At 40.4% G+C, this 60,948-nt stretch overlaps 2 protein-coding genes and 1 long non-coding RNA gene across 3 annotated transcripts; 1 reads left to right on the forward strand and 2 right to left on the reverse strand.

Moving 5' to 3' along the window:
* Positions 1 to 21,744: 21,744 nt before the first annotated feature.
* On the reverse strand, positions 21,745 to 45,170 carry LOC125742485 (uncharacterized). Its single transcript, XR_007398118.1, has 2 exons — positions 44,597 to 45,170; positions 21,745 to 43,341 (listed from the first exon to the last, which is right to left on the reverse strand). It is a non-coding gene; the product is annotated as an uncharacterized LOC125742485 (long non-coding RNA).
* A 48-nt stretch (positions 45,171 to 45,218) lies between these two features.
* On the forward strand, positions 45,219 to 47,660 carry nat9 (N-acetyltransferase 9 (GCN5-related, putative)). Its single transcript, XM_049014539.1, has 7 exons — positions 45,219 to 45,468; positions 45,701 to 45,794; positions 46,142 to 46,251; positions 46,493 to 46,633; positions 46,737 to 46,796; positions 46,905 to 46,999; positions 47,210 to 47,660. Exons 2-7 carry the CDS (start codon positions 45,718 to 45,720, stop codon positions 47,363 to 47,365), a joined length of 639 nt encoding a protein of 212 aa, XP_048870496.1. The 5' UTR covers positions 45,219 to 45,468; positions 45,701 to 45,717; the 3' UTR covers positions 47,366 to 47,660.
* Positions 47,661 to 48,021: 361 nt separating this feature from the next.
* lrrc59 (leucine rich repeat containing 59) lies at positions 48,022 to 53,313 on the reverse strand. Its single transcript, XM_049014536.1, has 8 exons — positions 53,100 to 53,313; positions 52,710 to 52,813; positions 52,401 to 52,460; positions 52,109 to 52,267; positions 51,029 to 51,133; positions 50,260 to 50,332; positions 49,869 to 50,045; positions 48,022 to 49,014 (listed from the first exon to the last, which is right to left on the reverse strand). The coding sequence occupies exons 2-8, from the start codon at positions 52,806 to 52,808 to the stop codon at positions 48,770 to 48,772; spliced, it is 918 nt and encodes a 305-aa protein (XP_048870493.1). The 5' UTR covers positions 52,809 to 52,813; positions 53,100 to 53,313; the 3' UTR covers positions 48,022 to 48,769.
* Between the last annotated feature and the right edge of the window lie 7,635 nt (positions 53,314 to 60,948).

The following is a 60,948-nucleotide window of genomic DNA, read 5'->3' on the forward strand; positions in this document are numbered from 1 at the left end:
AGCACTGAAAGCCTTTATCATGCTAGCTAGCAAAAGCCCTGTCAGTCCAAGCCCAATCTCCAATGACAGCGCAGAACACTGACCCACAGCGGCGTTCTCACCGGGCCCCTGGCTTTCGTACCTGTCACTTTCTAGACCCTCATGGAAAAGACTGATCCTCCGCACATTGATCGAACACGCTGTTTCCCCTATAAGGAGTGGCACGAGAATGCCTCCGTGACACTATTAAAACTGTATAAAACCAGACTCCAGTCAGGGGCACCACCTCAGACTGACAGCCCCCATTCTGGACAGATGCGGGAAGGGATTCTGACAGCTTGGCTAATCAGTCACATGGTTAGTGCAGAGGAGTTATTTCATACAAACCTTTCGCTGGAATTATGAAAACGTTCTTGCCGTATAATAGTAGCTTCAGGATGGGAAATTCCATTCCGTGGTTGGAAAAATTCCCCAGCTAAAGCACAGACAGCACAGAAATAAACTGTAGTACTATGGTAAGTTGAGTGAAACCATTGTTTTGCTAGTATATGAGCCAGCCATGTTTGAAAGTATCTTCTTCCAGGAACTGATCTTCATAAATAAGCCTCCGATGTCTGATTTCTGTTCTGTTCTGTGGCCAAAGACGACAGACCTTACCGGTTACTTTTCTATAATGGCAGAGTTAACTTTGCTCTCCAGCGTATTCTGTTTCCTACGCAGAGACTCTGTCAAGGCCTGCTGATTCCACATTGCTTCTGTCTGCTCTGTTTATTTTCTGCTTGTTCTCCAATGAGTGAACTTCCTCAGCTATCTGAGTCTCTCCCCACCACCCACACTCACACACCGCATGGAAATATGTAAATTACTAAATGCCGAGACATGCTTATTTATTCAACTGATAGTAAGGATAGTGGCAATGACACCCAAATGGGTTCTTCTGAATGGTTTCCTGGAAGAAAAAAAAACATAGTTTACTAGAAAAAAGCAAGTTAAAAAAACAGAACGCAGGACATTTAAGGTAGAAAGAGAGCTAGTGTAACTGAAATGTGCATCTTCCAAACACATTACAAATACAAGTACCCACTGACCTGCCTCTGCATTTGGGACCAGGACCATAAGTAGTTATGGGGGGGTAGTAGTTATAGGGAAAGACAATAGGTACAGTACTGTAATATACGCATAGAACTCTACAGCAAATAATAATGTAAATATAAAATCACAACATTTCATAATAAAAAGTGATACACCCGCTAATGTCCTATTACATCTGCTTTCAGGCTTTTCACAGTCAGTGCATTTAATTTACTATGGACCATGGATGTAAATGTGATCGGAAATTACTCGATTATATACACAGTACGGACAAAAGTAGTGGGACACACCTCTTAATCAGTGAATTCAAGCATTTCATTCAGACCCATTGGCACAGGTGTATACAATCAAGCATCTAGACATGCAGCCAGGTTTTCAAATATCTGTGAAAGAATGGGTCATTCTGAACAGCTCGGTGTATTCAAGTATGATAGTGTGATAGGATGCCACCTTTGCAGTAAGTCAGTTTGTGAAATCTCTTCCCTCCTAGATATCCCACTGTCATCTAAGTAAGTGGTATCATTGCAAAGTGGAAGTATTTAGGAATAACAGAAACTCAGCCACAAAGTGGCAGACCATGTAAAGTAACAGTGTAGTGGCCGATTGCTGAAGTACATGAATGCGTGAATGTCGGCAACAATCTGTTGACTCAATAACTGCAGAGTTCCAAACTTCCTCTGGCATTAACCCCAGCACTAAAACTGTATGCCGGGAGCTTCATGGAATGAGCTTCCATGGCCAAGCAGCTGCATGCAAGCCTCACATCACCAAATGCCACTGGACTCTGGAGCAGTAGAAATGTGTTCTGTAGAGTGATGAATTATGTTTATCTGTCTGGCATTCTGATGGATTCTGAGTTCAGAGAATGCCAAGTACGTTACTTTTCTGATTGCATTGTGCCAACTGTAAAGTTTGGTGGAGGAGGATAATGGTATGGGGTTGTTTTTTAGGGGCTGGGCTATGCCCCATAGTTCTAGTGAAGTGAACTCTCAATGCTTCAGCATACCAAGACATTTTGGACAATTTTCTGCTTTGGTGCAGAAGAACTTCACTGGCCTGCACAGATCCCTGACCTCAACCACATCAAACACCTTTGGGATGAACTAGATTAGAGATTACAAGCCAGACCTTCAAAATCTTGTGGAAAGTTTTCCCAGAAGAGTGGCAGCTGTTATGGCTGCAAAAGGGAAACCAACTTCTGATGCCTATGTATTTGGAACGGGATGTCAGAAAAGTTCCTTTAAAGGTGTAATGGCCAGGTATCCAAATACTTTTGTCCAAATGGTGTTCCTGTTTTGCTGTTCATAATCTTAAAAAAAAATCTATACCACATTTAGCATAAAAAAAAATAATTAAGATTCTGTTCTGCCCAGAAAGACCCACAGAGACGAACAGAGGCAACCAGGTTTATTAGGGGTTAAGCAAGGGGTTAGTCGTGAGCCATATCCAAGTCACCGCCAGAAACGGTCGAAAAACCAGGGGGTCAAGCCTGAGACACGGAGGATGAACACGGGGAAATCCAAGAGGGGCGTCACGGGAAGGGCGGATGGGCAGGAGGGCAGGCAGGAGTCATGGAAGGTGCGGGCAGGGCCAGGAAGACAGAACGTAACTGGGGAGACAACGAAAAATCAAAGCACTCAGTAGGTGCATAGCAACACTACCTCGCACCAGACTAACGTCAGTGCGAGGCTTAAATACAGTGGTTGCCATTAATTTCTGGCGATCAGTGAAGATCGCCGATCACGTGAGATGGGTATGACAGATATAATAATTTATTAATTAGCATTACATTGTTATGGGAATCCTGCAGCTACTTCAAATTTGAAGCAATATTTTATGTTGATTCACACACTTTATCTAAACATTTTATTTATTCCTCCAGAATAAAGAACTCGTCCATCTTTTTTATTACACACAGAGTACTTCCAGTCAAGCTGTCAGTGGTATTTTTAAAGTAAGTCTGAACCACTGTGTAATGCTATGGGGTCTCCCAGGGTTTTATATTTACATTTACTTGCTAAATTGCTCACAAATTGCTTTAACTGTTACTATACAGAGATTACCATAGCAAGGTTCAATGTTACCCTGTTGCGACTTCATTATAATAATGTAGATGTTATATGTGGCTTGGGAAAAATAAGTCAGCCATATAAAGAAATGATTATCTATCCCGAGGTGGTGTGGTGGTGCAGTGGTTCTTCACAACAAGGTCCTGGGTTTGATCCCGGGTCCTTTCTGTGTGGAGTGTGCACGCTCTCCCCATGTTCATGTGGGTTTCCTCCCATTGTCCAAAAGTGTGCAGGATTTGTTGATTTGTGAGTCTAAATTGGCCCTGTGAGGGTGTGGACCCTGTAGTGTGTTGGTGCCTGCCCAGGGTTGGTTCCTGCCTGCGCCCATTGTTCCCAGGATAGGCTCCAGTCCCCACACAACCCCAGTTGAGATTAATAAGTTTCAAGAAATGGATGGATTATCCATCCTGCTATTGTTTATCCAGTACAAGGCTGTCAGCAAATAATGATCATATATTTAATTTTAATTCCAGAGGCCTAGGATATGATGACATGTCAGAGTCTGTGTCCATCCAACCCAGTCCTATGTTCTTGTCCCCTTTTAACCAGCAGGTGTCGCTGGTCATCCTGCTTCCCCCCTCTCTGTCTTGTAGCCCTTCAGCCCCTTGTTTTCCTCATGTCTTGGGCTGCTGGGTAACTCAGTGGGTTGAGTAAGTGGCTTCAAAGCTTCTAGTCATGAGTTCAATGCTGGTCAGCTTCACCTGTTATTTAATATTTATTGGTTTCCTATTTTTCCTTTGTGCCTGTTTTTGTCTCTGGCTTATGTCCTTTATTTAGGTTTGCCCTGCTTGTGCCTTGTTTAATTTTGTTCAACTTAGACTTCCTAAGTTCCTAGTGTTTGCTAATTTTGTTAGCCCTTAGTGTTTGTTAAAGTTCCATAGTTTCTGTGCTTCTTAATTGTAAGTTACAGCTGTCCTGCCCCAATACGTCCAGCCCTCGTGTGTGCCACTCCCCCCCGATTGACCACATGTGCCTCCCCGATTCTGACTAGTAGTTTTCCATTAGTCTGATGTCATGTCCTGTATTTAGTCTGCGTTCAAGTCTGTTTCCCCAGTCCGGTCATTGATGTTGCCAGATACTGTATATCTTGCATTCTTGAACCATTAAACCCTTGTATTCACCCTGGTCCTGTTCCACGTGCCTGCTTTCCCGGTCCGCACAGCTGTAGATGTGACACAGCATCTGTTGCTTGTTGTCCCGTGCCTTTGCAGATTGGTTGCTTTTGCTTACGTTCCACACCTGCCCCTTGTTATCTGCGTAGATTTAAGTGCCTGCCCTCATTCTGTTCTTTGTTCAGACATTGTTTTTGTTACTCCATGTTGGTAGCTATGGTTATCTAGCAGGCTAGCTCCCAATGTTTTAGTTTATGGTTACTCTTTAATTAATTCTTATTTTTCCCTGTTTTGTGATTGACCCTCATTGTCCCTTTATTTCCTGGTTCCCGCCATCTTTTCTATTCAGTTAAAAAAGTCATCTGTTTCCTGTGGATCATCCCTCTTTTCTTATGTGATGCCTCGCTGTAATATGACCTGAAAAAGGCTGGACCAGAATAATAAAAACTATACACTTTCAATACTGTATTACTGAGGCCTGGTTTTCCTTATACCTACCAAACATAACTTCTGCAGTTGCTGCCGGCAAGTAAGTTTCCTCTCCCTCCGTGCTAACATGTGGGGTACCCCAAGGCTAAATATTAGGTCCAATTTTATTTACTGTATAAATGCTCCCTCTGGGGCATGTCATTTCATCAGCCCACCCTACATTTGGATCCAAATAATGTGTCTAATTTATCAATTTATTTTTTAGTATTTTTGATGTGAGAAATTGGATGTTCTGTAATTTTCTTCAGCTTAACACTGATATAAGAGAGATTTTAGTAACTGGCCCAGAACGGAACATGGTTCATGTGAAGCAGGTTTTGGAGTCATTGGCATCAGTTTTAAACCAGTGTCTAGGAACTAATGGGTACGTTTCGATTCCAGTTTAAACTTTGAATCTCATGTAAATAAACTGGCATTGTCTGGTTTTTATCAATTGTGTAATATTATGAGGGTTAGAACATCCTTATCTTTTGAAGATACTGAACAGATCATTCATGCTTTTATTACATCTAATGTCTTTCTTACTGCACTGAACAGCTCTTCAATTGCTCGTCAACAGTCGGTAGAGAATGCTGCAGCTACATTGCTTACAAGATCAAAGGCTCATGAACTCGTGAATATTACCCCAATTTTGGCATCGCTTCACTGGCTTCCAGTTCAATTCAGAATTTATTTTAAAATTTTATTAATCAATTTAAAGGCCTTGCATGATCTAGCTCCAGAGTAAGTATCTGAATTGCTACCCATCAAACAGCCAGACTTTTTTGACCATCTGGCCAAGGTTTACTTGCTCTTCCAAACTCCAGACTGAAAATCAAAGGTGATAAAACATTTGCTGTGATGGCTCCCAACTTTGGACTGGCTTAACTCTGAGCATTACAATGGCTGACTTGGTAGCCATTTTTATGTCTCATTTAAGAACACAACTCTATCGCTTAGCCTTTGTAAATGGACTTGTTTCTTAATTTGGTTTTTAAAGGTTTGCAGATTTTATTTTATTTATTTACATTTATATTGTTATAGTTTTTAAACGTTCCATTTTATTTGACTATTCACTTTGAATGCAGTTTATTTTATTTCATTTGTTTCTATTATTTTATTCCTCTGTTGGTCCTGCCTGTTATAATGTAAAACATTAAATGCCACCTGACTTGAAAAGTGTTACACAAATGAACGTATTATTATTATTATTATTATTATTATTATTATTAAATATTATTATTTATCATCATCATCAGCATGATACATGTATGTTTTATTTAAATCGTGTAAATTGTATATCAACCAAGTAATTGCATTTTTTATATTTCACATCACTGTTTGAATCACTTTTTTTATTTCACTGTACAATTTATGTAGCTGATATAGCAGCACAGTATCTAAGTGTCAGGGTCAGCGCCTGCCTGACCCTTGACCCTCTGACCTTTCCCTACTTGGACAGCAGCCATTGCTGTCCATTCTGCCTTTCCCCCCTTCTGTCTCTTGCTATTCAACCCTAGTGTGTTTTCTCTGGTATGCTGTATAGCTTAATGGGTTGAGTGTAAGATGTGGCTCAGGGAGTAGCTGTTGTTGTAGAAGATCGGCTTCTCCTGACACTGACACTCCTCTGGTCATGGGTGACCTCAGTGCGACCACTGGCACTGACAGGGTTGGCTATGAGGATTGTCTCGGTCCCCATGGGTCTGGAAACCGGGGTGAGAGTGACTCCATGTTCCTTGACCTTGCGAAAGATCAGGGGCTGTGGGTCGCTGGATCCTGGTTCCAACGCCCTGAGTCACATCATTGGAGATCGATCACATCCTCATGGGCAGATGCTGGAGGCTCCTGCAGAACTGCAGGGTCTACAGAAGTACCCAGTTTGCTTTGAGTTCTGACCAGAGACTTTTTTATACTCTGAAGAGTCAGCTTAGATCCAGTAGGCTACCACCTACTAGGAGAATGAGGCTGGACTTAGCCAGACTCCAAGATCAAGTTGTTTCTTGCAGACTTGGGTGCAACTGCTGATGTAATGTGGGAGACCTTACATGATAAGACCCTGAAGGTTGCCGAGGGTTGTGTTGGCGCTGCCAGTGTTCTCAGAAGGAGGTGTTTCGTCTCACAGGGCACCCTGGATATTATCGAGAGGAGTCGCAATGACTTAGTGGCAACTCCAGTCTATACTGGGAACTGAGGAGGATGGCTGTGAGGGTTCTGATGGCAGATAAGGAGGCGTTTGTTAGATGAGTCTGTGAGCAGGTGACACACCATCTGTGGTATAGTGGCCTACGTCCTGCTTACAGAGGAATTGAAGCATTACACACATATTGAAGCAAGACCACAGGGATCTGTGGTATCCGGGGTGAACTTCATCTATTGGTGAAGAAGAGTAAGTAGTATAGATCAGTCTGTAGTGTAGTTTTAATTCAGTTTAATCTTTTAACTTTTCAGAAGTCAAAACCATGATGCCACACACTAATGCAACAAAAGTCAATTTAAAAAGGACAGCAATGTACCTTAAACATGATTCACAACGCAAGCCTTGATCCAGTTGACCCTAATTATTCCTAGTAAGATAAACAGCGTAATAAGGGCAAGCTGTGCACCATTAAACTGAGGCATTTGATAGCACAGGGATCAATTGTTTTAGAAAGGTATTGCAACTATGTTTTGAAGACATCTTGTTACAAACTGATATGATTACATCATCAGGCTTTGTTCTTATACCCATTAAATATGGCTAAGAGATTAGATTAAATGTGATCATTTTCTAATTAAACAGTGCTAAACCTAATTAAATGTCACCATTAGCTAAATCAAACAATTTAATTGTAGCTTTTAATAGCAATTGTTTAATTAACAGCTGCATTGCTGATGTCACATACACTATATTGCCAAAAGTATTGGGACGCCCCACCAAATCATTGATTTCAGGTGTTCAAATCACTTCCATAACCACAGGTGTATAAAATCAAGGACCAAGGCATGCAGACTGCTTCTGCTTCTGCAAAAGCAGGTGTCCCAATACTTTTGGCAATATGGTGACTTGGATTTGCACTTGGCCTTAGTGTCATGACTCAGGCTTGGATTGGGTTGTTTATGATTTGTAATCTTGAAAAGACATTTAGAGTCAGTGCATTTTCGTTTAATTTTAAAATGTTAATCTACTAACCTACTATGTGTATCTACCAATACTTAAGGGTGGGGGAATTGATTCGGTTACAAATTAGATTGCCATGAGAAACTTTAAAGAAAAAAAAAACATCAATAGGATACTGTAATTATGTTTGGTAATTATGCTGATATGTTTGGCCAGTTGCACACTGCCAGATACCTTTATAGGACAGGTGAATCTCATGTGGCGCTAACATGAATGAACCAGTGTTGCAAAGGCTTTTCCTGCACAATCTTCGATTTAAATCCAGAGTCCTAGACATGAGTACAGCTATCTGCTTGCGTTCACGGTTTGGTGCAGTTTCGGTAAAGCAGGGAAACAGAATTTATTATAAGTGTTTACTATTAAAACTGCAAACATAATTAGGAACAATGTGTCTGTCTATGTCTGAAAAACAAAACTTAAGAGATGTTCATTTGTGAAATAAAAACAAATATGTAAAATAAAAAATAATCAAAAATAAGACTGCATCATAACAATCATAACGAACTAAATCCCATGCTCTCTACTGCCGAGTATGGTTGCATATCTAGCCATAGTTTTTTTTTTTTTTTTTTTAGCTCTCTGCTAATTTCCACCACTAATGCTTAGCCTGATTGTGGCAGATGTCACATTCGTGCTTCCCAGCCCCCCATCCAAATGTTATATAAGTTGTTGTGCTAGCACAGTGTTCAATACCGGATGCACTATTAAATATTGTCAGATTTTGGACTCTATGACAGCATATTCTATTGTTCCAAATTGTTCTGTGCACCTGTCACAAAGGGGCCCTTGGAATTGTCCAAACTCCCCCCCCCCCCTTTACAGTGCTACTGTCACAAAGGGGTTCTTGGAATCATCCTAACTTTCCCTCCCTTTACAGTGCCCCTGTCAACTGACATTTAATACTGTTACAGATAGTTCTTTGCTAGTTATCACATTTCTGGTGAACACTAAGGAAATATTCAAATCAAAATATATTAAATCAACATTTCGATAAATCCAGTAAACTTGTTAGATCTGTCTCTGCGTTTGTACAATTTATTTTTGTCAAGGTCAGCACCTGTTTGTCCCAGTCTTGTCTTCTCCCCATTTGGCCAGCAGGTGTCACTGGCCATCCTGTCCTCCCTGTTGTCAGTCTGTAGTGTTTACCCTGTTCTCTGTCAGTGGCATGGCTCAACAAGCTGAGTATGTGGCTGCCTGTTAACCCCACCTCTTCTATTTTTGTATTTTGTTCCCTAGTGTTTCATTGGTTTCATCAGTTTTTCTAGTTCCTGAGATTTTGTTTTCTGTTTTGTTGTCTTGCTTTGTGCCTTTATTGTGTTTTATCTGTCTTTCTTATTCACTGCGTGTTAGATTCTGTATTCCTTGTTTGTCAGTTCTTAGTTTCCCTGTTTAGTTTCTGAGTTTCTTGTGTTAATAAGTAGTTTCACCTGTTGCCTGTTTCTTTCGTTAGTCCTTGTGTGTTCTTCCTGATTGGTTAATTGTTTCATGGTTCACTGCTGTTATATTGTTACCCAGTTTAGTTTCAGTATTTTAGTCCCTGCCTCTGTTCAGTTCCTGAGTGGTTCATTCTGTCATGGATCCCGGCGGATTTGGGACATGGGTGAGGCATGGTGCAGGCAGGAACAGAAATGTGGACGACTCACTTGTGGCTCACGGGAACAGAAGGGGTCATTAACGTTGTGTGATGTTGTGATGTGTTCCTAAGTGTGTTTTCTTGAATTAAACCCTTTGTTCGCCTGATTTCGTGACTCCTGCTCCTGTTTCCCCATTCCGTGCCGATCGCCCATAAGATTTGCACTTATGTTCTCATGACTTGGACTTGAGTACAGATTACTTGGACTTAAACTTCAATACAGATTACTCGGACTTGGACTTGAGTACACATGCCTTGGACTGGAGCTCAGATGACTCATACTTGGATTTGCACTCAACCACTCATGGCTCATGACTCAGACTTGGGATAAAATGAGTTGACTAGCAGCCTGTTAAATACTGAATAGCTTCCATATTTTTCCAGATGGATGCAATGCTACTCTAACATATTATAGTGAATCTCAATAGCAAATCACCAATGCTTGTTAACTGAAAAAACATGAAATTCAATGTTATTTGTATAGCGCATTTTCAGAATATGACACATGACATTTCATGAAAGGTTTCCTTATCTTACATCAGCTTACTAATTACCTTTCACTTTGCAGGCATAGTTAGTGTAGTTTTTTATCATGTATAATTTTACATATTACAGCTACTGTTATGCTAGGTGAATAAAATGTATTTAATTCAATAATTTTCATATGAAGCTACATATCGATAAAATAATGCTATTTCTAATCATTTAAAAATTATGTTGGTAATTTATTTGAGACAGTTAAGGATATTTCTGCCCTTTAGCAGTATCGCAATACAGGTTTTAACAATACAGGACTAGAAATACACATATCCTTCTTAATATTTACTAACTGATTTGGGAAATTGTAATATTTTATGTGAATGTAGTGCAATTAGATGATGTTTATCAGCAAGGGATGAGTGTATCCATGTTAAATGTTGCTGTGCTCATCTATTTCCCTAAGGCTCACAAACTAATCATTGTGACTCACCTTGCACGCCCCCGGAATCAACCTTCTACAGGGTCTCTGGAAAAATAAAGGTCCCTTAAAAATTAGATTGCTGTATCTAGACTGTATCTCAGTCTATATCTAAACTCTTTTCCAATTGGTTCTGTATTAAAACTTCAATTGAGATAAGACTGGATAATTATATTATTAGGTTCTCTAATGTTTCTTCAGATCTTTTCATCATATAGCCACCCAACCAAACATTCATCCATCCAGTCTCAACCGGTTTTCTGGTCAGGGCTGTGGGGGTACCTGGAGCCTGTCCCAGACAGTTCATTGTATATTACACCATACATTTAACCACACGACACATTTTAATTCAGCCGAAAAATTATAGCAAGTGCTCATGATGCATTCAATCAAGCTTAATCAAGGATGACTAATGAAGTCATCTGTATGGAAAGCCAGGGTTCGCAGTGGGATACCAGGAGCGTGAAACCCTAACAAATGTCATCAGTGTATTTCCAGAAGAGAGAGGGAAATACGCTAAAACTAAGTCAAAGCAATCATAAGAAATGGTGAAGAAAACAGCAAACTTTTTAGATGCGATGTTGAATTTTGAGTCTGATATTACTAATGGTTCAGTAAAGGGGTGAAGATTCTGTAGCAATATACATTCGGGCTCATCTACACGCACTGGAACTTAAAGAGCATGAAGAAGAGCCTAATTAATCTGTCAGGTGATTGACTGACTAACTGACTAACCTTAAATTCCTGTCATATGAGTAGATCACCATTCCTCATTTATTTTCTCACCTTTCTCCACAACATTAACCCTCTGATAATAATTAATCAGTGAGGCCATTTTTTAAAAAGCAACATTATAGTGTTGCAGGTTACCAAAGTGCCTGTAGGTGTGTATGCGGGTGTGAATGGTGTGTGAGTGTGCCCTGTAATGGGTTGGCGCCCCATCCTGGGTTGTTCCCCGCCTTGCGCCCATAGCCTCCGGGATAGGCTCCAGACCCCCTGCGGCCCTCAATAGGTCAAGTGGATTCAGGAAATGGATGGATGACTGGATAGTGTTGCAGACTACAGAGTGATTAAGGCATTCTCTTGGTGTGAACTACACTTGTGGGTTTTTTTTTCTTTGCCTTCTGTGGGGCCTTAATGATATCATTTCAGACACTCTTGTTCATGTTTCCTTCAATAATCATCAACTTCCCTCAAAGTCCCTGAAGTTGGCTCTATAGGAGAAAAGGTTCCTGGCTGCACTTGAGTCGGCCCTTGTCAGAATGAGTCACCATAATTGTGAGTGAGGACGACGCCGGCTGCCAACGACGTCACTGCTCCTCACTTGCTACCGCATGGGCCCCGGAGTATGGCGTGACCAGCAGCCGTACCGAGCCCCCTCTCCACTGCCATTAATTCAAAGGAAAAATGCTTTACATTATTCATTAAATCCATTATTCCCCTTGGATCCTTTGCAGAAAAAAACCCTTATTATAGAAAAAATATGACCCCCCCCTCAGGTACAGCTTATATTGAGATGTCCAGTATTCTGGCACAATAGACAATGAAACAAGGACAAAAAGAAAAGAACATCGCCAAAGAAGCCCCCCCCCCCACACCTCCCCAAAAGAAGAAATGAGATGCTTATGCTTCCTGAAAGAGAAGATCTGAAGCAAACAAAAACAGTCATGAAGATGCACAAATGAGCAGCCAAATCCCAAGTGAAAAGCCTGACCGTGGGACTGTGGTTATACCTGTTAATAAGTCCTGCTTCCTTATGTGCGTTTTGGTCTCCTGCCTCTGGCATTTACCATTTCCAGCTGCAATTGTAACTTTAATTACTCTGAGAAATCACCATCGCAGGGGTCATATTTATAATTAACATTGAAATATCACGTTAAATCTGCCTAACTGAAGAGTCTGGACTGGGATTACAGATCATACCTTTTTTGTAGAACTTTCAGGGTCTGGGTTTTATGTAACCATTGCAATTTGCACAAACTTTCAGAATAAAATCAGCAGATGTTGATATTACGATGTCAGTGTCCAGCAAAGGCCTGACATCATGGGCCTTTGCTTAACTTATCTTTGACATTGGTTAAGAATACTCACCTAGATATTAGGCGGTGAAAGACTGAGGAAGGAAATTTAAATAAAATGAACATCATGCTATTTTTACGCGATACGATTCAAGGGTTGAGGAAATTGAGGTGAAATACCTTGCTAAAGCATTGATCTAGGCCTTCAACAACAGCCCCAATGCTTAACGAGCACATTACCCACATTACTTGCTAGTAAAGATAACTGCACAACAATAGACCCAGCATAGAAATGGCAGTAAATGCATCCATCCATTCTTCTAGCTCTCATACTTACCCAAGGGTCAAATTGACCCAAAAGGCACATGTCAGATGACTTCTCATAGTAACCTAATTATTGTGTGTAAGAGCTAGCCACTGGTCAGTGGCATGGGAATCACCAGTAAGAAGTCTACAGTTAGAATGTTGCGTATTGTCATGTTATGCCAGTTTATATTTTCATATGCGCCTACAGTGTTGTTGAAGAAAAAGAGCACAAATGAAAACAAGAACCATAAAGGTCCTTTGGAAAACAAGCACCATGCTGAGCAAAATGCATGAAAGGCTTTACTTCAGTGACATAAGGGGCCACTGCTGCGTCTCAGTGGACGTGCTCATGGGCAGCTCGCATGGACCGTCGGCAGCCAGGCCAGCTCATAGCCAGGGACTCGCAGGCCCTGTCCTTCTGTGCATGAAAAATACGCCCATCAAAGCAGGCCTGGCAAAACAGCTGTCATTGTCATCGCAAGAGATCTCCAGCAGTCATTATGGAAGCAAGCGCTTTCAGGTAAACTTGTTGCAACCTTGGACGCGGCTTAAGCTCTGGCTCTGCCGTAAGAGCAGCTAGTCCTGACATATATCAGTGATGCTGGAGCTCATTAGGACACACTGGCATTAATGACATTGAATAAAATCATCATACAAGGTGAATATAAAATTTTCATGCAACTAACAGGTGGAAATGTACACTACCAGTCAAAAGCTTTTGCACACACTGAGATTTTGCATATTTACTAAACATTTACAAAAATAGTCAATACTTTTTGCTAACAAATTCACAGTATGTTCATCATTTCAGTACCTCTATTAACAAGAAAATGTGGTAACACTTTATAATATTGTTACACAAATTAGCATATATTAATAGTTGAACTAATTCCTGGATCATGATGAGTTAATGCATTCACTAATGATTAGAACATAGGTAATTAAGGTATATGCTTCAGAATCAAACAAATCATACATAAATAAGCATCAGTAAGTGGCATTGTCAACTACCAATGCATTCATGACTAATAATGCACTATCTACAGGGTCAGGCTTCTGGTTTTTGCCCCCGCCCCCCGCCCCCCGCCCCCCGCCCCCAGCATTTTGAAATTCTCTGTACATAAACAGGATTTCTTCAAATAAATTGGTTAAACTGGCATAATTAAATGAGATTGGGATATAGGTATAAAATCTACACAGAAACCTTTAACATATCATTTTTATAAAAAAAAATATGAACGCTTGCTAGCTGTAGCAAGCATTTTGTAAGCCTAATCATAGTTATTTGCCATAATCAATTATAAGCAACAAAGAAATATTTCTGTGGGTTTTGTGACTCCATAGTAATGCAGTTTTCTGTCCAGGACAGCTGGGGACAATTTAATTTCACCTTCAATTATCCTATGGCATTGAATAGGAATGACCTGTGGTCAAAAGCGAAGAAAATGATATGGCATTGAATTATGGGTGAATTCATACTTATTCACATGACGCAAAAAGAAATCAATTTGGATAGAACCTTGCTGTGTTCTGCATGCACATATCCAACCAAGACATTGTCTCTAAAGAAGAAAGAAAAAAGAATATTTAATTTAATATATAAAAAAAGCATTCTAGACAAATCTAAAATTCTAAACTCAAAGAAAGAATTAAATCAAAAATATCTTCTGGATGAGCTGGACTTAATCGTAGTGTGTTACCACCATCCGCTTCGTACTTCTGGAATGTGTTTGTCAAGGCCAGAGAGAATAGCACATCTAAGTTTCAATCAAATTGCATCTGAAATTTCCAGAACACCAAAAGGTTTTTCACAATTTTCTATTTTTTATGTAGCCAGTAAGCTTAATGTCATAGATAAACTTAAATAAATACCCAAGAAGAAGAAGAATAGATGCTTGTTGTGACATCTAACAATAACCGGCAGCATTTTCTTTAAGCGAAGGAATCAAGAGGGAACAAATGCTGTCAATGTGTCACAAGAGGACAAAAACATGGATTAATGGGAAACAAGAACCACAGTGACAACTTGATTACATTTATATATATTCTGTATATATGTTTTACAGTTATATATATTCTTAAAGACAATGCAACTATAAAACTGGATAGTCCTAAGTGCATTAGATGCTTACCATAGAAACACTGGCCATTTGCTTTTCTCATGGTGGCATAAAGGAATCCACCACAAGGATACTCAGTGTTTGTAGAGCCTTCATAGGTCTGTATGTCTTAAGTGTTTCTTAAGCTAGCTCATGCTGCTCTCCTTCAGTCTCCACTCCAAACCTCTACTGGGAGATAGTAGAGGTTCAAATAGAAGCTGATAAAACTATTCCCAAGTGTTTTCACAGGTAAAACTGATGCTCATAACCCGCAACCCCAGTCTGTGACTAGTCATATTCACAGTAACGGAAGCCACAGCAGAGTGTTCAAGAACAGACAGAATTAAGTGTATAAATTAGAGAATGTCTCCCTACCATTACATTGTGGCCCCTTCATCCAAAACGCCTCAGTTCATCAGACTCAACAAGGTGCTGAAAAATTTTCAAATGAATTCTGGCTCATGTTGACTGGAGAGACCCAACAGACTTTTATGCACTCAGACAGCAAATCTGGCACCTACCATCACTCTCCTTTCAGAGTCACTTAAATCTTTCTTTTTGTTCATCCTCCTTCATATACACAGTCTGTGTTTCTATTCTTCCAAGCCTTACAAATCAGGGCTCCCTTTTCACCTACACTGATTAGAACGAAGTTAACTGGGAGAAGCACGCTTCCTCAATGTCTCATACACTCACTGTACGTATGAAGGCATGGATTTCTCCTACGGACATCATCGTTTACACTTGTGGAGATCCACCAAGTTCTCAGAGCAGACTTCCAGGCTTCAGCATAATCTCTGTGCCCGCAGCCCTCGTTCGTATCCATTCATTGACATCTCTCCATTTTTTGTCACGTTCTTTGTCAGTTCCTGCCTGTGTGCAGTTGTGCATAAGACAAGGGCATCCGCACAACTAAACAGGCTGTAGGGTTAACATGTCTAGCACGCACTCACATAGGACAGTGGTAACCTGGTTACAACTACACCTCCACTGTGTTTAATCAGCCATTAATCAGAGATTCAGTTTTTTGTTTTGGCATGAAATCTAGGGTCAGATATTTATGAGCATGATGACTACTATTGCAGTAATATGTTTTAGCTCAAATTCTTAAACTGTCTATTTCATCAGAACACAACTTCTAGACGGGCATTCCTTTTCAATGAAATATAAAAAATGAAATGTACTTTATCTGAATAATTTTATATTTGCTGATCTTGGAATTATCATTAAAGAGGAGGATAATTCACAGTAAACTTCACATCATTTTATGGTAAGTGTAAAGCCATTGTAAAGTATAACATATTCATAATGTATGAAATAAACACTTTAACCGTTATACCCATCTGGAAAAGCATAATTGATTTGCAGGCAATTTAATTCCTGACTGGAAAGAAATGATTAATTTGAATGAAACTCAAATCCACGTGAAACTCCTTTTAATCTCCAGCCTGAGTCCCTAAACTGCAGCTACAAACGGCTGTGGATTGTGGATTGTAGGTAACATCCCCGCGTCAGATACACATGCAGTGCATGTCGTAAATTTACCCCTGGGTGTGTGGCCTTGGTTTCCCCAGGAAGTCATACACTGAGGATTTATGACGCACAGGGCTGAGAGGAGATGCCAGGGTGGAAATGGAAAACCGAGGTCTGCATCACATTTAATGGGATAACTGGACTCTCGCTCCGAGCACCTTAATACCTGCAGGAGGGAACCATTGCGTTGTAGGGGGAAACGGTCCGACTAAATTAGGGGGATGATGGGCCTTTTCAAAAAGAAATTCCAACGCAGACCGCAGGAGTGATGGTAAAGCCTCTTTATAAAAGCGATCCAAATTGAGGTGTAATTGATGCGGACAAGCTGCTTTGAAGAGATATAAATTGTATTGCCTGTCATTTCCTGTTAATCTTTTCCACACCCCCAATAAAGCCGGAGAGCTGGATGCTAAAACATGGGGCCCCCTGAGGAGATTATTTGGCTCATGTTACTTTGAACACTTTGGACCATCGCACACCTAATTGCAAAGTGTGGATGCTTCACCGCCACCGGCGTTTGTAAACAAACAAGATGAAATGTACTGGTCAGGGCTCCGAAACGCCATGTGCTGTTCGGGAGCCCAAATGTGGGCTTTATGGTCCGGATGGCAGGACCGCAAAGGCCTGTGTGATGTGAATCAAGTTCGGCTTCATTCTTTGGCTGAACAGCACTACGTCATTACTTTGTAATACCCTTGTAGCACGGAGCACGGTTTTCCAAAACCAAACTAATAATGCACTCAGCGTGGAGCCTGTGATTTTTTTTTTTTTTCTGATGTGCGAATCTTTATTAATTCTAATTAGTCATGCCAAAATAGTGTGTCCTGTGAAGTGGTGTAGAACCCAGACAGAAACTGACCATCCTTCACATACACCGGGTAAAAGGGCAACAGGCAACTCATTTATCATGGCCTGTAGGTGCACAACAAGCAATAACTTATTAAGCTTCTACAATTTTATATTGAATACTAGGGCTGGGTGATAAATCAATAAAATATCATATTGTTATTATAAACATTCATATTGCCGTCAGTTTGAATATCGCCAGTATCGTGATATAGCCTAAACACTTATTTTCTTGAATAATTAAGCTGAATAATTAAGTTACAATGTACTCCATTATTCCGAAAAGGATTGAGTCTGTTGTAGGCATCATTTATTATTGTACATGTCACATACTCCATAACTATTAGTAAAACAATTTGTTCATCATAATCAGAAAAACATAAAACCGTATGAATTAAATATGAGTTTTAGAATATTGTGATAAATATTGTGAAAATCTCAGAAAATACTGTGAAATCCTTTTTAGGGTGTATCTCCCAGCCATAGTCAAACTTGTTCCCTGGAACAAACAGCGAGGCAGTCTGAGACAAAACCTAGCGACAAAATATACTGTCTGAATCCGTGCAAGGGCAATTCTAAGGGAATTTAAGCAAAGGTGGAGCATTGAGGAAAAGAACTATTGACTTGAATTATATTGCAATAATTATCACTGTATTTTGATATGAAAAACATTATGATGAAGTATTTTTCCATATCAGCCAGCCGTATTGAATACATATGAAATTTCAGTGGTCCATCATACATTTCCTGCTTTAGTGTCGTAAGAGTGGGGCTTGTGAGTGTGGGTTATTGACGTGAATAAGGAGGGCTATTATTTGCAGTACAACATTGTCTTTGAATTTTTTACTCCTGCTAGATGTATTTGAAGTCAGCTGATTACTTATAGCACTAAACTTTGATCACGTCACACGTATTTAACATTTATAAATTACGGCTTCAAGCAGTTATACAGATTTAAGTCATGAAGGTGAGAAAAGCTAAAAGTAGGAGGCAAGTGAGGAGTTAAATAAGTCAATGAGTTCTACTCACAGCAATGGATTCAGTTCCAAATTCCTGGGAAGAACTAATTCATTCACTGCTCAACCAGATATATTGTATTGTCAAGTGTCTGTTTTGGATAAAATCATTTTCAAATCAACTGTAATGTAACAAATTTGTTTCAAAGCAGTGTCACCTTCTGGTACCCATGGGGGAAACCATGGAAAGTTTGTGTTCTGTCTACTTAGAAATTACTGGAACCGACAATGTGATTCTTGTATTATGTGGTTATTGACTGGGAAAGATTTTCTGACTGATTACAACCTCTCCTTTCTGGAAGAATGACAGTTATGTTCCACTGGGGCGACCCACTGGCAAACAATGTAGTTAATTTGCATCATGCATATCCATCAGCAGTTTACAAAACTGTTTTATGAAAATCTTTCCTGCACACCGTTCCTAGATTATCTCAGCAACTTTGGGGGTTAAAGCTGCTTAAGCTAATCAGCTGACCTGAGTGCAGCCTTCACTTGATTGGATGAGCAGCTGGATCATTAGAATGATGTGGAGTATAGGGACAGGTCGAGCGTGCTGAGTAGCTACGCTCAGGAACACGTCTCACTGCAGAGAGATCCTGATCTGGAACTGCTGGCAAAAAAATTACAGAGCATTAATTCCCTGTCCTCTATCTGCCCCTCTCTACCCCCTGAAAGCAACCTCCCAGTCCAGTCTGACCTGGCCGAATATGTTCAATCCTCTGATCCCACCTCTTGCTGAGTCCATGTACCTGTGGCATGGAATATGACTGCTGTCCCTTTCCCAAATTCAGCACTCAAGCACTTCCTCCAGCTGAGATAATCTCCGTTAAGCCATCTGCACTGTCATCTCCCTGCAGCCGGTTCTCTCCCGTCTGACAGTGCGGCCTATAATGGCTTAATACCCCAAAAACTGCCATTTAGGGAAAGATATATCCTGAATGTGTGAAATTAAAAGCCCATCCTAACTTTTCCTCTCTGAACAAGTACCCTGAGAATATCACAGAAGCAGGGAGCTTCATTAAAAAGAGTCAAGTTTGTCAGAGTGTGGGATGGTTCAACAATGGGTGCAGATGGTAAATGGCTTCATGACTATTTCTTATGAATGTACCAATCTATGGTGTTAGATTATTTCACTAAAATTTAGTATAGATTCAGAACTCAATATAGCTACGGCTGGAACTCTGACGTCACAGCTCCCCATAGACTCCGGTAATAACAATGTCATTACAACAACAGATCCCCACAGACATCAGTCACAACAAAGTCACTACAGAACATGTTTCTGCCAAAGGCTTGGGAGGGGAGATGTGTGTGTGTTGACAGCTGGAGGGATTTGGACTGGATAGACCTACAGAAACACAAAGGCCATCAGCCTTTTCGCATGTTGAGTCTGTTTTGGGATTTTTGTGGGATGTCATGACAGATCGTTCGTATTTATTCAAGAGCCGTGACATAAGACGTCAACAAGACAAACTCTCTGCAATTAGAGTTGTCTGAGGCAAGACAGTTGAACGTCTGCCACTCATTTACAAAACAAATTAATTATATTGAAAAATGTCTTACATCTCTGCCTACTGTAAAGCCTTTGTGGTGTATACAGAAATCACACCAATCTGGAACCAGGGGAACTCTGGCAAGTGGAAGCATTTCGAGGAAAAGTTAGGGAGAGCTCTGGTGACTCCGAGTATGCTGTGTCATGATGTCACACATGGGTTAAATGCAGAGGACACATTTCATTGTTGTGCACTGTAGTGTGTCAACAATGACCAATGATCTCTAAACATTCAAATGGCTCTAAAAACAGAAGCATGACAACCACTGAATGTACATTTTGTGACATGAGAGATTTTAAGGTATAAGCCTGTCAATAAAATAAAACAAATTTTGGAAATTTCAATATTTTTATTCTATGCACTTGCCCATCAGGTTTTTTTTTTTTTTTTTAAATGAAGCAAACCAAGTAACACCATCTTCCCTGTGAGATGAAAACTGAATGTGTTAGCTCTGAATTCTGGAATTCTGTAGAATGTCTGTACACACCAAACCGTCATGATGTTCACAACCAGTAAGGAATATTATAGGTCTTTATTAAAATGTATGCTCATACTATTTCCTATTTGGGTGACACAATACTGCAAGCATTAATGCAATACATTTCCCTGCTCTATAAATTGGTGTAATCTATTTTTAGAATTCATAATTTTTTTACAGTAGTTTTGCCATCAACACTGTATGGTATCTGAAAAGTATAGAGAAGTGAAGTGAGCTGGGTGTACTTTCTGGTCACATATCGTCATCAAACGACTAAAGTGGACTTGAACCGCACCGAATTCAGACTACCTCTTAAAGTGTGGGGCAGCAACTCTTAAGGTTGTCTGAGTTCAGTTCACTTTTTTTTTTTTTTGGGGGGGGGCAGGGGTCTGAGTTCATTTGGAGTGTTCACTTACGAGTTATTTTGACTGGGAAACGCCCCGAGACCACTTAAATTGGCTGAATCGAGCCAAATGTAAACACACCCTAAATCTAACTGACTAGAATGACTAACTGACTGACAATTCTAACTGAATTGCTAACCACACCCAACTCTATTGATTTCCCTCAATATATCCCTAATCCTAATCTTAATCCTAGCCTAACCCTTCCTCTATCTCTAACCCAGATGGACTTTAAGGCCAACCATAAACCCACAATGACATCAATGTGATTTTTTTCATAGTAACTGAGATATCCAGAAACCTATCAGTGAAATCACCTGCAGCCTAGATCTCACTGAGTTATGTACTAATACTGATAATAACCACATATTGGCAGTTAGGGATTCATTTCAAAACAGGAATGACTCTGAGGTTTTATGAAAAGTGACACTGCTCTGTTTAGCAGAGTGTGCTGAGAGACCCCAGAAAGCTGATATCCATCAATATGATTTCTGTCTCTGACTAGCTTAACTCTCCCTCCCTGACAGACACCTTTCAGTAACATCTGACAGCCAAATTCTGCTCTTTTTAATCTTTCATTTCCTCAGTTGGACTCAGAACCGTTATAGTAATATTTCAATGTCCCATTACAAGTGGAAATGGTTATCAATGCTTAATGAAGAATTAATCCTTTAGGGGTTAATGATAATTTCCAATCACAATTTCCTTTTTCCTCTACAACTCCCATAATGTGAAATAAGAAATGAGCACTGGAAAGAAAATTGATATATTTAGTACAGTAATATTTCTGAATATCCATAAAACACAACTACTGCCAAGGATTCACACAGACAATTTGTCTGGGTCCTAAATTGCCAGTTATTTTGTGAAAATATCTAGTATTCTTTGAAAAATGATTTCATGCTAAAAAGGATTGTGTGTGTGTGTGTGTGAGTCAGCAAAGCTAAGACTAAATAAAATTCAAGACAGCAACATGCATACACTCTGAAGTCCAGAAAAAAAAACATGTTTCTCCTGCGGTACTTTCATGGAAAACTACTGCCTTTATTGGGAAGCATAGCAAAGCTATTGCAAAACAGAATGCAATCACCAGCAGCCAATGCAAAATAATGAGAGCAGACATTAAAAATGAAACGCAATAAAATAAAATGTAATTATATTCAGGTTTTTTATAGATGACTTCTTACATATAAATGAGACTATTACATTTTAATGGACTCATTAACATTCACTCAATAAAGCAAAACAAAATAATTAAACATCTCTCAGAGTTGCATTGTTGGGCTTTTAAATGAACGTCCCGATAAAATGCAAAAATCACAAACCCTGATTGAACATAATCAATGCAGACATTAAAACATTCTCCCAGCAAGTGCTATTGGTAAGGCTGCTATTTGTGTGATAAACTAGACCTTGTAGTTGAATGCTTAGACATGAAACATTATGGTCATTTTCAGTAGGGAAAGTGCACTAGGCCATGTGTCAATATATCACGACCCTGTGCCCAGGAAGGCAGTGTTAGACTCATTGCTCTTCCATGCAGAGTGGGATATACCTTGAACTTCTATCAAAGGTATTGGCCTGATTCTCCTAGCCAGGCTCCGACAGATTCATGGACACAGTCTCTGAAGGGTTCATTTACTGAAATGTTCAATCCTGTGCAAACTAGTCAAGATATATACAATTTCGGCAGCTCTGCCTTGCTGGGCTAAGCTGCATACGCTGTATGTGTGAACAGATTTAGGGTTTCCTTTCCCCTTGGGATTCCTGTGCAGGTCAAAACAACTTCAGCCTACGAGGAATAAGATAAATGCATATGAACTTCACTACAATCAAGCTGTATAATTGTTTTTCCACATAGCCTTTGTTTTCTTCTGTGGGATTAATTTACAGACACTAGAATGAAAGGTCTTCCAGTAATAATTGGTTAGTTTCTCTCTTCCGTCAAACTGTCATGTGTGACTGTCATGGACTCAGCTGAGAGAGATAAAGTAATATAGCAGTTATAATGTAATACAATACAAAGGTCATTTAGTTGTGTTTACTTATCGCCCTATATTAAAATTACTTTTTAAAATGTTTTTTTTTTAACTGTAGTTTTTTAATTTCTTATTTCATATTTGCATATTTGACATAAAATGTGAGCATTGTTTCCAGTCCCTGATAAAATAAAGGGACATTTCAGCACATTGAACAGATATTTCATATTCTAACAATTTATGTGGAAATGCAGAAAGAGGGGGAAACGTTGTTAGTTTGATAGGCAGTTCGGTAGAGATCAAGTTGCCTGGACAGTTACGTTGCACATTACATGCGTGAACTTCAAACTGTCGCAAACTTAATTTTTTTACAGTAGCCCATGAAATATAGCTCAAAGAAAAATGGGAATCTGCTCCAAGGTAAAGTGAACAAAATGGGCCACGTCTTAGGGGGTAATAATAATAATAATAATAATAATACATTTTATTTATAAGCGCCTTTCAAAACACTCAAGGTCGCTGTACAATGCAGGGTAATTCATTCCTGGGTTTCATGTTCACTAATGAAATTGCTGCTACTACATATCATAAGTAATACACAAGTAACTTATTAATTAATAATCAATCAAGTCTCCCCATATGAATTTTTATCTTTAACGCATTTGGCTTTGTTTAATTTTTAATTTTGTTTCATTTAATTTTGGTTTTCATTATATTATTTCTAAAATGACTTACAGGAAGATCAATTCAATTTTATTTATATACCCCATTTTCACAACATTACATCGTCTCGGAGCGCTTTACGCTGTCCCTGCTGAAAGCCCCCAGTGAGCAAGCCAGAGGCGACAGTGGCGAGGAAAAAGTCTTCGGGCTCCACGCAGCACCTTGGGAGGGGTGGGGGGCATACAAAGTGCAGCAGCTAGATCATCCTTTTTATTCTCAGACTTATTTTTAAAGCAGTTTAACACAATTTTTAGTAGTATGAAATGATACGATATCTATCGATAAGAACTGTTATTTTAACTATTACATGCATCGTGATGCGTTTCATATAACTTCCTAGCTACAGGTCAGACTTTAATAAAAATGTTTTATCATCTTTCGCTCCATTAATTTTTAATACAACCAATCATATAAAATGAAATCAAAAGTTGTGTTTTTAGAACTTTTCTGAAATGCAATAGTTCATTCGAAATTCACCATCTGCTTACCCAACACAAGCTGCACGTGAGCTTTATGTTTGGTCCTGGATTCCACCATGAAGAAAAGCTGAATTTCCGTCATTAAAACAGAGGGTATGTGGTATAATTTACGTGAACAAGCACAGCAAAGCGGATGCAGTGGGTGAGAGGGGAATTCATTACACATGCATGCTTTTGCGTTGGGGGGCTTTTATTACACATACATGCTTTTGCTCTGGGGGGCTTTTATTACACATGCATGCTTCTGCTTTGAAGTCACCCCCCAGTCCAACAGGCCATGTGGAAATGTTAAGCTCGGTTAGTGCATCCAGCCTTATGATACAATTAAGGGATGACCCATCCCTATAAATTTAATTTTAAGGAAACGAGTCTCTATCCCTCCCCAGTTGGCATATTCTCCCCTTGTTGGTGTGGGTCTTCCTCCAGTGGGCCTAAAACAGGCTAAGGTGAACTGAAATTACCAGACTGTGTGAATGGTGTGCCCTCTGATGAGTTGGTGCCTCATCCTGAATAATTCCTTGCACACATAGCTTCAGGTATAGGCTCTGGACCCCCATAAGCCTGAATAGGACAAGCGGGTAAAGAAGATGGATGGATGGATGGATGGATGGATGGGAAACTAATATAATGTAACACTTGGAAAAACAGGTTTAATTGATTACTTCCTTTATTTCACAGGCGTGTTTAAATGCATATATTGTTGATGCATTGATTCAACACAAGCAGATGAAAAAACAGGTAAAGAAATGCATGGAAGGAGTATCGATTTTATAAACAGCTAACGAAAAAACGGGGAAGTCACCATGTACCATATTCCTGTACATTTGTCATAGATAATTAAAGCGATGAGCAAAGTGCACCGAGAGCATTTCACAAATAAGTGTCTAACTTGCAACAAAATAAAAAATATATATATTTTCCATCAAAGAAACGAACAAAAGCCAAGAAGTATCAAATCTGCTGAATAAACAAACTGACAGAAGATAATAAATCAGACAAATTATAAATCAGTTATTAAATGTGCTGCAAAGAGGCTTGCGGTTCTGTATCTGGGATGGGGTAATGAAATGCAGTCATTCTTTTTGTTTGGCTTCATTTGTCTTTCAGTTTGACAACACAGCACAGCCAATCTGTTCTTTCCTGTTCCCATGTTACAAGTCTAATTTAAAACTTTAGCTGTGCATTTTCTTTCCTTTTCCTGGAAAAAAAAAGTTATAATGGGAAGGAACAAAGAAACTAGAACCTGAAAAAAGCGACTTCCGTGCCTTGTACTGTCATTTATAATAGGCGCGACATTTTACTTTATTCTAGCACGAGGCCTAAGGTCAACTGTGTTGTCACACTAGACCGTTCATGGTGCTTGGGACTGTATAATTTAGACCAGGGGCCAATGAAGGGTAAGAGCAGGGTGTTTTTGCTGCATGGCTGGTATGCCTTTCTGAATTAGAATACAAGCTTGATTTCACAGCTGTGTTCCCACCTTGCTCTTCCCAAATAGCCCAAGAATAAAGTGCAGCAATGTTCTGCCCTCCTGGCATTTCCCCAGAGATCTGAAGTACACGTCTTTCTACAGAGGTCTTACCATGCCGGAAAAGTGCTGACAAGGTGCCACATATCAGTACAGTAACTAAGCAGGATATTGCAATTGATTTAGAAGTTGCTCACTCATCTAGCAAGTTGTCTTTCAGGAATTTATCAAGTACGACAGAGATTATAGGATTTCCTTCGGGAACCTTATGCTTATAATGAGTAATGAGTGAGTTATTCTGGCTTTTACTTAAAGGACGTTTTAGTACTGACACTCAGAGCACAGTGAAAGTTAACTGCAAAGTACTGTGAATGCTTTAAAGTATCAAGGTGCAGGAACAGTATTGCAGAAGAGCAACGTCCCTTTTTAATATACAAGTGGGCTTTTACTTCACCACAGTGCTATACGGGACAGGGAGGGTGAAAATCAAATGCCAATGTCTGGATCCCAAACAGCAGGACGAACAATGGGACATCGAGGGACTTAAGTCCAAGTGACGATCCGTTTTGCCAGCTGGAAGATGGATGCATAGATGGATTTCTGGTCACATGGAACGTCAGGTTACATGCAAAACAGAACCAGTGACCAGAGTCCTCATAAGTTTGTTATTTTTATTGATGAGCAATACTGGTTGTCTCATTAATGATATAATTACCTGGGCTCCTAGGGATAATTATAACATAATTATTAACACTTTGAAATTATATCCTACAGCGGATTGACTGCGTGGAATTCAGTGAGCACACAAAAGCATGCATTCGTCAAGCAGATCTGCAAAGCTTCGCCTCAAATCCTAGAAGAACTGCAAGTCCTTCCCCACACCCTCTGCGTACACGGCTTACTGATGTAAATGCTTCGCGGACATCACCTCTAAATCTGCTTCTCAAAAGGGAATCACTCTTGGGGGCTTATCTGACTGGCTTACCTGGACAGGAAAGTACAAGATTTATAAGTACTGATTGTAAGTTTTGTCCATCAGTGTACCTGTATTGTGCATTCCTGCCTATGTAGGTCATTCTGAGTAACCGTGACCCTTCATACAGTACGAAAAAAAAAAATTACAATGATTATGGGATTCTGATTTATAACCGGGGCGGCATGGTGGTGCAGTGGTTAGCACTGTCGCCTCACACCTCTGGGACCCGGGTTCGAGTCTCCGCCTGGGTCACATGTGTGCGGAGTTTGCATGTTCTCCCCGTGTCGTCGTGGGGTTTCCTCCGGGTACTCCGGTTTCCCCCCACAGTCCAAAAACATGCTGAGGCTAATTGGAGTTGCTGAATTGCCCGTAGGTGTGCATGTGTGAGTGACTGGTGTGTGAGTGTGCCCTGCGATGGGCTGGCCCCCCATCCTGGGTTGTTCCCTGCCTCGTGCCCATTGATTCCGGGATAGGCTCCGGACCCCCCGCGACCCAATAGGATAAGCGGTTTGGAAAATGGATGGATGGATGGATGATTTATAACCTCCATAACATGTAAATGCATATAAAGGTACAAGTGAAATGTATAAGTAATGTACGCATAATAACGGTGTATGAGGATACAGTTAAATACCGTTTATACCATGTGAAGAGATAGGTCTCCTTATAAAGGCATCACACAACTATTAAGTCCTCTGTGACACCCTTCTCTTTCCACCAGATCCGTCCTCAACATCGCGTCAACCTTTCTGATGCTTGAAGTTACATTCAGCTTTGATGAATAGCGAGTGTGGAACTCAGCTTTGCACTGTACACTGCAGCTCAATAACAACAAGGTACTCTTTTCACAGACGGAGCATTTTCTCGTACTTCGTCCTGTTGAGTTTGTTTTCTAGGACCAGGAAAACGCTACAAGATTTCACTGTGAACATCCAGGGCATTTTTAGGAGGAGAGCTTATTCAGGCCTACAGCTTAACCCATATATTTTGAGGGTTAAATATTTTATGGCGTAACCGTAAATGAGTCATTTGCATGCGGATAAAAGAAATGACGAGATGCAAATGTGGCCGGATGAGCTAATCATATAGAACTGAAATGCTATGCAGACATTAGTAAACGGGCCAGAGCCCAGGGGGGGGGGGAGTACTGGAAGGGAGAGAGGGAGGGGGCAGCTGTGTATCACTGTGAAGTAGAGGAGAAATGCTGATGACAATGTAGCAAGACAAGCTGAACTGTCTGCTTATGGTTTTTCTCGTGCCGGTGACAGCATCCAAGATGGGGGTAAGAGTCAAGGCAATTGGGGACCCTGCAAAGAAGGGGTGAAAGAGAGAGGATACCTCAACAAGCCAGCCAAATCCCTCACCTGAGATCGTCTGTGGGTGTTTAATTGACACCTAGTGTGGATATTACTTTTGACAGTCTCTCAAATGGGCTTTGCAGTAGGCTGCCAGAGGAAAGCGGCAAGGCAATCCAGGGGTTGAGGTAAAGAACTCGGACCTGAGGTGAAGTGAAATGGTCCTGATCCTTACTGGACATATGGTTAGCAACTTAGCGGCTGGTCGCTAAGCCATACCTGTCTTACATCTTCCTACACCGGGGGGGTGGGGGATGTGCCATCTCCAGGAGGGCAGACCTGCCACACAGTGTCACCTGTACACCATTTAACTAACCATCCTGCTATTCGTCTATATAGCCTTTAACTAAAACACACCATAGCTCAATAGAATGAACTGACCAAAAGCCCAAATGAAGTAATGACAGAGTTCTTAGTCCTTAATACTGTTTTTTTTTTTTTTTTTAATCAATGCAGAAGACAAAAATGCAAAATACTAAAACTCAATACGAACACAGCCTGGGCACATTATTTTCCTGACCTCCTTAATTCTTGCCATTTATCTCCACTGACAGGAAAGCAACATCAATGGAACCTCTCCGCTGGCAGAATATTAATCACACCAATTGAAAATGTAATCAATTTATGCAAAAGTTTTAATTTTCTGCTCCCATCCATGCTCATCCTCATTCCACCCCTCCATCCGCACTGATTCTCCACACTCCGCCACTCCTTCCCGTCCAGGCCAATGTGCCGGACCAACCTGCAGCCATCAAAGGAAGACAGATTGTCATACTGAGCTGCAAATCTATCGTGTGAAGGAAGCCGTGTGATGTCACTGTCTTCGTCAGTCAATTCATAACAGCTGAGAGAATTAAGAGCTAAGAAGTCATTACATTTAAATGGAGAAGAAGGGGCTGTTTTGGAGACGTACCGATTAATTTGTTACCCGGATAAAAGGGAAATCAATCGCTGCGGTTCCTTGTACTGCATAAAAGTTGTCCAGTGTAGATAATGACCTGGAGAACTGGCTTTGGAGACAAGCACAGGGCTCATAGAAACAGTGAGTCCTCCTGCCATTATATGCAGGCACAGGTCATTATGAACAGCCCTGTCATGTGCAGCCGTTCCACTAAAGTGTGTAAAATGTGACGCCCCTGAGGTCGACCAGAACCCGTTAATCATGTTTAAAGAAGCCCTTCAGCTGTCGCCCGGCCTAATCTTTCTTAAAGCCGTACGAAACCTTAAAATATGAGTTCAGGTTGTTTTTTTTTTTTTTTACAATTAAAATCAATTTATATGCAAATGAAGTGCTAGTCATGGTCGGCACACCTTAGACCATTTGAAGTAGTGTACTGAGGCTGATCATGCACTTCTGGAATTATTAAAGTTTTTGGATTAACAAGGATTAACAGTGTTACACTCTGCCACTGAAAGCGCATTACCTGCATTAATGTCCCATTGCATGTTCCCTGGGGTGTATGTACTGATGAAGGTGTTTATCTCTCGGTGGAGATCTGAATATGAGGTGCCATTACAAGCCATGTTTCTTAAGAAAAAATTCTTGGTCATTTAAATAAATTTGAAGAGAATAAACGCTTTTCCCCACACTTGGCTACTCTTCAATTTACTAACCCCTCCATGTAAATAGTCTCACAGCTGCTTCCCAGCAGTGACGCACTTCAGCGCAAACTGAAGTCGCACCATCAATAGCACAAGAGACACATTATCTCTGGAAAATCAGACAAGCCATATTCACTATTCATGTGCTTGTACGCATTTATTTGGCTAAATACAATCTATGTATTAGTGTATTGCCACATAAAATATCATGCATTTTATCGTTGCCTTCTTTAAATATCCTTCGATATCAGTTTTGCACTTTGTAATTCCCTGAAAAATACTGTCCCTGCAATAAATCCCATGCCCTACTGATAGATTTCATTATAATTGGCCATACTGTATCATGCTTTCCAATGAATATTAATGACTATCTGTAATTACTTGTGTGTATTGGGACAAACACACACTATGTCCTGCATTAGCTTCTGCATGTTCATGTAAAATTTATTGTGTACCTGACAAATATAGAGATATTTGATCTTAACTTAGTCCTTAACCTAACAGTATATTTGAAAAAAAAAATACTCTTATCTGACAAACTGGGCAAAATTATATATATATTTTTTTTTAATGAGCCAACATCCCATGTATATCCAATGATGGTTCGTTCCCTGACTTACACTCGTACTTTCCAGGATAATCTCCGCAACCGTGCATAGAACAAGAGGGTACAGGTAAAGGATGGATGGATGGATGGATGGATGGATGGATGGCCGGCCGGCCGGCCAAAATACAACGTAAGAAAGCAGTCTTTTCTTGTAGATCTAATAATCTGCATATAACCATTGTGACATATTGTCATAGCTACGTATCTAATTTAATAGATAAAAGCTTAATAGATCGATGCAACCATTAAGTGGACAGTGGGGGCTTAATGGTTAGGGAAGCGTAATTGAAAGATTGCAGGTTTGAATCCCCGACCAGCAAGGCACCACTGAGGTACCCTGAGAAGGGTACCGCCCCCAAGCACTGCTCCCCGGGCGCTGAATTAGCTGCCCCCTGCTATGTCACATATGGGTTAAATGAAGAGGATACATTTCGTTGTTGTGCTGTGGAGTGTCAATAATGATCGATAAATTCTAAATATGAACTATTCCCCATTAGTGTCTGTAACTCCTGGGATAGGCTCTGGTCCCCACGACCCTGAATAGGATAAACGGTTATAGAATGGACATATGGATGGTTATTCCCCGTTACTAAAATCAGATTTTTTCCATTTGCTATACATCTTTATTCACAACATTTTAATTCTAGAGGGCCCAACCTTTGTTATAATAAAATCAGTTCTGGGTCAAAAGATTTTTCTATGTCCGGTTAATAAAATTAGTGAGCCCTAGTGATACAGGGTTAGTGCTTTTATGTCTGGTACAACTTACAACTATCATACAGATGTACCGACAAATTATTACACGTTACATGAATATCTGTGGTTAGGATATCTGTGGTATAGAAGTATCGGCTAAAACCAATATTTGTCTCAGGAAACCTTAGTTGGTGGCATAAATGACGGCTCCTTTATTGCCTTTGTCTGTATACTTTGCAAAGAACATGATGAAAAGCACAACCATTCGGAGCCAAGTCAAAGCATTCATTGTCGGAAATGTTACTTTCCGGATTCATAAATTATGATGTCAGTAGTAGAAATGAACATCTTTTACAAGACGCGTTCTTCGGACGCTCATTTCTTATTTTCAGTATTAGGTGATGGCAACTATACTTCATTTACTTTGGGCAGGTTATGCCAGTATATTTTCTAATAAAGTATTACATTACATGCATACATTCACAATTAGCTACTTCTAAAATCTTATACAAAATATTTTTAAAACTTGCCTGAAAATCCTGATTAAACATAAATGTGCCCATCAATGAAAGTTTTAAGCTGAACATTACAAACATGTGTTGCTTCCAAACCTAATATAAAGTACAAACAAGAAAAAACACTTGCATGCCATTCTTTACAGTTATTTATTATGTGATTTGTATCTTACGTTCCCAAAAGACTAATTATAATTGCAGGACAGTCACATAAGAGTTTTCATTTGAAGTTTCATTCTTTAGGTTAATTAATGCCTGAAAGAGATGTGTTTCCTCATAACCTCATATTAAATAGCATGAAGACCTACAGTCATTCTATCTTCGTGAAATATACACAGTAAATGTCTGCATTATTTATGGGGCAGTAACATCCTTTTCAAAGAACTTCTGAAAGTTTACATTAATGCCAGGCTACAGTAGAGAATCCTGCAACCTGCATTCTGCGGTCTGAGGCTCTAATAAAGCATAAAGCAGACCTACGTATCTGCTTTACCAGTGCCTGGTTGAATCTCTTTAAGTTTCACTGCATTCCGATGTACAACAGAATGGCCACGCAACTTTGATAATGGTCATAAAGAAGCAGCAAAACATTTTTAAGATGCAACATTTACAGTACATCTGAAATCCCATCCAGCTTACTGTCAGGGACATTTTAAACTGTGTCTCAAAATATATGTCACACACTTTGCAAACCAGAGATGAGTTTTTTTTTTCTCAAGTTCCTACCGGAGTACACCAAATTAAACCAAACGGTGGACTCTGTGCCATCTGAAGATCCAGTTTCTTGAATAACTGGGTTATTGAGATTCCTTCACCATAGATAAATGTTTTCTTTCTTACTTTATCCACTACGACCTGTAGTTAACTGCAAGCATTACTTTATTCACTGGACCAACTGAACACTTTTAAAGCTATATTACTACACCGCTTTCACAATTATCATTTGCCTCCCCTGAAAAAAAATTTTCACAAATGATCTGCCTTGCTCTAAATTACCATGCTCTTTCTAAACACGACAACATACAAAACCTCCAAATGGTTAGGAATTACCTTGACAAATGACCTAAATGCAGATATCTCCAAAGCCATTTAGCCACATGTAAGACCGGAGGCCTCTGCTTCCCAGGATGGGCTGGATGCCCAGCTGCTTAATAGTGCCCATTCTCTTTAATCATAATTTAAGAGTGAGGACTTTTATCTAATAGGCAGCCCAGTGCCTCATACTCTCTTGTTAGGCAAAGGACAGTAATGAATTAGGCCTTGCCCTTTCAAAAGTCATATATACAATGCTAAAATGCCACATGTACATTAAAAAATGGATAGGAAACACGAGAAAATACTACATGGCTCTGTCCAGCACACTGCAAGACTTTTTTGAGATGTCTATGTACTGTGTTCTCCACCTAGTGGTTGGAAATTAGAACAAGAAATTAGGATCCAGGCTTGAACACTGTGATACTCTGCATTTGGCTTAAAATCAAAATAACGCAAGTAACGTGAGCATTGAAAATCAGAAATGCCTCACGCTCACTTATAAAATACAAAGTTACATTAAATAAATGTATATTGGGTAAGTCGTTATGCTTTACAATGTTGTTTTTCCATCACAGGGTAAAGGCTCATTTTCTCACAAGATTTATCACCACTAAGTGTCTGTCAGGGTGCTGGGAGATTAAAACACTTCCACAAAGGGAAAGATCACAAAGATCAAGCTAAGTGACACCAAAGGCATATCCTTTGTATATTATTTCATGTAAATAAAACCATTCATCTCTATTTGATCTTCTGCTTGATTTTCGAATATGAACAGTGGTCAGCGCTGCCATAATGTCATAATGTACAAAATAACAAAAAATTCATTTTACAGACTAACTATCTCAAATACAGAAATTGCAACCTGTTCTAATCGCATAACAAGTAGGTCATGTTAAAAAATCCAGAAAATTAAGTGTTGGATCTCTGTTAGCAAGCACAATGCAATGACTGAAAGGCTTCAAACCTTTTTAACAAAAAAAGTTTTTAAAGTGATTTACGGAAACATTCTCTCGAGCCATGAGAAATCAGAACTTCTAAGAAAAGGGCAAGTGTTGCTGTGGTATTGGATTTTGCATGGGTGCAGCCTCCCCCCTTTATGGTGTATTCACAGGTGAAATCAATGCCGCCCATTGTACAAAAAATGGCTTCCATGCAGGTACAGATGACTGACAGACTGACTGCTGTAAAGGTTACAATCGACCCCAAAATCCCATTCAGTACAACAGCAAGTGCAATCACTATCATCGACATGAAGACAACAAAACAATCTGTCTGAAGACTTTAACATACTCTTCCAATATTCCGGTATACCAAAGGTACCAAGGAAGTAACACCTCGGCTTTTGGTTACTTTACAAGCCTGGTGTTCCAGCATTATGCTGCAAATGCATATAAGTAACTAAATGTCTTTTTTTTCTGCACCTTTTAACACAAAGTATGAAAATTATATATCGATGGGTTGCTATTAAAATTTAGACATGTATAATATATATTTGAAAAGACTCCCTTTAAATAACTACTGTAATAAACCTTCCTCATTTAAACCTGCAGCAGATTTATTTAAAGTCCAAATATTGTCAACACTGAGGATGTCATCGACCTAATTAACGACAACTGTAGCAAAAGAGATATTAGAGCCTGTTCATCTGAACAGAAACTGCAATTAAGACGCAATTTAAAAATAATCACTCTGGATTATCCCATTTCATCAGAAAATTATTTTCATTCTGTTCTGTTCTGTATTTACAGCTGATCCTGCGAGTTTCTCTTAATGAGTTTGGCTCCTATGAGTATCTTTTCAAATGAATAACACAAAAGTCAAGTTCTGTCTGTTTCAGCACACATTTAGCACACAGACTGAAGTCCTGCAGTTTGTATCATCACGGCTCCTCAGCAAACAAGCCCACCGTCTGTCATTACCACCAGGGAGCGAGGGAGATGGCTCAGGGATTTCTGAATCAGGGCGTCAGACACCACAAAGAAGTCTTTATCTCCAGGGATCACATGGAGGAAACCTCAAGGTGTATGTCATGTCATTGTGGAGGGAAACGCTACACTGCACAAATTCGTAAGACCTTATTTTCCAGAAAGGTCCCTTGTCGACTTATAGACAAACAGTACCCCCTGGTGGAGACATGGAATTCCTGCTCAAGATGTCGAAGCCCTCAAATTAAACCATAATTAAATTAAATAAAATTAAATGATGCCTTATTTGCCATTTGCAGAAGCGCAAGTACAAATACATTGGAAAGCTTTTTACATATCCATAATATATGGATACACATACTATATATACACTATACTAGATAGTACTAGACAGAGACTGAGCAGTAATAATTTTAAATGTCCGTGGACATTCTGTGTGATTAGCTGCATGCATAGTTTTGTACCCTTTATACAATAATAATAAAAAAAGCTTTAAAAATTTTTTTAAATAAAGTTGTTGTCCCACTTTCACAATGGAATAAAGTAAAAAAATAAGTCATTTTAGAGCTGGATACTTGGCATATGTATGACAGTCTCTGAAATGGTTGCAGGTCATCTGGATGCTCCATTAAGCTATTATTGATGCCATCACCAGATCATTAATTTCCTTCCTGTCTCGCCCCTTGGGACAGGAAAGGCAGTCTACAAATCAAAGGACTCCTCTGCGCCGGGCACCAGTATCCACTCACTCTCTCACTATTCATCAAGCATATTAATAAGTTCTGAGTCATAAAACACCAACTGAAGAAAGCACTGCAACAGCTCTACAGAGGTGTATTATTGTTTATCCAGTTATTCATGTTGTCATTGATACACCCTTGGATAAGATACTATAACATGTCACATGATGGAAATTATAATCATTTATCATCATTATACCCGGTGTAATGGCTGGAGTGCCTAAATAAAAACACATATTATTGAAAACCAGAGAAATAAAATTACGGATGAGGAATAGACACCGTCTTAAGTCAAAGGTGACATCAGCTAACACTGTTCAGTCAATCACAATAAAATCCTCCGCTGGGGAACTTGCACACACCACTTACATGTCGACTAAATCCACCTTCAGAACAAATGAAAATTTGATTGTTTCCCAAAATAGAAAGCTGCACTGCTTTTTATCATCAGTCTCTACGGAGAAGCTGAAATTTTTTAGAAACAAGAGAATGGGATTCCATTTTTCAGCCATTTAACTAGGGCTGCAACAATTCATCGAGTAACTCGAATAACTCGATTACAAAAAATCCTTGATGCAAATTCTTTGCTTCGGTGCTTCGTGTAATCCGCACGACTATGTACTGCTTAGTGATCAGAGTGTTTCACCCAGAGGATTATTACTGTCGCACAGTGTGCTTACGATGCATTACAGGCAGCAGGTTTGATTTGACGGCGCAATGGAGGAAGACAGTGAGGAAATTCAGAGAAAATGACGAAAAATGTCTAAAGTTTGGGACCATTTCAAACAAAAGAAAAGCAAAAATACTGTACAGTGTGTCCATTGTAAAACCGAATTAGCTTACCACAATAGCACAACCTTAATGATTCAACATCTCATCAGAAAGCACCTAGTCTATGCATCCAGTCAACAGAGCAGAACCAGTATACAAAGTAAGCGCCAGCGCTTCACTCATTCGCGGCTAAAATAGACCTGCGATAGAAACTTATTTATGGGCATATGTGTGAATAAAAAAGTGTAACAAGATTCAGCCCAAGCAGCCCCTAATTTCCCTCAAGAAAAACACTGATAGCACAACAGCACTGAACATGATGCTGTCGTAGTATAATTAGCATGGAGCTGGAGCCTGTCTATACACTAACAGCAAAGAGACGGTTCCGTTACAGAGATGGTGAACTCAGGTGGAGTGAAGGAAAACAACAGCAGTGCTTGTAATCGCTACTAAACCTTTACTGGTAAAGAGCTGGCGAAAGTCCTTAAACCAGCTGTTCAACAAGCTGAAAGGTGAAGCAAAGCGATGTTTTCAGCCGCTCCCATCCACCGCCGTTTGTGTTCCGCAGCAGCAAAGCTACAGTAAAGCTATACAAGTTAAAATAGAAGCTGTTTGTATGCAGATAAAACTGTTAGCTTAGTTTGACACAATATTTAAATTTGACAACTTGAAGGAGGTTTACAGCAGCCGTCACACTTTGTCGCAATGATTCTTGCAGCATACAGGGGTGAGTCTAAAGGGGAGCATGGGGTGTACTGAACTAGATCTATTTCAAGGCTTTAGTAATATTATTCTGCAGATTTAGATTAATATGAATAATATTACATAATTATAATAATATAAATAATGTATTATAACTATAACATAAAAATTACCCAACAGCCTTGGGCCAGTGAAACTCAGACACTGAATTATCCAACCGCCACATGCTCCAGGCTTACACACACACACACTCATTCTCTAACACACTTAAACACACACGCTCTCACTCACATTCACTTACACTCACATGAACATGCACACAGCATTCCTACCTCATCCAGGAGATACAATCCTGTCAACTTTTTTTTATGCCTCCTATAAATGTACAAGAACACATTGAGTAAAGGCCATTTTAATTTATGCCTTAGTTTAAGATATATGCATACCTTTTTTCAGTAATTTGACTTTTTTTTTTTTTTTGCATTTAAGAAAGTGGAAAGTGTTTTCTTTTAAAAAGCAAAACAGATATGTACATAAATGCACTAAAAGGGTTTAGTTCTTTTGTCAGTTGTTTTACGTTTGTCTTTTTGTCAATCATTAAAAATGTTCCTAAAATGGAAACCCATGAGTTATTCATTTTAAGAATAGTTACGATTGCTCTTTAAGACAAAAGTATTTCTTATCTGATTACTCGATTAATCGATGGAATAATAGAATACTCGATTATTTTAGTAATCGATAGCTGGAGCCCTACATTTAACTCAAATCTATCCCAGGCCACATCAATACACACAAAATGGGATGGCACGCTATTGCAGAGTACAGACTATGGGCGATTAAGAAACACTTAACTGCAGGTCTTTTTTGGACTGCAGAAGAAAATGAGAGCAACCTGAGGAAAGCCACAAGGGGAAGAGAGAACGTTTAAATTCAACATGCACAACATAATTTGAACCCACAGCACTGGAGGTGTAAAGTAAGAGTACTTATCAGAGTGCCACTTAATTACCGGCGAAGATTTAGCAACAGTATTACAAATCAATTTTGACAAAGTAGTAGCTTCCATCAGTACATATGTCTTTATTTGGTTTAAGCTTTACTTTAAGCTGAATTTGTATTTGTCCTTCATTTGAAGATTGCATAGAGGTTTGAGGGTTGTGCACTGGGCAACGTCAGGCATTCAAAGCTGGGAGTTTGAATCCTTCCCCAGCTCTGTGCCTGCTGAGTTTTGCAGGGCATCAGTGCTCGAAGTACTTAAAAGGCTTAGTCTTTAAACCTTGGTAATCCATGCTTTCTATTACATTTTAACTGAAAATCTCCTTTGTTTTAGGAGCTGGAATCAATTTGGTTACTTGTTTTGCCTAATATTGAATTGTGGAAATATCCCTGCACTGTAGAATTCAAACAATCTTTATCTTACATTTTACACTCTAAAAAATATATGTTTTTCAAGGGTACCATACCTCATTCGATAACATCATTACCTCAGCTGGGAAAGCAACTGCCAACGTCATTTTAAACAGTTAGAGTTTAATAGAATACTGGATATTACAATGGATACTTTTGCCCTGTGCTGCCAAAGACAATCCACAGAGCCCCCATGACCCTGACCTGCGTTCGCAGTTAGAAGACGGATGCATGTATTCAATGGGAGAGCACCATGTGGATCAACATCTTCAGACAGCTGCAGTATTTTGCTAATTGCTAAGTTACTATGATACAAACCACACCCAAGTTACTAATTTTATTTGACCGTAAAAGCTTACCTAAACTTGATATTTCTAATTCAGTTACTTGCGTTAAAAATTAACTGGAGTCCAGGGTATGTTATATGTTGACTGAAAACCTGGTACACTGTATATGCTTTTATTTCAAGCAGAATAGACTATTGTAATGCACTCGTCTGGTCTACCTAGGAAATGTATTTCAAATGTACAAGGGGTCCAGAAAGCCGCTACCAGAGTGCAACATGCACCAGTCACAGGGATCACATGCATCACACTACTGTTAAATCCCTGCACTGGATATTAGGATTGATTTTAAAGTTCTCTTACTAACTTTTAAATGTTCATATGGGCTGTATCTGAAATCACACACTTCCCCACTAAATAGTACACAAAACATAAGTGTGTCCGAAACCATAGGCGTGCGTCGTTAAGTGCACCCTACATCCTTTCAAAATCCGAAGTGTGCGAACACTGCATACTATTCAACTCCCCAGTCCTAGACGCAACTTCTGAGGTTCGTTCAGTACTTGTTATTCTGGAGCACATCCATCATTAAAGGCCAAAGTTCAGCAGTTCAAAGGTAACGCAGAGCATTTGGAAAGTTTTGTATTTGCGCACTGAGGAATCGCCAGTTGCCGCAATGTGTACTTTTTTGGCTTTTGATGTTGTCCCCCACAAGAGGCTCCTACTTAAACTCAAAGCGACTGGTATTTTAGGTACCGTAGCGACCTGGATTGATAACTGGTTAACAGATAGGAAACAGCGAGTAGTTATAAGAGGCACAATGTCACAGTGGGCTTGCGTTCATAGTGGGGTACCGCAGGGTTCGATTTTAGGACCACTATTGTTCCTAATTTACATAAATGATATGGATACCAATATATACAGTAAACTGGTGAAATTTGCAGATGACACCAAGGTGGGTGGTGTAGCAGATACTGAATTAGTGGCTCAGCAGCTACAGCGGGATCTTGATTTAATTAGTAACTGGGCCGATACCTGGCAGATGAAATTTAACGTCGATAAATGTAAGATACTCCATCTAGGGAGCAGAAATATAAAGTACAGGTATTTCATGGGTGTCACTGAAATAAAGGTAGCTGATCATGAGAAAGACCTTGGTGTGTATGTTGATGCTTCCATGTCCCATTCTCGCCAGTGTGGGGAAGCAATAAAAAAGGCCAATAGGATGTTGGGGTATATCTCCAGGTGTGTGGAGTTTAAGTCAAGGGAGGTAATGCTAAGATTATACAATTCCTTGGTGAGACCTCACCTAGAATATTGTGTGCAGGTTTGGTCACCATATCTTAAAAAGGACATTGTGGCCTTAGAAAAGGTGCAGCGTAGGGCCACAAAAATGATTCCTGGTCTTAGAGGAATGTCATACGAGGAACGGTTACTTGAGCTAAATCTGTTCAGTCTCAAGCAAAGGAGATTGAGGGGGGACATGATCCAGGTATATAAGATTCTAACAGGTTTGGATGCTGTTCAACCAAATAGTTACTTCAGCATTAGTTTAAATACACGAACTCGTGGCCATAGGTGGAAATTAGCGGGAGAACATTTCAAGCTGGATTTAAGGAAGCACTTCTTTACGCAGCGTGTAGTCAGAGTATGGAATAGCCTTCCTGATAATGTAGTGCAAGCTGAATCCTTGGGTTCCTTTAAATCAGAGCTAGATAAGATTTTAACGACTCTGAGCTATTAGTTTAGTTCTCCCCAAGCGAGCTTGATGGGCCGAATGGCCTCCTCTCGTTTGTATAGTTCTTATGTTCTTATGTTCTTATCATTTAAGTGCATAGTGTGTAGTGTGTGATTTTGGATGCAACCATGGTCTTGTTCCATCCATTCTCAGTGAAATGATTATAAAGTATGTCCAAGGCAGATGTCTCAGATCATCTGAAAGAAATGTACTGATTATTCATAAAATTTAGCTGAGGGGAAGGAAGGAGGTAGCTTTTAATCAGCATGCTGTCAAACGCTGGAATTCTCTCCCAGAAAACCTGAGAGCTACTGAATGTTGTAGCACTTTGAAAGCTAAACTGAAAACACATCATTTCCACATACGTATAATAATAAACAGTGATCAGTTAAGTGTCATGCCCGGCTCTTACGATTCTCGTGTGTGCCACGCCCCCTGATCATCCACGTGTGCTTCCCCAATCATGCCCAGCTGTGTCTTCTTATTTCACCCTGTCTTTTGTCTATATCTGTCCACGTCTTGCCCTGTCCGATGTCCGTCATTGATGTTAGATGTTAGTGCTGTTGTTCTGTCCTGCCCTGCCCGTAGCCGTCTTCCCCGCAATAAATCCCCGTTTTTCCCGTATTCAGCATGCCTGCCGCGTCCTTCCCTGCCTCCTTCCTGCCAGCCTGCCCGTCCGCACCCGCGAACTCTGACATTAAGTATGTATTTAATCAGTAATTTTATTGGTTTATTTTGGAGAAGGCAGTGGTTGTGCCCTGGGAGTCCCCGGTGTGCTAGGGATTAGTGTTGTGTACCACAAGTAGAGGGAGAGTTTTAGTCCCCTATCATAAAACACATTTTTCTGCCTGAAAATGGCATACTTTTTCAAACCCTAACCCTAGCCTCAGTTTGCTAACCCTAATTTGGGACCTTATGGTGATACTACAGGCTGTTGGCAATTAGGAAATATACTACTAAGGCATGCTAAACTGTGGTTTCCTATCCTATGGAGGAGCACATATTGATGCCTGAAAATGCTATACTTTTACTAAACCTAACCCTAGCCTTATTTTGCTAACCTTTATTCGGGGCCTTAGGCTGACACTGATTCTATTTTTATTAAATTTTTCTCTGTATACTTTTTAAAATTCCTTTCTTATAAATGTCATTAAACCCTGTGGTTAAATCAGTGCTAAATAAATGACGGTCAGTTGATTGATTGAATGATTGAATGAATGCTGTTCTACGTAAATTTCTTCAGCGTATCTGAAAGAAACAGTATACATTAGCTATAACCTACACTAAGTAATAACAAAACAGTCTGTTAAATAATTACTTACAATAATTAACAGGGTGGAGAGTAATTACCTTGTAACACTTCAGCTGTGTAGAAATTGAAGCTCAAGATATCAATTGAATCAATCTACCACAATCATGGTCAGATGGTCTCAGAGAGTCTGTGTGAGGAATTATGGGGCACAAGGTTGGGGACACTACCGAATTGGGATTAGACGTATTCTCAAAAACAGCACACCGGCGGCACACCCATGGAATGTTTGTGGACTGCTGTGTTGAGGCTGAGTACCACCATGCCCTTGTTAACCTGTGGGATGTTCCACAAAGCAGGATTTTTCAGTTTACTAGGTTTACTTAAGCTAGATAAGAGTAAGGCAAGGAGAATTCCTATTGGGCAATCATAACTTCTATCTTAAGTTAACCTAATTGAGAAATCTTGCTTGGTGGAACACCCCCTTGGGGTCCACGATTGATCTGACTTAGTGTATTTCCTGGCAGTGAGGCCTGCCATAATAGGTCATTGACTGGCAAACAGGCAAAGATGAAAGAGGCTCCTGCAAATTTGAGGTCACGTATGAATTCTGACAGGCTGATGTTCAAGATCCTTGCATTCTGAAGCTGGACCAGCTGCTGAACTCTGGGGCATGTATGGATATTTCTGGAGCCAACGTTCATCTTGACCCTCTAATCGACACCCTGTCAGTCCTCAGCCAGCACATGCAGCAGATTTTGAAAAACCCATGCAGCACCTGAAGGAAATCTTTTTTTTTTTTTTTAACTCCCTCCACCCCCCCTTGTGGAGGACTGCTTTATTTCTTAGGCAAGTCCTTGCTGCCATCCATCTCAACCCCTAGAACTGTAGCCTGCTGTGCCGTGAGACATTGTTCCTGGGTCAAGTAGTGAATACCAAAGGTGTGGTAGCTGTCTGGGGCAGGTTTGGTCCCTGCCACATCACAGTTTCCTGGGGTTGGTGTCATATTACTGATGATTTTTTTTTTACAAATTGATTTTTAAAGTAATAAATCAGTCTGGACCAGGACAATGTCACTTTCTATATAGTTAGATACCTGACGTGTACGGAGAAGTTGATATTTGTCCGGCACAGAGAGGTTTATGGTATTAAAATGGACATGGAAACCTGGCTTCTCATTCACACCTTTGTGCACTATACTATGACAAGCCTTGGTTCCATCTGATTTTTAATGTATTAAATCAGTCTGGGCCAGAACAATGCCCCTTTTTCTACATACTGGGATACCTGACATGTATTGAGAAGTTCATATTTCCCTGACTGGGTATATTTCCAGGCCTGATTGGGAGTGGAAAGATGTTTGCGTTTGTCCCATTTTCTGATGAAATACACACACATACTATTATTGAAACTGCTCAGATATATTCTTTCCTCAAAGTGGTAACAAGTCAGTAGAATCCATCCATCCATTTTCCAAACCGCTTATCCTACTGGGTCACGGGGAGTCCGGAGCCTACCCCAGAAGTAATGGGCACGAGGCAGGGAACAACCCAGGATGGGGGGCCAGCCCATCGCAGGGCACACACACACCATTCACTCACACATGCACACCTATGGGCAATTTAGCAACTCCAATTAGCCTCAGCATGTTTTTGGACTGTGGGAGGAAACTGGAGTACCCGGAGGAAACCCCACGACAACAAGGGAAGAACGTGCAAACTTCACACACGTGACCCAGGCGGAGACTCGAACCCGGGTCCCAGAGGTGTAAGGCAACATTGCTAACCACTGCACCACCAGTAGAATTGTGTTCATTTAATACGAATTGAAAGCCAAATGAAGTTCTGAAGATCAGCCTCGCTAAATGAGTCCCCCTACAGGCACAATCACATCATTGCATTCGGCTGCACAGCATTTAAGGCGGACTGGAAAATCCGAACAACAAATTATTTTTGTATAGTGCATCACAAAATTACATCGTCTCAAAGTGCTTTAAAGCATCCCCACCCAAAGTCCCCAGTAACTAAGCCATAGGCAACAGTGGCAAGGAAAAACTCCCTAGAAGGAAGAAACCTTGGGAGAGACCAGACTCAGAGGGGGAGCCCAACCTCCAGGGGCCGGCAGGTAGAGTCAAATAGGAGAGATGGTTAAGTGCCAAGTCACACTGTCCAAATAAGATTTGAGACACAACCAGGGAGCAGGGAGGTGATGACAAGCCGGTGCCAACTCTCCTTCCAATCGCCAGGCAACCAGAAGTAAGACAGCGGATCATACATGGAAGATGACACAGGCAGAATGGCGAGCTGGATGCAAGGACATCATGGGTAGAGGTGTCACATGTAGCAGGGTGTGCTGAATATCTTGATTGACTGAGGTCACCAGGCAGCACCCCCCAGGAGGAGTAGGGGAAATAAAATGTGCAATTAGTCAAAGGGAAACTATAGGCAGTGCTAAATTAAGTGAGTGCAATATGAAGTGCAATGTGCAAGCTCTGGCAGATATGCCTATGGCAGCATAAGTCGGAGGGAGAGGCAAGTGGGAATGTGGGCATGTGGGGGTCCCTGAAATGTCAGCACTCCAATTCCATAAGGGATTGTGAAGCTAGAGAGACAGCACTGACAGTTCAGTTTATCCAAATGGCACCAATCCCCACCCAGCTCTACACCTCACACTACAGGTCTAATTGGGAGTGAGGAGTTAGCTAGAGCTAGTGTCCCTATAAGCTAAACTAAACAGGTGTGTTTTAGTCTAGACTTCAATATTGAGAGTGAGCCTGAAACCCGCACATCTGGTGGAAGACCATTCCACAGCTGAGGAGCTCTACAGGAGAAAGCTCTGCAGCCTGCCGTAGCTCGTTCTACCCTAGATACTAACAGATATCCTGCGCCTTGAGAACGAAGCAAGCACGGAGGGTTGTATGAAGTTAGGTCACTAAGGTATTCTGGTGCAAGGCCATTCAGTGCTTTATAGGGTAAAAACAGTATTTTATAGTCAATCCGAGACTTAACTGGTAGCCAATGAAAGGATGATAAGATACAAGGTGAAATGCGATCAAATTTTAGTGTTTGTGAGAACTCTGGCAGCTGCATTCTGTACCAGCTGAAGTTTATGCAAGAATCCAGACGGGCAACCAGAAAGGAGGGAATACAGTAGTCCAGTCTGGAAGTTAGTCTCAATAAAATGAACCCTAGGTGACGACTCTAACCGACTAGCAAGCGGTCGGTTATGCCGGTTTGCCTGCCGCCTGCAGCGATTAGTCAGCGATTTGCCTGGAGATTATGAGCTATGCTTTTGGACAGGAGGTCGGCACCAAACCGCGAGGGGCGAATGCCGTCCCTCTTCAAAAGCCCAGGCCTACCCTAGAACGTCCGCCAGTTATCTATATAATCCATACCATTTATCAGGCACCATTCCGACAGCCAACGATGTAGCGATGATAATCTGCCGTACATTTCATCGCCACGTCTAGCAGGGATGGGGCAACGTCCCTCTCACACTACAATCTTCTCCGTCAGCCTAGCGACTAACTGACACTACTTACATGTAAACGTACCGCTAATGACTGGAGAAGAATAAATACATTGCACTCGGAACACGGAACAGGATACATGGCGTTGTACTTACGTGAAACGGGAAAACTGTGGCTCTAAAGCTGAAGCACCTTTTTGATTGAATGGAGATCGTGGGTCGGTGCTTGCGAAGGTGATTAATCCGTCAGGGTTTGGAAATGATCGGAAGACTATTAAGCTTGCGAGGTTTTTCCGATGACTTAATTCTAATTATTATTTAGGTGATATCTATAGTTTTAAAGTTCGCGCTAGCAACCAGTTGTGAATGAGGAGCCAGCTTCAGCCTCGTCAGTTACACTTCAGCGAAATCTGAACAAGCTTTCTATTGCCCAAATAAGCAAGTACTGTAATTGTGGAAAAAGGCAAAAACTTTCCGTGAGTGACAATACTTAGTAACAACTTTACAGAAAGGAATAAGTACAAAGTTGTGTCCCTAATGAGGCTGCAGACGCTACTATTGCCGTGATTCAGTTAATATGGTACACATTTTGATGGAGAACTTCTGTAAATACATTGGAGCTTCGGCTTTACACGCTACGGTACTGAAATGCAACCCAGCTTCGTATATGTAGAACGTGTGGATTTTAATTAAGTACAAACCATGCTCGGCAAATGTGACAAGCCACGCCCCACAGCGCGTTTTGGGGAAAACAGTGACGCGCACGCAGCTACCCGCAGTGCATGATGGGTACGAACGCCAGCCGCGATTTCCCGATTAGTTCCGAAACTATGGAGGCACTGATTACCTGGATGTTAAATATGGGATATCGACGTTAGGATATCACCTTTATGATTTACAGATACCAACAATTATTTTTTTCACATAATGCCGTTAATCTGTTGCCTGGGCGTTTTGGATATTATTTCATTAGCTATTGCAAGCTATATATCTTAAGTGTTTATCAAAGTTTAAACGCAGCCCTGTAGGTACGTGGCTAGCAGTTTATCTTACAAACTAATATTTGGTTATTATAGATTTAATATTTTACAATTTTATGTTTGTATGTAATATAAACATCGTGGTGTTCTTTTCCATTCAGTTTTGCATGTGGTGTTCTGTGATAGCTTACCGGCAGATGTATATATTTATTTCTTGTTTGATGCCCAGCATATAAAAGCATGTGCTAAGTCATAATCACTTATTCTTTAAATTATTCAGGTGCAACGTCATACGTCATGAGAATAAACGAGAACACCTTGTTGGAAGGGAAACAAGTCGTTTTAGTGCCGTACAATGCAGACCATGTACCCAGGTATGGTACTGCACATTCCATACATAAATTAATAAGAACATAAGAACCTTATGTATGCTACCTTACCCCTTTAGGGTGTTTAAATCCTGTTTTCACTCTGCATGTGTTTGCACATTTGCACCTTGTCATACAGGTTTCCTCCCTAGTCCAAAGACATGTCTAATTACAGTCTCTAAATTGCCCATATTGTATGTGATTGCCCTGCAATATATTGTGCCTATGGTCTAGTCCAGCCTTGTGCCTTATGCTGCCACTCCTCGTGATTCGGTCCAGGATAAGCAGTTGATTGAGTTGGTGGTTTTTACATTATGTATCTGTAAATATGTAGACTGTGCATTCTTCACCAGGTATCACCAGTGGATGTGCTCTTCAGAGCTGCAGAAGCTAACTGCCTCGGAGCCGCTCACTCTAGAACAGGAGTATGACATGCAGAGGAGCTGGAGAGAGGATGACGACAGTGCGTGTACCATGCATGGACATTTCTAGTGCAGTGAACATAATTCTTTGAAACATAAAGTCATTTAGAACAGAGCTAAACCCTTCTGCCGTGCATTTGAGGGAGTTGGAAATATAGGGAGCTCGGTAAATGGGTAAAAATTGTCATCCATGCAAGAAAATGATAGAAAATAGAAAACAAATGTATGACAGTGAATACCATTGGCAGGATTCATAATATATTATTTTGTCCTTCCCTCAAGAGTGCACCTTCATTATCCTTGACAAGCAGCGATGGGCAGACCCTTCATTCCAGGAGCAGGAATGCATGGTGGGAGACGTCAACATCTTTCTCATTGACCCCAATGAGGCATCTGTGGCCGAGCTGGAGATCATGATTGCAGGTGGTGGTGTATGAGAGCTTGTCCCTTATGCAATAATGGTTTTAGCCTGTAAATGAGGAGTTCTGTGTTGCGTCGTTTGACTTCTTTTATTTGTCCCCGTTAGAACCAAACTATAGAGGAAAGGGCCTTGGAAAGGAGGTGACCCATATGATGATGTGTTATGGTACGATGTCCGGATGCTGTTTTTCAAATTGTACTGATAGTTTATTTCTTCCCTAAAACTAATCAATTTGCCTTGGCAGTAATTTCAGATTTTTTTTGTCGTTTATAGGGGTCACCAAACTTGGAATCCGCAAATTCGAAGTCAAGATTGGCCTGGACAACAAAGTCAGCATTGCCATGTTTAAAAAGTTCAATTTTCATGAGGTATCGTAAGGCTTTTTGTGTTCACAGTTTTCTTTAACTTACACAAGTAATGTACAGCGTTATCCTGTAGATGTAACTTGGGCTGGTCAAATTGAAACACTGAACTCCCCTTTTATGGGAAACTCAAATGCATGACTATGCTATCATTCTGTTACGCTGCTGTGAAGTCATGAAATGTAGATGGCATCACACCCCACCTTATGCCTGCAGATATCCGTGAGCGAGGTCTTCCAAGAGGTAACACTGGAGCTGGCAGTGGACGAGGCCTTGAAAGATCGGCTAATGGAGGACATGAGCTTCCTGCAGGAGAGGGAGTACCACAAAGCTCAGGAGAGCAGGCACATTGCTAGCCAGCCAGTGACTTAGCAAACACCTGTCAGGCACAGAGTCATGTTGGAGCCAGTTAGTCTTTACTTACTTCTGAGCAGGTCTGACTGAGAAAGTTATGTACCCTTAAGCTGATTTTGCCATTTGAGAATTTAATTTTTTTTTTACCTTTTATCAACAAACATATATAATACTCAAATCAGAAGCAAGAAATGATGAAATGTTATTTTGTTTAGAAACTTTGTGGCAGTCTGAAAAAAACAGCTCTGTGTCCCAGGATCATATTTCTGCTTAAGAAGCTGAGCACGTTACAAAAATAAAAACGTACTCCTTTCTCGCTCGACTATGAATTAAAACGTTTGCTAAAAGTAAAATCCACCACACAAAGAAAACATGGAAAATAAAAGCATCATCTCATTTAAAATATGTTATAACAATGCAGAAAGTCAATGTACTTAATTCAGTGAATGCAGAATTATTTAGGATATTTTAGTACTTGGGATAATGCTCTGAAAATTAAGAACAAGGCACACATAAGTCCTAGTTTTTGCTGAAAGGGCAACCTCAGTCACGGATGCCAGAATTGTTAATCACTGTGCTGACATCACGGCAGGCAGGCAGGAGGTCATGCAGAAACACCCCCCACAGCCAGGATGAGCACCTCCCATCCCATAGTGTCAAACTCAGAGACCTGCTTTTGAGTTGGCAGCAGTTTATTTGTGGTCATCATGCACAGTTAGCAAAAAACCACCTATCACTGAGTATAGCTAGACATCGCTGACTAAACTGCAGGAATTGACCTGTGTTCTGTTCAGATTTCTGCCCTTTTTGTGGATCCAGGCACATATTTTGTGTACACAAACACATACCCAAAAAAGCTAGGAAGAAAAAACCTGAAATGCAGCCTTTTTCGTTCACATAGTCAGAAGAGAAATAGCGCTGTTAAATGTAAAGTATTTTAAAAGGCAAGTCTCTGCAAGTGGAAGACTCAAACATACATTCACATTGCATTTCACAAGTTAATCAGGTAAAAATTTGGTACTGCTTCATTTAAGGAACAATAATCTAAACTGGAATTTTTAACTGCAAACATGCAAAACAATTAATATTCCAGATTGTTCTTTTATGGAATTTATATTACATTCTTCTTTCCTTTAGCATGTATCATTGGTAAGACGTACAGTAAGAATAAGGCTACTAGGCACTAAACACCAGGGATAATCTGCTTCTGCTTTCTGAAATTTTACATTTACAATGTCACAAGATGTACAGAAACTGCCTTAATGCATTTTCTGGTCATTTTATGGAGCTGGCAGTAATTAAAAACAAAACAATGAAAACAGATGACAATTCCATAGGAATTTTAGCCGCACTGCCATCCCACCCTCCGTCAACATGCAGGAGCTTCCAGAGGGTCCAGGTGATGGTGGATGGAGCCACGTCTCATGGCTGCTTCTCTGAGAACTTCTGTAGAATGTCCCTCAGCACCTCCTGCCCCTGGGCCCAGGACAGCACCTCTTCGACAAGCATGTTGAGGGGAGCGCAGGCTGCCTCTTTCCTCAGGCTGGTCATGTGACACACAGCCACTGCCCCAAACGCACCTCCCAGAAGCATCACCACCAGCTTCAGGATCACACCCAGGATGGAGCGCTTGGTTTTTGGGACTGACTTTACTGCCACTGGCTGATCTAGAGGGATCATTAAATAGAGAAAAAGTGTGAAAACAAGATGAGACACTGTCCTGCCTTTCCCCTTCTCCATTTTGGGAAGGCTGGGCTAGAAATAGGCTTCTGCCTTCTGTAATTTTGCTGTGGAAGGTAACTGAAGAAACTTCAGGGATAACAGAACTGAAAATGACCGATATTCATGTTCTTGAATGTAGCCACAAAATGAGAACAAAAGCACAAAACCATCCCTCCAGATAAAGTTCAGGAAAAAGGCACAGAATATCTTGCAAATCTGTTAAAGGGATTTGTAAGAGGAATATCTAGCATTTCCGCAACCCACATGCATTTGCTTGGGCTTTTGGTGCTCGTTGGGTGCCGAATGTAGTCCTTTTGAGGACCACTAATAAAGAGCATGTTTCCCCGACAAGCGAGTCTTTTTTTTGTGGGCAGTGGTGGCTTAATGGTTAGGGACGTGTAATTGAAAGATTGCTGTTCAAATCCCCAACCAGCAAGGCACCACAGATACCCTCAACAACGTACAGTACCCCGGGCACTGAATTAGCTGCCCATTGCTATGTCACATATAGGTTAAATGCAGAGAGCACATTTCGTTGTGCGCTGTGTGCTGTGGTGTGTCAACAATGACAATCACTAAATTCTAAAGTGTTTGTCAAATACAGAAAATACTGTCAAAAAATTAAAACCTGATGTAATGCTACGACTGCTACACGCCCAAACATGGATAGTGTCGTTCTAAAACTGTCCAGTTACTGCACAACGCTTGAGTCACCATAATCTGGAAGAGCAGCCTACTTGATTCCAGAGTCTAAAACCTTACGGAGGAATTACGGGTGAATGAACCCCCTCTGACTCACCCTGTCTTGGTTTTTCACGTTTCTGTTCTTTCCGCTTTTCCTGGGCTGCCTGGGCGGCTCTCTGGGCATCAAACTCTCTCCTTTTCCTCTCTTTCTCCTCCGCTTTTTCTCGCTTGCGTGCCTCCTTCTCCTTCGCCTCTCTGGCCCTTTGTTGGGCCTCCTTTTTCTTTTCCCTCTCTGGAGGAATACAGCGAGTGTTTTTTTTTTTACAGTAGCATTCTGCAGCTGAAGTGGGGTTATATCCAAATCACTTACCACCAAAACATCGACGTATATCTACTGTACGTTACGATGCATTTACATAAAGGATTGTAGCAGAGAGTTTCCCCATTCACTTCATAGGTATGGCCAACCCGACAAAGATGGGGGATATGAGGACAGAAGTGCCCACCTCTCTCCTTGTGCAGACGCCGCTCCCGCTCCTTGTCTGCCTCCTCTTGCAGGGCCTTCATGTGCTGGAGAACCTGAAGAACAGCAGACTCCAAATAAAAAAATAAAAGGGCCAAACCCTAATCGCACACTAAGCTTTGGCCCATTTGCTTTGCCCAGGAGTATACAGCCATGATCTAATCGCCACTTTTGCCACAGACTGTGAATCAAACTAGCCCTTTTATACAGTCATGACCACCTTTTACTTGCATAGTTCCCCCACCAAGCTCCACCTATCTGTGTATCTGACATTTTACCACTAATTCAGAAGAAAAAGAAATAATGTAACCATACACGACCTTTTCCATTTCTAAAAACGGGGCCATTATTGCCATGTAAATCTACAGAAAAGTATGCATGAATACAAACTCTCAGCTTTTGCTATGGTGTTATTTTAATGTGCTACTGCGAGCCCGGTAATTCATCTTTGGAGAGGCTGTGTATATTAAAGTGTGTAAACTGCAGTGAGGTGGGGAAATGATTATGCATAATTAAAAAGTACAGAATAAGGAGAAATTCTGCACTGATTAAACAGAAAAAAACTTCCTCCTGCACTACAATTATCAGAGTGCAAGAATGTTGTTTTGCAAAGTTAATTAATATTGAGAGATTGAGAGATGACCAGAAATATATGCAGCAGCTGAAGTCTCTTCACCCCTGTCACCAAGTGGTGTCTGATGGAAACTTTAACTGCACTGTCTGACTGGCAACACCTTCAAAATCACCCTTACCCTGGTGGCACACTGCTTGCACTGCTTCTCATCCAGACAGTCTCCAGCCACCTTCGCTAGTGTAGGCTCCAGTGGATTATCCTTCAGGTCGAGCCATTTCAGATTCTGCAAGATACCAAAGAAGACACTGGGTTATACCATAGCGCCATATACAAAGAAAGGATACCCAACTGTAAAGGGAGAAAGATGATACAATGTATTATGTAATAATGCCGCATAACTCGACAAAATGTCATTAAAAAGTGCAAGTCCCATATTTTGTAATAACCACCGCAATATGCAAGGCTATGTGAACTCAGGATTTAATTTGTAACCTCTCTGCACTTGTAAAGTTTATAATTCAAGCAGGAAGCCTGCATCACATCAATGAATCCAAGGGTGCAGGAGAGATTTTTAAAATGGGGAGGGGGGGAGAGACAAACACTGAGCAAAATATCTAATCTTTTAAGCTTATCCAGTCATGCTTGATGCGATAGCTGCTGGGCTGTCCCTTTCTTCACCACCACTTCAGTGCTTATCGCTTCCATGATTTACCAAAACTGTAGCATGCGGCGTGCTCCGCTAACCGAATTCAATAAACATAAGGATATGCCTTATACAGACTACTGACTTTTGGGTATCACAATACACCTCATTAATAGTTTAGCCATACTACAATCTGTTCACCAAACTGTGAGCATAAGTAAACGTCCGTATTATGGACATTTATTATGTCCATCATCTTAAGCCCCGGTGATTATTGCGAATGGGCCATATAATTGCAATTATATCATGATGTGATATTATGCGGCCCTACTTTATTATAGATTTGTATTTCCTCCCTTTAAATGTGTGTGTGTGGGGAGGGGGGAGATGGATCAGGGTCCCTATATAAATGGGGGGGTCATGTCCCTCTCCATCGCTCACCCACCATATGAATAAAGTCTATGGCAAACACACAAGCACATCCACAGGAAGTATATTCAGGACCTTACTGTCATTTTCATAAATATGACTCTGGCTATAACGAACGCTCTTTGCCTGCTAATTCTGCATTTTCTCCCCAGAATTTCATTCATGGCAGGGACACTGATCACTTACCCTGAGCTGGGAAAAGCTTAGCGGTAGAGAGGTGAGCTTGTTGTTGTACAGGTCCAGGTGTTGCAAAGCAACAAGCCGCCCCAAATCCACCGGCAGGCCGACAATTTGGTTTTTACTTAGGTCTATCTTCACCAGGTAGGTCAGACTGCAAAACTCAGGCTGCAGGACAGACATACATAAACACAAAAAAAACCCTACAAAAACGCTTAAAAATCAGGGTTTCGTAGCTAGATTTGGCATACAGACTAATTACCGGGAATTTTCATGGCAATAATTTACGTGGGGCACTTACGGGAAGCGAAGTTAGATTGTTACAGGAGAGGTCCAGCACCGTGGCTTTAGGGAAAGCGGCCTGTCAGTAGTGTTCGGGGAGGACATCGTCAGTTACTGTATGTAGTACCAGGCGCACAAACACGGCCGTACAACGTTCAGCTACGACTGAGAAAAGCTAATCTGTCGGGGACGATCATCAACTGCGGAAACTATCAAATCATTATCAAGTTAACATAATTCAAAATCCACATCAAAAAGCAAGGTAAAGCTGCATGCATGCAGAGTGCACACTCTTCAGCTCAGCTGTGAATACTGTAAGATGATTTACCAATTCTTTGACGGGTACTTCCGTCAAGTTAGAAAGGCTGAGATCCACTTCGTTGTCATTTATCTTGTCCCTGAGATTCAACACTTTGTTCTTACTCATTTTGCCTATACAAAACAAAGAAAATTACATTAGTATGCATTATGGTATCATGTACTTTTTTCGTAACGCACCTTCAAAGCGAACTATTAACTGTGACCTGAAACTACGGAATGCCGCTAAAACGCTGACATGCACAAACTACACAGAGCGGACCGCGGTAAAAAAAATAAAGCTTCAGTTAAAATTTCACCAGACATGAGTGGTGAGTTTAAAATCGTAGCTTTATGTATCTCAAATAGCACCAATTTGGTGGTTAGTTAATCTTATATACATGTTAAGGAAAGCACTCACCCTGAAAGCTGCCGTGCTATGACAATAAAAAACAGCTTGTCGTGAGTTAGAGAGAATTACTACTCGTTTATGATCGTAAACTAAACTTTATCGGGTCGGCTAGTTAGTCAATCGTGTAACAATTTCTGACAGTTTTCTTGCAGTGTAGTTAAAATGAATGTCCACGTCATTGATTTGAGCAGCGCCAGTCCAGTTGGCAGTAGAAGTACGTCACTGGCGGGGAGTATATTCTGACAGAGAAGTGGCGCCACCTATATTCTGGAGGAACACACTTCAAGCACTCTGACACGTCCTCTTATCGAACCTAAACAACGGCATGATAGCCTTAGAGTTTTATACGGACAGAGGTGGAGATTTCAGGTCCAGAGAGTATGAATCCAGACCAGGATTTTGTTTCAACCCAGCAGTTGAGTACTCTGTGACTGTGACTCTTTATGCTCAACTGGTTTGTTGAAACAAAATCCTGGTCTGGATTTATATTCTCTGGACCTGAAATCTACACCTCTGGTTACGGCATGCTGTGGACATATATATATATGCATTGTTCAAAATAAAGAAATCATATTTTATACACTCAGTTTTCCCCCATTTTCTCTTTACGTGGGAACTGGTTGGTTAGTACAAGATGTTCGGTTGTCAGCCATGTATCATAGTTTAAGATACAATCTTAATCACACAGATTTAACAAAAAAGAAGCAGTCGCATTTATAACAAACAAAACATATCAAACACGAAGTTTGTGACGACGAAGCTACCTATATGCAAATATATAACACATATGTTTTTACATATTTCAGTGTTTTACCTAAACGTAAGTGTGGACAGTAATCATTCTTTCAGAATCGTCTTTCAGAAATAACATGAAAAATTTAAGGCCAGCATTTATATGTAATTATTTACAATGACTGCATTAAGATGACAAACATACAGATATAACGAAGAGCACTATGAATGCTACATATGTACAACAAAACAATCCAAACTATTTGCATACAATTTATTATATGAACATATTAGCAAATGAAGATTTTAATATATACATATTTACGTATATTCAGAATCTACTTTCAATTATACAGAAACCTAGAGAACATTTATGCATATAAACATATCAAGAACAACGTAAATGTAAATAATTTCTTCTTTTAATAATGTATCCATAAGCGAACGAACTATTATGAAAACAGCTGGCGATATGATTGTAAATTTATCCTGTAGTTTTACATTTATCCTAAGCCACGTATCTTACTTCGGTCAATGACCGGTAAGTATAAATAATCGTAGCAAATCGCTGAATTGTCCTAGAAAAAAATCTCAGGCCCGCGCCCAAGTGCATAGTACCTAAACATATCGGTTCGCGGGAGCTGAAGGTGGCGCGCGTTTTAATAACGAGGACAGCATTGCTATATTTTGGTCACAAAGCGGCATTTATTCACTGTTTACCACTCGAACTCAAATGTACTCACACTGCCCACCGTGCTGGTCACCCCGACTACTCACACCACACATGGGGGGTACACACACATCACTATTTACAACATTACATGTGACGTCACTATACAGTAAAATAACACCACAATACACGACAAATCCAGTACTATTTACATTATTTACACTGCTGGTTGACAACATCAACTACCTTATGGTTCTGCTCACTGAGGACCTCACTTGACATTCACATGTCAGCAATCTGGTCACCAGGGCGAGAAAGCAGCTGAACCACCTATGGCAGCTGAGGAGATCCTAAAAACCTTCCAGTGATCCTAAAAACCTTCCAGTGATCCTAAAAACCTTCAACTCAACTGCTGTGGAGAGCATCTTGACCATGAACATTACGGTATGGTTTGGGAACTGTTCTCTAAAGGATTGCAAAGCCCTGCAGAGGGTGATCAGGGCGGCTGAGCGTTGTGTCAGATCTCCTCCACCCTCCCTGCTGGACACGCAGGGCATAAGGCCTCCCAACTCAAACTAATTCTGGTCCTTCTGAACACATATGTATGATTATACTGGAATTCACTGCACATGTTCACTTTGCTGCACAAATAACTTTAGTCTGTACATCATCTCGCCATTGTATTGTATTTTAGATTGCTTATTAAATAAAACTCTCTATGACCACCAGTTAAAATGCTAATTAATAATTTATTAGAATTCAGAAGGTATAATTCATCCTGCCACTCAAAACTACCATTTACTGTGGCTTCCAAGCCTCAGTGGGGGTCTGAGGTGTATCCCGAACTTGTGGATCATATTCCCTGTCCACTGGGATGGCCACAAAAAAGTTTCAGTGACATGAAAATACAGGTTACAATGCAATAGGCAGAAATGAAGGTCCACACACAAACCTTGCCGATAAGCACATGCCTTTGCTTAGGACAAAAAGTAACATAAAAATATTTGCTTTGGAGAGAATAAAAAAGAAGTAGATTTTGTCCAATATCTATTTTGTTGACGCTGCATTTTTATATTACGAAGGGCAGGTGCTGGAAGCATTTTCCTCTAACCTACTGTATCAGTGATGTTTTTCAGCAAGACAGAGATGTCCAACGGCATAGTCAATCTGAAGGCCAGTTTCACTCCTTTCAAGCAGTGCTGAAGAAAGAAACACTATCCTTTGTGAGAAAGAAGAGGACAGGCTGCACAAAGCGGATGGTGTGAAACAGGGCCCGCCTTCTCATTGTGAGCAGAGCACGAAATTCCCACTAGCTAAGCTAATTGTGCGAGGTAAGTGTGTGAGGCGCAATGAATCACAATGACTCAACTAAATTATTAGTAGTAGCTGCTTGAGAACCTCAGCTGGCAAAAACAAGTGGAACAAAGCTGCCTTTGTTCCCATATTTTAGTTGCCGAAAAGCCAAGAAGGTGCAAAACTTCACAAAGCTCTCTTCTCCGGTTTCAGATGTTTTAATCTCTGTTTTGCCAAAGCACTCACTTGCTTCTGTCTTCATGCATATCACACATTTTCTCACTAGATACCACTAACCTTAAAAGTTACAGGTCAGTCTAATCTTCAGCATTGAGATGTTTAGACTTCCGTTGGTAGGACTTCATTGGTTAGGGCTGACTAACTACTACTGCTAATAAAATTTTTCTCTTACCCCATCTTGCTCTCCATGACATGTATGTGAGAGCAAGCTTGTCAGTGAAGGGAAGCCACCAGCAGTGGCTCCCACAGAGGTTTACGGGCCTTGCTCAGTGGGCATATGATAGTTCTGCTGAAGCCAGGCCACACACTGCAACTACAAACTTTGACAGGGTTCAATCAGAGAGGGACTCCACACCCCCTTCACTCTCTGTACTGTACCTGATTGTGTCTAAGTGCATCTTTAACTCTTCAGGGTCATGCATCCATGTGCAGCGGTGTGCGACTCAGGATGCCCCGCCCAGGATCAGAAGGTCACCACTTCAAGTCTTGTGGTCAGCAGAGTGTTTCCTCCACTGGGCTCTTGATGCTATGAGCCCCACGGACTGCCAGAACCCGCTTACAATGCTTTGCATGAAAGCCTTTGCTAGATAAATGCATGTAAATGTGTCCAGATGGCTGGTGGGGATCATGACTACAGCTTTCTACTCACACAGGGCCCTTGATTTCATGACTGATAGACAAATATGTACATGCATATACAGCAGTTTTGACTTTACAATTCACACATTAAAGTTGAAAGGAACCTTTAGAAATAATATTTATAAGTAGTTATGGTTTATTTGTCATCATGACGATTGAACAAAAGTCGTTAGGTTCCAAATATGGTCTGTTTGGGTGCCACATAAAAATACATGTAAGATATCCTACAAACAGTGGGTTAATTCCTGCAGCTCACTTGACAACCTAATGCAACTAAACTTTTTAGTTAAGGTCCTTTGTGCTTCTTATTATTCATGGATTTTTCAATTAAATACATGGTTTTTTGTTAAACTTAATGCCAAATATAATGTGCTACATTACCAGAGTGTTTTTGTTACGAATATTATTTTGGAAAAAAACTCACACTACAGCTGGAACCCTGCAGACTTTCTTTGCTATTACTAGACTTGCAATGGATGGATATCTGTCTTCAACATCTAACATTTGTGATTCTAAAATAGAAAATAAAATGTAGGCCTATCTCAGTAGAATGAGCTGAACAGGTGGACAGACTTTATTGCTGGCAAGTGGGCTTATCTTATCAGAGTCCTTCTAGTTTTTGATGGTGTGGTTTTAGGCCTTTGTTGTAGAACTACCCACCTGTGAGGAGGAACGTGCTGATTAACGCAACTGCGTTTGGCCTCCCGCTGAGCGGTGGTATAACTTGTAGCTGATTAGGAAGCAGTTAGTGGTGCGTTTGTGTGTATGGACTGCTCTCAGACTAGAGCCTCTTTACCAAAGGGTGACTTCAGAGAGTAGGGCTCTGTGTTGGAGCTTGACATCTGTTTTTTGCTCATTAAGGCGATAACACTCTTCTTTGTTTGTGCTCTTTTTGCAAAAGTAGGATTTTGATTATTACACTGGTATACAGTGATTTTGGTGCCAAAGATGTCGGAAAAGTTTTATATTAAGTTTATAGTGCTGATTAAGAATATGACTTTTGGCAGATTGGCTGTAGTTTCTGAGATATTTAATAGTTAATTAACGCAACATCCAGAAGCATTCAGAATTGCAATATTTTTATTTTAGTTACAACTAGTAAGTAAACAGTCTAATATTATACAAAAAAGAAATAAAAAATATCTAACAGTAACAGGGAAAAGTTATGCATGATTTGATTAATTAATACAATAGTAATTACTTATTAATTGTTATTAATGTTAATCCTTCAAAAAATGCTGTTTATGTGATTTCCTTTTATGTCTCTCATCAGGACAATCACGTTGCAGACTCCAACAGCAGCCTGCCATCATGTGTATGTCCCCTCTGCCTTGATATCTCTCCTCCATCACCTTCATATCCTGGTGGAACCTCTCGCCTTGTTCCTCGCTGAAGTCTCCATCTGGAATTCTGTTTAAATGGCTATGGAGATAGTGCATCTTCATGCTCATATCAACTCCCAAATTTCTGAAGTTAGCAAGCATATTTTGCACCAATTCTTCATAATCGTCTGCTCTGTGATTACCAAAGTAGTTATTCATAACAGAGACAAAACTCTTCCAGGCCGAAGCCTCAGTGTCATTCATGCATTTGGTAAAATTGGAATCATTCTTGAGTTTACGAATCTGAGGACCATCAAAGGTTCCAGCTTTTAGTTCTTCCATGCTCAGTCCAGGGAATGATCTACAAATGTACTTGAAGCAATTGCCTGTTTAGTTGTTTTTCAGCCATGTTCTCCCCATAGATGTAGCAGAATACAGCAGGATTGCTGATGCAGGCTCTTCTTGATGAAGTCATGATTTTTACATGTATTTATATACTTGTTAAGACAGAACTTTTTGGGTATAAACCAAGACTGGGTTGACAAACTTATACTGTAGCCGACTTCTTTCCTCTGCAAATTCACAGTTGAATTCTGGCTTCAGAAAGTCGCTTTTATAGCATTGTAGGCCTACAAATTGAAATACACAATCATTATATGGGATATTTCATTACCTAAGACACCATTAAAGAGTCAAAAGACAGACCAAGAGCTATTGCATTGGTTATCACACACAAGTCACATTGGGCGAATGTATTATTTTCATGGATATCCATTATCTCAAAGACCAGAGCAATGCAGCAAAAGTAATGGGATGTTTGACTTCAGCACCCTCATAATACCCTGAATCCATTAAAAAAACCTTGGCACCTGAAAAAAAAGATTTGTAGACCTGTGTTATTCTTTTTCCTGTACTTCGGTTGGCCCTTTAGTGGTTTCTCTTAACTGCATCCGTTGTCCACCTCTGCTTGGGCAAATAAATCCCTTATCCTGTAAACCTACTCCAGCCCCCCATACTGGCCATGTCTCATGTACCCATGCCCAGAAGTCTGAGGATTTGAATCCCATGACTGGCAGAGTAATCACACCATTATTGGATCCCTAAAGCTGTAAACCATAAGAAGTTCAGCTGAAATGGATGCTGACTGAACCTGCACTCGCACTCCAAGATTATCACTTTGGACAGAAGCTTCCATTGAATAAATGAATATAAAACATCTCACCGCTAGAAAAATGATCATTTCATTCTGGAATCTTATGCAAGTGTCCATGTGATAAATGGATGAAGCTAGCTGGGTCAGGTTAAACCTGACAATTAGGTAGCTTGGTGCAAAAATGAGCTTCAAAAAACAAAAATGCAGGTAGCTTCTTTGTGTCAAGTGCAATCAGGACAGTGAGGTGGCAACATTCACAGTTGTAAGTTATTAGCTTAATGATGGTTTTCTATTTCCATGTTTTCTGTTTTAAATGCAGCATAAAACGGACCGTGAACATTTACCCTCCCCTATTGTGTGCACCTTTTTGGGTTTCAAATGACACTTGCATTTTAAATCCGCTTTCATTCCACATTCCTCAGCTCCTAAGTTGTATTTAAATCTGCTACCAGACAGATTTAAATGTATTACCAGGTGTGGCACCAACCATGCACAGTCTGCTACGTTTTCTTTTCTACCATTAACCCACCGGGGCCAGGGGGGGGGGGGTTGCCAGGCAACTCAGCTGGGGGTAAAGCCCGAACTGACAAGCAAAGTCAGGGTCACTATCATAAGCAGAACAACATGATCAAAAACATGATCTCTCTTACCAGAGAGAGCTCTCTAGGATTAGTCCGTTAGTGTGACTTACAGGTCCAAAGTAAGTCACACCACAGATGCAACAGAAACAAAGAAATAGAGTTAGACAAAAATGGAGAAGGAGATCCAAAATATGGAGGTTACACAGAGCGGACAGTATTGTTTTCTTTTGTAGTGAAATGGAGCTTCACTTAAAACATCATTACTTTTACCAACAGAAGAAGTTAATCATTGTACTAAACGGTAAAACCAATGACTGTTTTTTTGACAGACCTTGAACATCTCGTGCCCAATGTAGTGAATTAAATATACACAAAACGTAAAAGCAGTAAAACTCATTTGCATCATTTGTGATATAGTTATGTGAACACGATCGTAATTGTCCTCTCCATCAAAGCGCTTGGGGTATGTGGGGGGCTTCACAGGAAATTAATTTGTTCGGGATAACAATTAACCCTCGGCATTTACTCTTTCTTAATATTTATACACTTAAGCTGAAATTTAAACAGGTGAAACTAACGCACGTAGGCATGACAGTACTAACATTTTACCACATAGTGGCAGTATAGGACACGACAGAATGAGTCTTATTTTCTGCCTACCCAGAGCAGCCCAATAGCATGACTGAACTACTGGGTCGCGCAAAACATATTTCCAGAGTACTGGGCATCAGTTAAATGTGGTACACTGGTGGAGTAAGTTATATTAACTCTAAAATGCTCGTTCGATATTTATTTATCTAAACCGTTATAATTGGTTGGTAGATAAAGTATTTTTGAATTTACAAAACACGTTACATTTAATCTTTTTTCAAACAGTATGAAAATAGAAAAACAAGTAAAATTATTTCTTACTAATGAGTTAAAATATCATGAAATTCTCCAAAAAACTAAAAGAAAAAAATAATAAATTAAACGCCGTGGAAGTTTTTTTTATCCACTTGTCCAGACGTGAATTTTTATGATGCAGTCCCGGATTTCACCCTTTAAAATACGTTAATGGTTTTTATTAATGACTTAAAATATCATGAAATTCTCCAAAAACTAACAAAAAATGAAATGCTGCGGGTTTTTTTATCCACTTCCCCAGACATATAATTTTAAGATGCAATCCCGATTTTCACCCTTTAACCCCGAGAGTAACGATTAACTGAGGAGTTATGGTCCAGTT

This window comes from Brienomyrus brachyistius, chromosome 5 (assembly GCF_023856365.1).
Source record: "Brienomyrus brachyistius isolate T26 chromosome 5, BBRACH_0.4, whole genome shotgun sequence".
In the NCBI taxonomy this organism is placed as follows: domain Eukaryota; kingdom Metazoa; phylum Chordata; class Actinopteri; order Osteoglossiformes; family Mormyridae; genus Brienomyrus; species Brienomyrus brachyistius.

Bases quoted from the DNA above. Each gene is read 5' to 3' on its own strand.
- nat9 (XM_049014539.1), top strand. From the start codon at position 45,718: ATGAGAATAAACGAGAACACCTTGTTGGAAGGGAAACAAGTCGTTTTA. The intron at 46,252-46,492 runs GTGCGTGTACCA...CCTTCCCTCAAG, and splicing joins CTGGAGAGAGGATGACGACA to AGTGCACCTTCATTATCCTT. The intron at 46,797-46,904 runs GTACGATGTCCG...TGTCGTTTATAG, and splicing joins CCATATGATGATGTGTTATG to GGGTCACCAAACTTGGAATC.
- lrrc59 (XM_049014536.1), bottom strand. From the start codon at position 52,808: ATGAGTAAGAACAAAGTGTTGAATCTCAGGGACAAGATAAATGACAAC. The intron at 51,134-52,108 runs GTAAGTGATCAG...GGTATCTTGCAG, and splicing joins TAAGCTTTTCCCAGCTCAGG to AATCTGAAATGGCTCGACCT. The intron at 50,333-51,028 runs GTAAGGGTGATT...GCTGTTCTTCAG, and splicing joins GCAAGCAGTGTGCCACCAGG to GTTCTCCAGCACATGAAGGC.